Source organism: Desmodus rotundus, chromosome 9 (assembly GCF_022682495.2).
Source record: "Desmodus rotundus isolate HL8 chromosome 9, HLdesRot8A.1, whole genome shotgun sequence".
In the NCBI taxonomy this organism is placed as follows: Eukaryota; Metazoa; Chordata; class Mammalia; order Chiroptera; family Phyllostomidae; genus Desmodus; species Desmodus rotundus.
In genome coordinates, this window is record NC_071395.1 from 106,635,161 (window position 1) to 106,704,502 (window position 69,342).

A 69,342-nucleotide genomic window follows, 5' to 3' on the forward strand; every position below is an offset into this window, starting at 1 on the left:
GACAAAGAGAGGGAGAGAACCACCTATCAGTTGCCCCTTGTACGGACCAAACCCACAACCCAGGCATGTGCTCTGACCAGGCATTGAACCTGCAATCTTTCAATGTTCAGGACGACACCCAACCACCTGAGCCACACCAATTAGGGCAATGATTCGGCATCTTTTAAGGGGAGAGAGAGTGGTATTGATGTAAAAGACATCCAAACCTGTAGAGAATTTTTATGAGTTTATCTGAGTCCAAACTGACAGTTGCCAGGAAACAAGATCTCAAATGCTCCGGAGAATGACAGCTTAGTTTCTTTTGTGCATTTGAAATTAAGGAAGATCACAAGAAGGTGGGAGAATTGAAGGCAGGGATTGGATTAAAAGATTATGTGCTCTCTTGAGAGTGTATGCCTTTGAGGGATACTCTAGCATTTCAAAGGTGTATTAACCTAGATGCATAGGAACATTGGAGAGGGCTGGTTTAAAAACCTTTGGTTAGAGAAATTACTGGCCCGGGGCATGACAACCCACTATAACACGCCCAGTTCGGAATTTATAATTTATTACAGCACCCCGGTAGGATTCAATGTGTATCTGTGTTTAGGCTGTCAAATTATCAGTTCCTATGTATTTATTTGTTTTCCTTCAGCTTCAAAAGAAATTTCATAGTGTTACAGGAAATATTTGTTACATAAAAAATTCACTTTGGAAAACATGCAGTTAATGTCATATGTAAATGAAATTTAATACATTTTCTGTTAATATTTACTACTGAGATAAATATTCAATAATTTCCAAAAAACTAGAAAAGTTCTTATAGTCTTACACTATTAACCTTACTACATGTTAGGGTTCTATAGCCTTTTTTCCTTCTTCCCACAGAGATTTTTTTTTTTTTTTTAAGATTTTATTTTTATTTATTTTTAGAGAGGGGAAGGGAGGGAGAAAGGAAGGGAGAGAAACATTGACATGCAGAGAAACATCACTTGGTTGCCTCTTGTTTCCAGCGGAGGACCTGGCCCCACAACCCAGGCACGTGCCCTGACTGGGAATCCAACTGGCCAACTTTCAGTTTGCAAGCCAGCGCTCAATCCACTGAGCCACACCAGCCAGGGTGCCACAGAGCTTTTAAAATAAAACAAATGCCAGCCTCCCCCCCTTTCAGTTACATATTAGAGGAAAGCAGAATATTAATATAGTCTTTTCAAGGTAAAGAAGCACAAAGAAAGGAAGTCAAATGGAATAAGCCCCTGATATCCTAGCTTCAAACTGGCAAGTTGAGCACGTGGAATCAAGTGCAGGATTTTCCATTCTATTCATGCAGAACAGAAGGAAGAGAAAGGGGAGGAGTAGGAAGAGATCAGAGGGGACAACACTGACTCCTTAGGAACCTAGAAACGTGGGTTTCCTAGAAACTGCTCCAGGGTTTTCTCCTGCTGACGTTCAGTGCACGGTGAAATGCTGGATGAACACAGTCCAAGAGCGCAGCAGTCTAATGTGGCATGAAGCTGAAAGCAAAAAAAAGGGTAGGATTTCCTCCCTTTTGACTGATTACGAGACCACTCGCTTTGGGGTGCCTCTGTTTCCTTGTTCATCACACAGAGTAGCGGGGTGTGGGAAAGTCCTCAGCTCACCACAGTTACTGCAAAGGAAAAGGGGACGCGCAGTAGAGGTTGGGAGATGCGAGCTTATGCCATTGGGTTCACAGCACAGCAGATATTTGGGGGACAAGTTCTGAGAGGACTGAGGGTACTAGCATCATTAGCATGAGGAAAGTCAGGGGTTGAGAAGTGGTTTTTACAAGAGAGAAACCGGGTGGCATTCTGGGGACTCGGACTGAGGGGACCTGTGGTCAACAAACTTTACAGTGACCATTGTCTCGGTCTTGGCAATGGTAGTAACTGTGTCAGGCTCCTTGCATAACTCTCATTTGGTCATCACCTAAATAAACCCAGCTGGAGCGATTTTATCCCAGTTTTCGGAAGAGAAAACCAGGGCCCCAGAGATTAATTTGCCCAAGATCTCTCAGCTAGATAGTGGGTGTCAGTTTCCTCACCTGTAAAATGAGTTAATAACAGAACTAGACTCTATTGCCTGCTGGTTTGTTATAATGTCGCTTGGTATAGTCCTGAGTCACGAAGAGGCAAATCCCTGGGAATATAAGGATCTATATTGTAGAGCAACTATTGCTTTTTCCCCTTGAATTTGGGTTCCTTTTTCAAACGTTCTAAAGCGCAGGCGCAGGCGGGTCGCGACCCCTCCCTGGCGCCGTTTGCGCAGGGCAAGGCCGCCCTCTGCCGACGCAGGGAGGAAGCGCCCGAGGAACGTTTCCGGGCCCGAGCGGCCACCAGGATCACGCTGGCCTGTAGAGGGCGCCCGCTGGTGTACAGCGTAATCCACTCGGCCGTCCCTTCCTTAAGCACTTCCGTTCTGATCTCTATTGTTTATCCGGTTAGCTCCCGAGCAGTTGCCGGTGTTTTCAATTTACCGTAAACAAAAGGGATGTGCGCCACCCGGAAATGAAAATTGGGGCCGGGCAGTAGTAGCCCCGAAAGCGGCAGTACGGAGTCGAGGTGAAGCCGTAGCCATGGCGGTGGCTGTGGCTTTGGCAGGGGCCGTAACCGGGACGGAGATAGGCCCCGCGGAAGAACTCGCCAAACTCGAGTATCTGTCTTTAGTGTCGAAGGTTTGCACCGAGCTGGACAATCATTTGGGGATCAACGACAAGGATCTGGGTGAGCCTGGGGAAGTTCCTGCGTTCTCTGGGTTTGGCTTCAAGGGAAGCGGAAGGAGAAATGGGGTTGAGGGGCTGAGTGTGTTTGTCCGAATGAGTCTTCCTCTGTCACAGAGACTTGGGCAGAGGGAACCTGCGGCGGTGGCCTCCGCCTAAGAGCCCTCCAGGCCGAACTGTCGGTGAAAGAGCGGGCATCGCTGCTTGCTTCTGTTTTTCAACTTCTGTAATTCCAGATAATTAAACAGCGTTAACAACAATAACAGCAGCCGCATAATGGTGATGATGATGATGTTAGACGTTATTCTTCTTGTATCAGTTGCTCGTTGAGTAACTTTAATTCAAAGTAATCAGTATACCATTGTGGGATAGCTTGGGGGGGCCTGCCCCGCGCCCCGACAGTACCTGCCAGTGAGGGATGCTGTGAGGGTCGTGGGATAATGAATGTGAAGCACTTAGCACAGTTCCTGGCATGTAGCACATGGTCGAAAGGTCTTAGCCGTCTGCACTGTTGTTACTAACTTATGTCCATGTAGCCTGATGGCATTTGGCCTTCACTTATTGTCATCAAAAAGGTAAAGGCCAATTCCAGCATGGAAATGGTATGAGTGGACTAATTTATGTTCGTTATTCATGTTATTTGTTAGGGTTAAATCTAAATGAAATCATTCACATTTTCTTGTGAGACTTACAGGTGTTGTTTATTTTTAAGATTTTATTTATCTTTAGAGAGAGGGGAAGGGAGGGAGAAAGAGGGAAACATCAATGTGTGGTTGCCTTTCGCGGGCCCCCTACTGGGAACCTGACCCACAACCCAAGTATGTGCCCTGACTGGGAACTGAACTGTTGACCCTTTGGTTCACAGGCAGGGCACTCAATTCACTGAGCCACACCAGCCAGGGTGAAACTTACAGTTTGAATCTTATCTCAGCCTGTCATAAAATGCACTTCTCTCCTGAAAATCTCTTAATTAGTAAATAACTTTAATATTAGAAGTTTCAAGAACTAGGCAGGTTTGCAGAGAAAAATTTTGGGGTCAAGTTTGTCTTTCATCAACTTGGGAGATTATACCATCCAACAGGTGCCTAGCCCTCGGGTGTAGAGTCTAGCTTTCCAGAAACTGTAGAAAGCATCCTATGTGCGTGTCCTTTGTGTGTGTGTATGTCGCATGGGCTTATGCTTTGGGATGTTGTTGCCTCGGACTAGAAAGCTAGTAGTTTCATGAGAAGAGATTACCATGATATGGGACAGTAAGATCTTCAGCCCTTAAATTCACTCAAAGGTCTGCTGAGCCATTTGGTAGTTATAACTTTTTATTTATAAAAATTAACTAGAACAGGAGTAACTTTTTATTTACTAGTGGGATGCTGCCTGATTCAGGAATTGTTCAGTAAAGCCAATTAGATCTTTAAAAAAAATTAACTAGGACATACGTGGATAATTCGGTAGTCCAAATTCTCTTTCTTCACCCGTACTGGATGGTGGTCTTTGGTTTTTATGACTTTGGATAGCCTAATTAGTTTTGTTTATAACATGCTTGGAACTGATTTTTTTGCTCAGGTCTCCATTCTCCTTGTTTTAATCCCTTTCCTCATTTGCAGCTGAATTTGTGATCAGTCTTGCTGAGAAAAACACCACCTTTGATACTTTTAAGGCTTCCCTCGTCAAAAATGGTGCAGAATTCACGGTACGTATGTCTGGAGACCCCTGTTCTATTTGAATGTCGCTATTGAATTTTAGTTTTGATAGGATTTAATTAGGGTTTTGGTAGAGAAAGGAAATAATTTGTGCATACCAATCAAATGCAACAGGAAGCTTGTGATGTTTTCATTTCTTTATTTTCCAATCACAGTTTACAGTCAGTATTGTTCGGTGTCGGTTTCAGACGTACAGTGGTTTGACTATCAGGTGTGTAATGTTTGCGTGCCTCCAAACAGTGGCGACGTCACTGGGCTTCCTGTGGCACCTGTCTGGGAAAACGGAGCAGGCAGGAATAACCCCTTCTCCAAAGGACATCCCTTTTCCTAGTGTTCCTAAGCACTGAACCAGGGGCTGACAGTTTTTGTTCTGTTTCTTTTCGAAGGATTCTCTCATTAGTAACTTGCTGCGTCTCATACAAACCATGCGGCCCCCAGCAAAGCCTTCCACTAGCAAAGGTGAGCAGAGCTTCCCCCCGAGCTTCGCCTCCTGCATGGTGTGGATCGTCAGTGTTGCTTTTAGTTTGATGTAAATCTCGTGTTGAAGTTCTTTTGTGAACCATTAAGAATATTGTGATTGTTTCCCTTGTAGCAGCTGCCGAACAAGTAAATGTTTTGAGTAAAATTTTTGCAAAAACATTTTTTTTTCAAATGTCTTAAGACAAAATTAAAATAGTAAGAACTGTAAGACGTAACCAACCGAATGAATACTGACGCACCTCCCCGTGCTTACATAGGTTGTTGAGGGTTTTGTGATCAATGCTTTTTTGGAAGCTTAAATTGTGGTTATAGTAATATATACGAGTCAATGAATAATGTATGAAAAGTTCCATGTTCTGGTTTTAGTTTGATGCAAATCTAATGTTGAAGTTCATTTGTTAATCATTAAGAATGTTAAATATATCCTTTTTCTTTTTTCGTTCCTTCATGCTCTTTAATGAAACAAGATCTGGTGGTTAAACCCAAAACTGAAAAAGAAAAGTTGAAGGAACTCTTCCCCGTCCTTTGCCAACCAGACAACCCCTCCGTTCGGGTATGATGCCATTTGGAGAATGTCTGTTACAACCGCATGTTCCCTTCGCCCTTTTCTCAGTCTCATTAGTTACTAATTTTTTCTTTCTTTTTTTTCATTAGTTATTAATTTTAAGTTTACCTTTATTGTAACATTTCTCAAAGCGAAAGTGTTCGATCACTCTCTGAGTACGTACGTGTGGAATAATGTCAAGGGGTTCAGAGAGAGATATTTGAGGGAAATGAAGTTAGGACTTGTGGGAAGCAGTGAATGGGGATGTGAAATAGGTGTGAAATAAGTTAAGATTCTGCAACAGATACCCGATGTGTGAAGTTAGATATTTTTGCTCCATTTCTTGTTGGAAGTCTGATTTTTGAAATGCTTTGGTTTTAAAATTCCATTTTAGCAAGTACTTATTGGGTATCTACTATGAGCCAAGCACTGTTCTATGTACCAGGAATACAGCAGTGAACAAAACAGATTAGAGTTTCTGCCCGCTCAGAGATTACTACATTCTAGTATTGAGGGGGAGATAAGAAATAAACATGCAAACTCCTCTAGCGGAGAGGAGATAGTCAGTTAACAAATAAGTAAGTAAGTATAGAATATAGCTGATACCAATAAGAACTATGGAAAAAATTAAGCAGGTGAAAAGGGAGAAGGAAGTGCAAAGAAAGTTGCTTTTTTAAAGAAAATATTTTACTTACTTAGTTTTAGAGAGAGGTGATGGAAGGGAGAAGGGGAGGGAGAGAAACATTGATCAATTGCCCCTTGCATGCACCCAGACCGGGGAACGAACCTGCAGCTCAGGCATGTGCCCTGACTGGGAATTGAACCACTGACCTTTTGCTTTGCAGGAGGGGAGGCCCAACCACCTGAGCCACACTGATCACAGTGGGACAGTTGCTTTTTAAAAATTTTAGTGTCTATTTTCTGTTTGTAATCATCACCTGCATGCTTTCACAGAAGGGGTGGCATCTAATTTCCTTCCTTCACCTTGCATTAAGGGGATCTGCCAAATGTAGAAGTGACTTCCAAGAGCCTTTGTTCATTCCTCTGCCTCTGTCTCAGGTTGTGTTGGAAGTCTCCATCCCCCTTTTGCTTCCTTCACATAAGTGGTCAGGATGTAGGGACTGTCAGATTTGTGGTACCTGAAGTACAGATTCTTTTTCTTTTTCCTTTAAAAAAATTTTTATAAGCAATTACTTGAACCAAACTGAGCACAGTGTTGGGCAGTGAGACCTCAAATGCTCCTGAAGTACAGATTCTTGAGCGATGTGTTTTCCCCATTCTCCTCCTAACTGTGCTGCCGCCTGCCTCTGCAGACCATGCTGGATGAGGATGACGTGAAAGTCGCTGTGAACGTCCTGGAAGCTCTGGAGGCTCTGATGCCCAGTGCGGCCGGCCCGGAGAAGCCGAGGGATGCCGAGCACCGGTTTGTCCTTGCTGTCCCGTCCTTTGGAAGTTTAGCACACTCTGATAGTTGAATTTTGTAGGCCAGCCGAGCAAAATTTTAGGCTAGCTCACAGAATCTGGACTGGCAATTACCATATTGTTGGATCTGTGTTTTGCTCCCTGTCAAGAGTGTTTATGCAGCAAATGCTAAGATGTTCGGAAGATAGAAGTCTGGGCTCAGAGAGGCTAAATATGGTTATGGCCTCATTCTTTATTGACCTGCAGGGATGTCATAGTTATCAAAACTCTAATTCAGTTTCAAGTCTTAGAAGGCACTTAACCATGTGCATGGCACTGTGCCGGGTGCTTGGGGATGCAAAGATGAAATTGGGTGGGTTTCTTTTTTAAACAGGTGTTTCTTGATTTATCAGAGATAAGACAAAGAGGAAGAAGCGGAGCCGGAGCCGAGACCGAGAGCGAGACCGAGAGCGTGAACGAGAGCGTGACCGTGATAGAGAACGAGACCGTGATAGAGACCACAAGCGGCGACACCGGTCCCGCTCTCGATCACGTTCCAGGATGCGGGACAGGAATAAAGGGAAGTCTAGGTATCGGTCTAGGAGCAGAAGTCAGAGTCCCCTCAAAGACCGGAAGGACCGAGACAAGTATGGAGAGAGGAATCTGGACAGATGGCGGGATAAGCATGTGGACCGCCCTCCCCCAGAGGAGCCCGCCATTGGGGACATTTACAATGGCAAAGTTACCAGCATCATGCAGTTTGGATGCTTTGTGCAGCTGGAGGGTCTAAGGTAATGGCTGGCGCTCTTCTTTCACACCAGTAATGGGCGCACCTCATCACTGGGGATTTTCACGTTCCGAAAGGTGTTATGGTTAATGATGCTTTAATCAAATTGGCCGTATCAGGTTATTAGAAATTGACTTTATATTTGAAGTATCGTAGAGCCATTTATTCTTTCCTCTACCTGCAGGAGATCTGCTCTTTTGAGACAGATGAGAATTTGTTGTCATCCCTTACCTCTCCCCAACCCCGTATCTTTGGGAAAGAGGGTGGTAATAATATAATTTTCTATTGTTTGACCATCTTCTTGGTACTTTTCTTTTTAGTTTAAGACCATTTCCATTTGTTCAGGCCCAACGAGGGTGCAAATCTGTTGGGGAAAAGGTATTTTAGGCATGTTCCAAATGTGTCTGACCCTCCCTCAGGAAGCGCTGGGAAGGCCTGGTGCACATCTCTGAGCTCCGGCGGGAGGGCCGTGTGGCCAATGTGGCCGATGTGGTGAGCAAAGGCCAGCGAGTCAAGGTCAAAGTGTTGTCCTTCACTGGGACCAAGACCAGTCTGAGCATGAAGGTAGGTGAGATATGCAGCCTGTTACCGCATCTGATGGCCCAGGACACATAGAGACAGCAGGTGAGCTAGCTTCATTGTTTTTGTGCCCTAGGATGTGGATCAAGAGACCGGAGAAGATCTAAACCCGAATCGACGACGAAATCTTGTTGGGGAGGCCAATGAGGAGACCTCAATGAGGAATCCGGACAGACCCACTCATCTCTCCCTTGTCAGCGCCCCTGAAGTAGAGGACGACTCACTGGAGCGCAAGCGCCTTACCCGCATCTCTGACCCAGAGAAGTGGGAGATCAAACAGGTTGGGGCCCATTGCTTTTCTGGCCGCAGAGCCATTCAGCATGTGGCATGGTGGTTAAGAGAGTGGGCCCTGGAGCCTGATGGCTGGGTGAATGCTGGCCTTAACTAGCTGTGTGATTCTGAGCTAAGTTTCTCCACATCTTTGTGCCTCAGCGCGCTTGTCTGTAAAAACAGCCGGTGGTGGCCTTGTGGGGATTAAACAAGGTGACAGAAGTAAAGCTCTTAGGTTAGTGCCTGCGGATGGTAATGCTACGTAAATTTGTGTTCTGGTTTTCGCCGCTCATCAGTACACGTCAGAATCACGGTGTCCCAGGTACTGTGTAGGTGCTTAGGCTGCAAAGACCAAAGTATCACAGTCCCTGCCTTTGAGGAACTCCAAGTCCAGGGGAGGAGACACATTGAAACAAAAACTTGTTAAGGTTTACATGTTACATGATAAGGAATGTGCAGAATGCCATGGAACCAGGGGAAGGAGCGGAGTTAGCAGATAACTCCTCCTGGGGAAGAGATGCGTGAGCCACGGGCAGCACGTTGTCTTGCCCCCCGGGGGTGGGATTTTTGACGTTTGAGGCTCTGCAGTACTTGGTCACAAGAGAAAAAACTTTGGTTTCCTACACGAAACCTCGGTATTGACTCTCCTACAAAATAAGCGTTTTGATCCTAGCAAGTTACAAACGCCGCCTTCTGTCCTTTGACTAGATGATTGCTGCCAATGTTCTTTCCAAAGAAGAGTTTCCAGACTTTGACGAGGAGACCGGCATTCTTCCTAAGGTGGATGACGAAGAAGGTGACTGGCCGCTGGGCTTGGGCAGGGTGATGGGTCAGGAAGACGGTTGGCAGTTTGAGCCATTGGACAAGGCGGTTTATTTGTAGTTTAGTCCAGTGGTTCTGAGTCACTTATTCCTTGGGTCTCACCACTCATCTCTCAAAGGACAAGGGTCCCTCCATGATGGAAACAAAAAACCTCACTTTTATGGCAAACATTTGTATATAGTTATGCTTGTTGCTTACAAGTTTTCAGGACATAAAAAGTTATAATTATATTTTGGGGATTAAATTTGATCTCATATTCTTTGTAATTATTCTGGAAGTCCTGGATCCACCTAGATTACCTCTGAGTTGCCCTGGAAAAAAACTTTTACTTTTTTTTATTTTTTATTTTTTAAAGATTTTATTTTTATTTATTTTTAGAGAGAGGGGAAGGGAGGGAGAAAGAGAGGGAGAGAAACATTGATGTGTGAGAGAAACATTAATTTGTTGCCTCTCATATGCCCCCCCCGCCCCCATCTGGGGACCTGGCCTGCAACCCAGGCATGTACTCTGACCGGGAATCAAACCAGTGACCCTTTGATTCACTGGCTGGCACTCAATCCACCAAGCCACACCAGTCAGGGCTATTTCTTTTATCTTTTAAATTTATTTTTAATTTTTTTGTATTGTTTCCATTACCATTTATTTCCCCCGTCCCTTCCACCTGGAAACACCCTCATCCACCTCCACCCACCCCCCTCCCACCTGGAAACAACTTTTAACTCAGTCCATTAACAATTAAGTTCTGTAATGGAACATGTAATTTATATAACAGTGATAAACAAATGCCTGAACGAATATCTGCACACCCACCAGTAAGTAGAGCCTCACCAGCACCCCTGCATCCCCCCCGCGCCCCTGATCTGGCCTCTCCTTGCTCCTGTGTGTCGGCACCGTCCTAAGAACGGTGTCAGCCATCTCCACACTTCGCCTTAATGGTGTGCCATCCACGTGTTCACCCTCAATATGAGTCTGCTTGAACTTAATTTTCTCGATTCATTATCATTCCTTTGATATTTATCTGTATTGATTTTATAGTTGTGTTTCTTTTGTTTTCATTGCTGTAGAGTGTTGCTCTGTATAAATTTACCGTAATTTATCCATTTTATTCTTGATTCATATATGGGCTGTTTCTGGTTTTTTGTTTACCTTTGTGAATAATACTGTTATAAAGTTCCTATATTTGTCTCTTACTGCACATGTGCTAGACCTTCTCCTTCTCCTAAATGCGTAGAAGGAGAGTTACTGGGTGGTAGGAAATGTGCAGGTTCGGCTTTACCAGGCAGTCCAAAAGGTTTTCCAAAGCCTTTGTACCAATTTACTTTTCTACTGTAAGTGTGAGTGAGTTCCTGCTGCTCCACATTCTTGCCAGCATTTGGTATAATCCCACTGTCCAACTTAATTTCTTCTTTGCCACTCTGTTGTGGGTTAAGAGTAAGCTCTATTTATTATTATTATTATTGATTGATTTTAGAGAGAGAGGAAAGGAGAGAGGGGGAGAGACAGAAACACTGAGTTGTTGTTCCATTTACTTGCGCATTCATTGGTTGATTCCTGTGTGTACCCCGACCCAGGATTGAACCTGCAAGCTTGGCGTATTGGGACAACACTCTGGCCAGCTGAGCTCCCAGCCAGGCGAGAGTAAACTCTATAGTGAATTGCATGGCCAGTGCCTTCGTACCACCTAGAAAGTCAGAGTGGCGTTTTTCCACAGGCTTAACTTCTTTTGAAAGTAGCTCTGATTAGTTCTTGGGCTGGAGAGCAAAGCCTTAGAAAGGGCTGGAGAACAGGGGCGGGGAACAGACTCCTGGGTTATGGTTTTATGTGTATTGCTGTGCTTTTGGCCTTGGGAGCCAGCTTCAATAAATTGCTGGTGGTTATGGAAATTAATTATTCTGGTGAAAATAATCGGTCAGTTCTTTCTTTTGTTTTTGGCTAATTCTTTTTTGGGGGACTTTTAGATGAGGACCTTGAGATCGAACTGGTGGAGGAAGAGCCTCCGTTCCTGAGAGGGCACACCAAACAAAGCATGGACATGAGCCCCATTAAAATCGTTAAGGTAAGAAATGCCAGGACTCTAATCTGGGCTTGTCACGTGAACTCTTTTCCTAGCGTGACAGTTCTGTTTTCCAGAGCAGGTTATTGGACCAGTGTAAACGGAACTCAGGACATAGGAGGCAGTACTGACTGTTGATCAGGGCCTGGAATATTTTTGTTTTAAAGAGATACTGACTTTGTTGTTTTTGGCTTTTTAATTATTTTGCTCTCATTTTAGTGTTTTTTGTTGGAGGAAGCAGTGATAAATGTGTGCTTGATCTACCATCATGGCTTTTGCCCCAGCCTTAGGGCTTGAGTCATTACCCTGCGTGTTCAGAGGCAATTTGGCAGGGTCAGGTGACCAATTGCTGCTGGCCTCTGAGAGAGCGGTGGCACTGAGTGTTGTGGAGGGCGGAGCTGTGAGGAGATGAAATTTTAGGTTCGGAAAAGGGGTATCTTAAAGGTGTCCCAGCCCCGCCACCCTTTCAGTTCTCATAGTCACCCATGTATCCTTCTACAGTGTTCCTCCCTGTGGTCTTCTGCTTGACATTGCCGATGACAGGGAATTCACCAGCCCTTAGGGAGACTCGTTCCATCTGCAGGTGGATCTGATCATTAGTTCTTCAGGCGGAACTGAAATCTGTCTTACTGAAGTGTTCCACTGGTCTTTACTTCAGTTCTTGGTCCATACAGAAGAATTTTTACCCCTTTCCTATATGTCCTATCTCTCTTGGGGTTCTCCTATTTAAGCCAACCGCCTCGATTCCTTTAGTGATTTATCATCGTCTTCATTCATTTCCTCTGAATTCGCTACAATTTATTTCTTTCATGCAGTGTGGTAAGTTGATAGGAACTTTTTTATAGATGGGTCTCATTCTTTAGATTCAAATGGTTTAACACCTACATTTTATTTCCTGGACATTTACTGTGTGCTGAGATCCATTCTGATGTTGCTGCTTTGTCCTCCGTGCACTAGAACCCAGATGGCTCGCTCTCCCAAGCAGCCATGATGCAGAGCGCCCTGGCCAAAGAAAGACGGGAGCTCAAGCAGGCCCAGCGGGAAGCCGAGATGGATTCTATTCCCATGGGACTCAACAAACACTGGGTTGATCCTCTGCCTGATGGTAGGACTGGGGGTGGGGGCTGAGGGGGTGGGAATTAAAAAAAAAATTGAACTGGCGACATTTTGGTTCGCAGGCTGGCTCTCAATCCACTGAGCCACACCCACCAGGGCTATTTTTTAAACAGACATTTAAAGTCAGAAATGTTTTAGTAACCCTGGTCAAGTTATTTGACTGGCTGAGTTTTTCTTCTAAGTAACTTAAAAATCATACAACTTTGAAACTTCTCTTTTCATATAATTCTTTGTACAGTAAATGTTAACTGCTGGCAGATAGAGTCATAACGAGTATTTTATTAGTTTGTGTTAGGCCCCTGGGGATACAGCTGTGAATTAGACACCATCCTTGCATTTATGAGGCTTACAATTTAGTGGGGATAATTATATTTGTCAAATGATTACCAAATAACTAACTAAGTCATGGTCAGTGCTGTGTGAAGAAATGCAGGTAACGTAGCTGGCTGCAGGGGGCCAGTTCCCTGTGAAGGCTGAGAACCAAAGGAGAAATAGGAGTCAGTCTGTTAAAGGGGATGGGTCAGGGGTTAGGGAATGTGTTCTAATCTAGGCTGAGAAAGAGCCTGTGCTGGGGCTGGTGGTGGGGGGGGGGGGGAGACGACCTGTGTGGCCGGAATACAGAGATGGGTGAGTGGTGGTGGGGGCGGGTTGGGGGGGTGGAAGGCCAAGACTTTGTAGATGGTATAGGAATTAGGGCTCAATTCTGAAGTTCCCTGGGAAATGTTGCGAAATTCTAAGCAGGGGTTTGTCACGATCAGTGTTGCATTTCCAAAGGATTTTGAGGGTGCGCTTTAGAATGGATTGGAGGTGGCACGTGAGATGAATTAGGAGGCTTTTATAATAGTAGTTCGGAGGGGAGAGGATGGTAGCTTGAACATGGAGCTAACAAAGCAGGGGTGTACTAGAGAAACTGGATTGGTTGAATGTGGAGGAGGGGACGGTGGGGTAGCCTGAGGACAATACTAAGCTGCTTGTTTCCTTTGCAGCGGAAGGCAGGCAGATAGCGGCCAACATGAGGGGTATTGGGATGATGCCCAATGACATTCCCGAGTGGAAGAAGCATGCCTTTGGGGGCAATAAAGCTTCTTATGGGAAAAAGACCCAGATGTCAATCATTGAGCAGAGAGAAAGCCTGCCCATCTACAAACTGAAGGAGCAGTTGGTCCAGGTAAAAAGCCCTGTGTGGTAGGGGAGTTGGGGCTTTTCTAAAGAAGAGAAGGGTGACATATTCTAATTGGAATCTGCTGGACAGATATGTGCACATTTAAAGTGGCTTTTCCAAAGGGGATAGGGAAAAACCCAGAACATTTCCAAGTACTTTAAAAAATATATATATTATTCTACATATTTTATTCCTACGAGGAAATAAATCTGTTTGAACTGGGGGACCCTAGAGCAGTTCCAGGTGGACAGAGTTGCGCTGCACAGACCAGCGGCTCTAGTCAGTGAGAAAAATGGGGGTGCTCGGCCAGCGACCCCACAGAGGCCAGGCTTTGTTTCAGGTACTTATTTCCATTTTCTGGAGACCTGAGGTTAAGACCACCAAGTTTCCTGAGGCAGCTGGGTTTACTAGTTTCCAGCGAGTGCTTTCAACGGTGTCTTACACGTGTATGTGTGTGTAAGTAACACATACACAGACGTGACATGTTTTATGTCTCTGTGTGTTTCTAGATGGCAGCGTGTTATGTGCACTGTTCCGCATCTTGCTTTTTTCCTTAGTGACACAGCTCAGAAATTGTTTCTTATTTCTTATTATTTTTGTAGTGCTTTGTTATGTGGATGTGCTCTGGCTTATTTAAATAGTCCTGTATGAGTGGGCAACCCTTTTCTTATAAACTGTGTAAAAATGAGATGACAGTTGGGGGTAAGGCGCTGGAGATTTGGGACTAACAGTAAAAAGGAATCCTGTGTGTTCCTTTTTATTTAGTGTTGAACTTTTTAACTGTGTGCATGTAGTACTTAAAAAATTGTATGTATATATTAGGGAGGTCTGGCTGGTAATTTATGCTTTTAGCATTCTCTTTTGTTTTTATGAATTTAAGAAAATCAATAAATTAAAAAAATAAGTTTGAGTCCGTTGAAAACAGAGAACCATAAAGTTTAACATTTTAAAGTTAAGTTATACATGCAATTAAAATAAAGAGCATTGCCCATAGGAAAATCATTATTATTTTTTTCTGTGCACGATTAAAAGTAATTTAAACCCTGGTTGTAATCTTACCGCTTGTGTACTATCGTGTCCCCTTTTTCTCCTTTGGTGTTAGAACATAAGCCTTCATTATTTCATTTAGAGTAACGTGCAGCAAATTTTCATAGCCATACCCGTAATCTGTTGCTTTCAGGCCGTCCACGACAATCAGATCCTGATCGTCATCGGAGAGACGGGGTCTGGGAAGACCACGCAGATCACCCAGTACCTGGCGGAGGCGGGCTACACTTCCAGGGGCAAGATTGGGTGTACCCAGCCCAGAAGAGTGGCAGCCATGTCGGTGGCCAAAAGAGTGTCAGAGGAGTTTGGTTGTTGCTTAGGCCAAGAGGTACGTGGGCGGCGGAGCTGCTCTGTAAATGCCTGAAGAAAGGGTAAAGGCACGGGTCTCTATCTGTAAAATGCTGATAATGTGACCTGTTTCTCTCCTGAGGGGGAGAGGGTTCTCGTTGTCATCCCTGATCTGTTTGGGACCAAGTCCAAAGCTGATGTTACTCTGAGGAAATCACTGTACCTCTTGGTTAAATTCTTGTCTGTTGAGGTTACGGGTAACGGTCTGACCGGGCTGAAGTCTTGTCTGGGGATTGCGCAAATGGGAGGTTTGTGTCCAAGGTTCCGACTTCTCTTCCGCTTTAGGTGGGCTACACCATTCGGTTTGAGGACTGTACCAGCCCTGAGACCGTCATCAAGTACATGACGGATGGCATGCTGCTGCGAGAGTGCCTGATCGACCCCGACCTCACGCAGTACGCAATCATCATGTTGGATGAGGCGCACGAGAGGACGATCCACACCGACGTGCTCTTTGGGTTGCTGAAGAAGGTAGCTGGGTGCTCTTTGGTGACCCTCCTAGCCCTTGGGAACTGAAGTCTGGGGATTGGGCCTGTGCCTTCTTGGGTAGTCCTTGTTAGTAAGCCACAGCGTACTTCCCTTTAGACAGTTCAGAAACGGCAGGACATGAAGCTGATCGTCACCTCAGCCACCTTGGATGCAGTGAAGTTTTCTCAGTACTTCTATGAAGCTCCCATCTTCACCATCCCTGGTCGAACATATCCAGTGGAAATACTGTACACGAAGGAGCCTGAGACGGATTATCTGGACGCCAGCTTGATCACGGTCATGCAGATCCATTTAACAGAGCCACCAGGTGGGGGGCGAGAGCATGGTTTCCTCCTAGGCCAAAGTCCCCGTGTGGGCATCCCTTTCCCTCAGCTTTTTAAAGGTGCCTTTAAGTGATGGGTCAGGCTTGCATGTGTGAAATGGGGGTGGTGAAAATGTAAATAATGGTGTGCAGGGTTTCAATGCACCTATTTAAACATAGACAAAAATTATAAATAAATAAACAGAATAGACACGGACAGATGAAAACCTCTTGGTTTATTAGCGGTCCGAATTTGAGTGTATTTTCTGTCATTTGGAGTCTGTTGATGTCACTATGGCCTTTGGGTAGAACACACAGCCAGAAAGTAAATTAATCTCCCGTTTTCTTTTTAGGTGACATCCTCGTCTTCCTGACTGGTCAGGAAGAGATCGACACTGCCTGCGAGATCCTGTATGAAAGAATGAAATCCCTGGGACCTGACGTTCCCGAGCTGATTATCCTCCCGGTGTATTCTGCTCTTCCCAGCGAGATGCAGACCCGAATCTTTGACCCAGCTCCACCCGGCAGCAGAAAGGTAACCCTGGGCAGAAATGACGCTCCCCTGTGTTCTGAAACCATGCGGTGCATGCAGCTGGCCCTAACGGGGATGGCTTAGACATGTGTAAGTCTGGTTTATTTTGTTCTGGAGACTGGTCCAGCCACTTGGTTAAGGAATGAGGGTTCCCTATGTGACCGCTGCTCCTCTCCTCCTTTCCTTGAGTCAGCAAATGTTTCTGAGCATCTTCCAGGCTTTGGAGTAGACTCCAGGGCGGCAGTGTGAGGGCCGGCCTCTCTCTGCCGTGAGGCATCCACCAGTGGACAGGCCTTTAATTAATGTACAGTGTGTAAGTGCTGCTGGTGCTCTGGCTCCCAGAGGGGGAGCACCCAACCCAGAGCTCTTAGAGGAAGTAAGGGTCTAAGCTGGTCTTGAAGGACGTGTGGGTGTTCACGTCAGCCAGAATGGCAGCAGCGCGTGTTCTGAGTAGACAGAATAGCCTGCAATAGCCTAGAGGCGAGAGGCGGTGCCGTTTCAGGGAGCTGTGTGGCTCCGGGAGCTGGAACTGGCGGCGTGTGTGTGGCAGGCGATGGGAAAGGAGACAGGTGATTTTTTTAAGTCACAGCTTTATTGAGATACAATTTACATGCCACACAATTTATCCCTTTAAAGTATACAATTTAGTTTATTCACATAATTATGCAATTATTAATTACCATGATTATTATGAATTAATGATTAACTATTAATCACTACAATCTCAGAACAATTTCATTACCCCCAAAAGAAACCCTGTACCCTTTACCAGTCACTCCCCATTCACCCCTCTGCTCAGCCTCTGGAAACCGCCAATCAACTTTCTGTCTATCGATTTGTCTATTCTGAACATTTCACATAAGTGGGATCGTATGTATGTGGTCCTTGATAACTAGCTTCTTTGACATGGCATTTTTCCAAGGTTCATCCATGTTGTACCATGTATAAGTACTTCATTTCTTTTTGTTGTCCAATAATGTTCTATTGTAGTTCCATTTCCTTGTGTTGTCCAGTAATGTTCTGTTGTAGAGTATGGACGTACCACATTTTGTCTGTCCATTCATCAGTTGATGGGCATCTGGGTGGTTTCCACATTTTGGCTATTATGAATAATGCTGCTATGGACACTTATTTACAAGTTGTTCTGTGTACGTATGTTTTCCTTTCCCTAGGAATGGAAGACAGATGGGTTTGAACAACATTAGAGAGTCAGACTGGAGAAGGCATAGTGGATGCCTGAAAGTGCAGGGCAGAAGGGCAGGAGAGAAGTCAGGAATGACTCCAGGTGTCTGGCTCGGGCAGCTGGATGCAAGATGGTGCTGAGGAGGGGAACATGGAGGGAGAGCAGGTTTGGGGGAGGAAGATGGTGATTCCTCTCTGTTCTGTTTCTGATTAGACTTCTTTTTAAGAGGGCTTCTGTCGCTCTGCGGCAGGTGGAAGCTTCTCAGGGCCGGGAAGGTGCTGGCACGCTGCGAGATGCTCTGGCGTCTCCCAGCAGTGCTTTCTCCGGGCAGTTGTGTTTTATTAGCCGAACCTCTGGGTGGGAGAGCAGTGGTGGTGCCGAGCTGAGACCGCTAATCTTCTCGACCGCACATTCTGCCGCATCCACACGAACTGAGATTCCTCTGCTGCCTTGTGGTTCATTTTATGATTAGGAAAAAACCCAACTCCCTCTTGTTCCACATACACAAACAGCCCATTTTGTAGTCCAGATGTCCCCGTGGGGGAGGAAAAATCTCATTTTGCACTGGCACATGTGATGCCAGGAAGTCTCTGCTTTCCCAGGGTGCTAGAAAATTAAAATTGTAGTAATCAACACTGGATCTAGAAAATGAGGTATGTAGCCATTTGCACCAAATGAAATTGGCTTTGATTGGCCTTTGCTTTTTTCTATTCCACTTTTTCCTCTTAGGTACCATCCCTCCCCATCCCGCCCCCCTCAACCTGACCCTTCAGAGGAAGGCATCTCCCCTTCTGCCCGTTTGAAGCCACACTGAGATGAAGTGCTATCTAACCCCTAACCCTCTGAATAAGGAGATAACCGCACACTCCTGTGGGAAGATGTTTGAGTTCAGAAGTCCTGTTTCATACCCCAGGGCCGAACCCGTTGGCTCAGTCCAGCTGTGTCCCTCTCGTCTGCAGGTTGTGATTGCCACCAACATTGCAGAGACATCGCTGACTATCGATGGCATCTACTATGTGGTGGACCCTGGATTTGTGAAGCAGAAAGTTTACAATTCCAAGACAGGAATCGACCAGCTCGTGGTGACTCCCATTTCTCAGGTATGGTAGTTTCTACCAACAGCTTTCCTGGAAATCCTGTTAGGGCCTTTCTGAAAACATTTATGGTTTTGTATTTTGAACATTATTGTTTTCAAAGGTGAACTTTTAAGATACTGGGTGCTTTCATGAGATAAAGAAGATTTTCGTTTTGTTTTTAATCTTTAGAAAAGTGTTTCAACATTAAAAAGTTCCATAAAATTTGAACTTAAAAAAAGAGTGAATCCTGGCACCGTAAGTTATCTAATATAGGTAATAAGAACATTTTTTTTAAAAAAGATTTTATTTATTTACTTATTTTTAGAGAGAGGGGAAGGGAGGGAGAAAGGGAAACATCAATGTGTGGTTGCCTCTCGCATACCCCCTACAGGGGACCTTGACCCCGACCCAGGCATGTGCCCCGACTGGGAATCGAACCTACGACCCTTTGGTTCACAGGCTGACACTCAATCCACTGAGCCATGCCAGCCAGGGCAGTAAGAGCATATTTTTTAAGTACTATACTTAGCCAGAGGTATTTGAGATAGTAACAATTCATGAGATGATAATGTGTTTCTTTGGTAATTATGGAATAATTTCCTGCCTAAATGATATTTAAAAATGAATAACCTGATTATCCTTTCTTGAGGGCAGTTTGGCTGCAATGTATCAAAAATCTAAGAGATCATCTCCTAACCTAGCAGTCCCAATATATCTGAAAGTTAAAAATGGTTGAATACATATCTAAAGGTAATGCAAAAGAATGTTCACTGAAGCACTTTATATTAGAAGAAACCTGGAAAAATTCCCTCAAAAGGGAAGTAGTTTAATAAAACATGGTATGTCCATGCCATGCAGTGTAGCGTGGCGTTAACATGATGGTATGCATCTACATTTACTGACATAAATGTAACTGTGGTACATGTTTTGAAGTGCTTCACAGAATAGCAGGCATAGTGTAACCCGATTCTTGTTTAGAAGTGGGTGGTGTGCACTTGTGCCCAGGGCACGTGCACCCGCCTGAGACTGGAAGGCATGTAGTCGGGACACTAGTTGAGGTTAGTTCTCGGTGGTGCTGCTGGTTGCTGGGCTGATGGCTGAGGTGCATGTTTTCTTTATACTTTTACATATTGTTTTAGTGTTATAAGAGGCATGGATTACTTTCATAATTTATAAAAACCATCAGACCCTGGCTGTTGTAGCTCAGTGCATTGAGCACGAGCCTGCAAACCAAAGGGTCGCTGGTTCGATTCCCAGTCAGGGCACCTGCCTGGTTTATGGGCCAGGTCCCCAGTAGGGGGCGCGTGAGAGGCAACCACACATTGATGTTTCTCTCCCTCTTTCTCCTTCCCTTCCCCGCTCTCTAAAAATAAATTAAAAAAAAAAATCAGGCTATTTTCATTTTGAAATGTAAGTAATAGTAGCTGACATTTGCTGGGTACCTACTAAGTGCCTTATCAGATGCTGTCCTAGGTACGTTCACTTACATCCACGTTCACTTACATTGAGTTCAGAAGTCCTATTTCCTACCTCGGGGCTGCACCTGGTTAGCTCGATCCAGCTGTGTCCCTCTCATCTGCAGGTCGTGTTGCTCCTATATGGTAGATGTTATTGGCATCCTCATTTCACAGGTGAGAGTGAGGCACAGATGGGTTAGGGGCACATGGTTGTGGAGTCAGGATTTGAATCTGGGCAGGCTGGCATCAGTGTGTGTTCTGTGCCACTTCGCGGGGTGGTGAAGGCAACCCACAGTGACGGAGAAATTAGCTCCACTTGCCCTTTCGGATTTGGAGAGACGTCTGTGGAATGCTGTGGGGTCTGCCACCATGTGTGATTGCTGCCTGCCTTTGTGTGGTTAGTGACCTTTCATACTACATCCTTTGTTTGGAGCTGGCAGAAGAATTTGTAAATCCTAATACTGTTTGTGAGACAGATGATTTTGTCAACAAATGGCTCTCTTCAGTTTGCTAGTCAGTGTTTCCTAGCAACCTATGGCTAAGCTACAGATATATTTTTTAATTTAATTTTTTATTTTTTAAAATTATTTGTGAAAGATTTTATTTATTTCTTTTCAGAAGGAGGAGAAGGGAGGGAGAAAGAAAGGGAGAGAAACATCAATGTGTGGTTGCCTCTCACTTGCCCACTACAGGGGACCTGGCCCTCAACGCAGGCATGTGCCTTGACTGGGAATAGAACTGGCAACCCTTTGGTTCTCAGGCCTGTGCTCAATCCACTGAGCCACACCAGCCAGGGCTATATCATAATGATTTTTTTTACAAAATCAGTATTATATTGTTTTGTAACTTGCTTTTTCACTTATGTGAGTGAACATTTCCTTCTGGCGTTGAGTGTCTCAAACCTGATTTTTAAAATGGCTAAAGACTGTTTTATTTAGTTCCCTTAAATTTTTGGCTGTAACTGTGGGAGTAGCATGGTGTCATCTTGTTTTATGCTTTGTCTTTATGTCCTGCCACTCTATTTTGAGGGCATATTTCTCTGATCTTCATGATATTTCTTTTGTTTTCCTTCTGTGTTTGTTTCACTTGAACAAACTCTCCTGAAATGTTGAGTGTTGGAGAGGGAATGGTAATAACCTTGGTAGTCTTGGAAATGGTCCTGAAGGAAGTGAAATAAACCCTATTTTGGATTTTGCCAGTAGTTAAGTGCCCCTCTTTTAACGGATTTCCGGGGTAAGGCAGTTAAACGATGGTTAACAGTATGCTTTTATGTGCACACCCCTTCAGGCTCAGGCAAAGCAGCGGGCTGGCAGAGCTGGGAGAACAGGCCCCGGGAAGTGTTACAGGCTGTACACAGAACGTGCCTACCGAGATGAAATGCTGACCACCAACGTGCCGGAAATCCAGAGAACCAACTTAGCAAGCACAGTGCTCTCGCTCAAGGTAGAAATCACTGTCTTTCTGGAATGGGTTGGTGGAACGGTCCAATCCCATGGCCTTAGTAAATGAATCTCAATATTAGGAACCTTGATTGATACTTTAGTAGCCTCGTAGAACCCGTCCCTTCGAGTGAAATGCAGTGGCTGTGATAACAGCCTTTCCACTGTGGGTCTGGGGCTAAGTAGTCATGTCTGTTGTGAACACACATTTTTCTTCCTTTCCATAATAACCAGCAGAATGTTTGATTATAAAAGATTTTGTTAGGAGTGTTTTCTGAAAGGATATTAGAAAAATCTAATCAGTGCCAAACTGTGGACAAACACACTTCCTTCGTCTGTTTGGCTGCCAGATCCAATTCTGTTCTTTTAGAACGGAAGCAAAACTCCCAGTCCAAAAACTTCGTATCAGTAGAGGTTTCAGACTGGCCCTCTGGGGTCTTGGTTTTCATTCTGAATTGTTGCTCTTCCTCTCTCAGTCCCCAGTGAGGACCTTCATTCTCCTTTGGCAGGGGGAGCCACAAGAGTAATTTTCCAGATGATGGCTCACCCCCCTTCCTCCCCGCCCCCGACACTGATGCGCCCCTGGAGCCCTGGCACTTTGCTGGTGCAGCCTGCTCTGTTGTAATTATTCATTCCCTGTAAGAGAGGCTGAAACAGCTTCAGAGAAGAATGTGCTCCACTCTCTGGAGTGAGGGCAGTGCTCTCAGCGCCGTGTCCTTGGCAAATTTACCTGCTCAGCCCTCTGTTCTGTATTCTCTCCAAAGGGCTATTGTTGGTATCTGCTGGGAAGATAAATGAGATAACGCAGGTAAAGACACTTGGCACAGTGCTTACTGATTGCTGACACCATTCCTTATAGTTATTATTCACACAATGAACATTCATTGGACACCTGCTGTGTTTGTGGTCATAATCAGTTTATGGGAAAGACACAGAAAGCTTAGGTCCTACCACATCAGCCTGTGTATACACTTGGATAATGCAACATTCATTTGTTTCTTTTTTTCGTCAAATGAGCTAACAAATGTATCGATCGCTTATTTGTACCACACATGCAGATGCCCCTGCCTCGTCTGATTTTGTGTCCATGTGTCTCACCATTACGATCTCGCTGAGAGCAGGGATAGTGTCTCAGTCATCTTCGTATCGCTGCCACTGACGATGGTGCACTTCCTAGACGCACGGTAGAGACTGTGTGTGCAAGAGATACAGGGCAAGCTGGTGTATTGTCTTATTTTTTTAATTACGGTAAAATGCACAACACATTGCCATCACTACCTTTTCAAAGCGTTGTGCAGTGGTATTCAGTTCATCCACAGTGTTGTGCACCCATCACCGTTAGGCATTTCCAGAACTTTCTCATCGTCCTAAGCAGAAAGTCTGTACCCATTAAACTAGACAATCCCTTCCTCCCTCCCTCCAGCTCCTGGTAATTAATCGTTATTCTACTTTCTGTCTCTATGAATTTACCTAATTAAGTGGAATCAAATAACATTTGTCCTTTTGTATCTGGCTTATTTAACTTAACATAATGTTTTCCAGATTCATCATGTTGAAGCATTGTGTTAGAATTTCATTACTTTTAAAAGTGAATAATACTCCATTGTATGTATATACCATATTTTGTCTATCCATTCATCTATTGATGGACATTTGGGTGGTTTTTACCTTTTGGCTATTGTGAATAATGCCGCTGTGAACATCAGTGTACAAGTATCTGAGACCCTGCTTGCAATTCCTTTTGGGTCTACACACCTGGGAGTGAAATTGCTGGGTGATGACGGTGATTCTATGTTTACCTTACGGACGTATCACCAAATTGTTTCCCATGTTGGCTGAGTATTTTACATTCCCTCCAGCAATACATGAGGATTCCTGTTTCTCTAAATCCTTAACAACACGTGTCTTTTTTTTTTTTTTTTAAATAACCGCCCTAGTGGTGCGGAGTGGTATCTCATTGTGGTTTTCATTTGCATTTCTCTAATTACTAGTTGTGTCGAGTATCTTTTCACGTGCTTCTTGGCCATTTTTATATCCTTGTAGAAATGTATGTTCATGTCCTTTGCCAATTTTTAAGTTGTTGTCCTTTTTTAAACCCTCACCTGAGGATATGTTCATTGATTTTATTTCTTTACTGATTTTAGAGAGAGGGGAAGGGATGGGGTTGGGGAGGGGGGAGAGAAACTTCTATCAGTTGTCTCCCATATCATATGTGCCCTGACTGGGAATCACACCCGCTACCTTTTGGTGAATGATGCTCCAACCAACTGAGCCCCCTGGCCAGGGCTAATTGTTGTCTTTTTGTTGTTGAGTTGTATGCACTATCATTTTGAGGGAGTGTTTTTTAAAGTTCCCGGGGAAAATATATGCTTTCTACTAGTGTGAGTTTTGGGTGGCCCAGCCCTGGAGGTTCTGCTTGTCTTGCCAGTGGCTTCCTGACTGCAGTTGAAGAAACAGGAGAGAAAGCGACAAGCAGCCTCTCTCCGGGTTAACACTGGCAAGGCTGACCCTCCCGTCCCACCCGTTCTTCCCTTCTGTTCTAGGCCATGGGCATCAATGACCTGCTGTCCTTTGACTTCATGGACGCCCCACCAATGGAAACCTTGATCACGGCCATGGAGCAGCTGTACACGCTGGGGGCACTGGATGATGAGGGCCTGCTTACTCGCCTGGGCCGCAGGGTAGGGGACACGCTTCTGCTGCTTTGGGGAAGCTTCCCTGGCCAGTCTTCCCAGACTTTGTTTCGTGCAAAATCAAGCTCTGAGGCTCTGCATAAGCTTTGAGTACAATTCTAGAGACCTGTTTTTAACGTGGATTTTCTGCTATCACTTAAAACTCTTTCTTTAAAGAAAAAGACATTTTATCCACAGTCAGTTTGACCTTGGCACATATTATTGAGCCTAGCCTTAATTTTTTAAAAATTGATTTTAGAGAGAGGGAGGGAGAGAGAAACATCAGTTTGTTCCACTTATTTATGCATTCATTGGTTGAGTCCTCTGTGTGACCTGACCAGGAATCAAACCCGCAACCTTGGTGTATTGGGTTGATGCTCTAACCAACTGAGCTACCTGGCCAGGGCTAGTCTCGTCTTAATTTTAAAAAATGTCTCCAAAATTTCGGCCCACACAACAGTAGTTCTGTTCTTGGTCACATATGTATCTTTGATTGGGATTTCTTTGGGAAATAAAGAAACAACAACACCTGATAGAGGTGGGCATCTCACATCATCGTGCTTGGGTAAACCTCCTGTGGTGGGTCTATTGCCCACTCTGGCCAGTGTCTCACCTTGGCAAGTCCAGATGGGTCTTCCACAAGGAAGAAATTGTAGTTTCTTCTTCTCCCGCTAGATGGCAGAATTCCCCCTGGAACCAATGCTGTGCAAAATGCTGATCATGTCTGTGCATCTGGGCTGCAGTGAGGAAATGCTGACCATCGTGTCCATGCTGTCTGTACAGAACGTCTTCTACAGGCCCAAGGTAGGACGTTCAGACCCATGTTCGGGTGGGGCTGCGGTTAAGCTGGGTGAAATCAGCCATTGCCTGGGTGCTTGACGGCCACATAGGGCTCCTTGGAACTGCTGGATGTTCAATAGTAGCTGCTGGGTGGAAAATGGTCTTCCCCCCACTGTTTGGCAGGATAAACAAGCCCTGGCTGATCAGAAGAAGGCCAAATTCCACCAGACGGAAGGAGACCACCTCACCCTGCTGGCCGTGTACAACTCTTGGAAGAACAACAAGTTCTCCAACCCATGGTGCTACGAGAACTTCATCCAGGCGCGTTCTCTGCGCCGGGCCCAGGACATCCGCAAGCAGATGTTAGGCATAATGGACAGGTAACACCTGGTGCCTCTCCCCGCGTGTCAGTTGAACTCCCTTGAATGTCGTGTCTGTTCATCTCTGGGTGTGCCTGCGGAGCTGTGGACTCCTGTGTAACACTTTTCCTCCAGCTCTTCCATTTTTATTATATCCCTCCCCACGCAAGAGTGCAGCTGAGAATCACTTCAGAAAGTTCCTGAGAGGAAGATGACTTAGTGTTGAAAAAGACCTTTGTTTACAAGCATCTGGAACATTATTAGTCAAATCAGATTAAGTCCCCAGCTCTTATCGCATCTGTCCTACTTGCTGGGCAGAGCCTCCCCATAGAGCACCTGGGGCACCGTCGCTCTGGCAGGTGGAACCTCTGAAAACAGAGTTGTCTCACGTCTTTGTCCGCTCTTGGTTTGTTTTCCCCATAGACACAAGCTGGATGTGGTTTCCTGCGGCAAGTCCACAGTCCGAGTGCAGAAGGCCATCTGCAGTGGGTTCTTCCGGAACGCTGCCAAGAAGGACCCGCAGGAGGGTTACCGGACCCTGATCGACCAGCAGGTGGTGTACATCCATCCTTCCAGTGCTCTCTTCAACCGACAGCCGGAATGGTAGGTGGGCCCCAGCCTGGGAGCTGTTCTCTGTAGAGGGGACCTGTGAATCGTTGGCGCTCTGTGCTCACGTCTTCCCCCACTCCTAGCACTTCCTGTTCTAACACTGCTTGTGTTTCTAGGGCAGCAGAAGCCCGATTTAGGCACAGTCAGACCCTCTGAGAGAAATAAAATCATGGAAGTGAGAGCTAGGAAGGATCTTAGAGATCATTTAGTGAGGTTGTTTAAAAAATTATTTTTTTCAAGTAGCATTTTTAAAAAGTTGTAATCTTACCTACCCTAAGGTAAAACTGATTTAAAACCACTGGGCCACCACGGTAGAGGGATGGAGAGGTAGAGCCGTGCTGGTTTGGCTTTCCTTGTCTCCTGTGGCAGCCGTTGAGGCTCCCCAGCTCCTCTTCAGGGCCCTGGAGTTCTGTGGTGGCAGCCTGAAAAACCACCGTCCCATTTCACAGAGCAGGAAGCTGAGGTCCAGGGAAGAGATGTGATTGGCTCTATGTCATTTAACTAGTTGGAGCCAGAGCCAGGTCCAGAACACGTTATCCTGACAGCTGTCTGGTGGGTAGAGGTGTGCAGCCTCCTCAGTATTGAAGTGTGGCTGTCATGAAGAGAGGCTGCAGTCTTCTCTGCAGGAGACGGGGTCAGGCAGGAGAGGTTAAGAGGGTCAAATGCAAGCCCAGCTGTGGCCCACCAGGAACCAGGGTGCCTGGAGTGGGGCCTGAATCGGAGGCCCGAGCCTATCTCTGTCCCCCCCAGGGTGGTGTACCATGAGCTGGTGCTGACCACGAAGGAGTACATGCGTGAGGTCACCACCATCGACCCCCGGTGGCTCGTGGAGTTTGCTCCTGCCTTCTTCAAGGTCTCCGACCCGACTAAGCTAAGCAAGCAGAAGAAGCAGCAGCGTCTTGAACCCTTGTACAATCGCTATGAGGAGCCCAACGCCTGGAGAATATCCCGGGCTTTCCGGCGGCGCTGACCTGCAGCAGGGCCCAGGGCTCGGGCTTGTTCTTCTGGTGAAATGCTGGTCCTGAGGATTCGGCTCTCCAGTGACTGCGTATCTTAACCGGAGGCTTTCCAAACTTGATTTGCATTTCTTCCCTCGTGGTAAAATAGAGACAGGGATTTATGCCTGGTTTGACGAGAGCCTTCAGCCCCCGCTACCCTAAGTCACTGGGGCCACCTAGAGCTCATTGCCAACACAGGGTACACTGCATGAGCTCCAAGGAAGGGGCAACTCTTGCAGCCCTGGGATGGGAAACGGGGGTTGCAGGCATCTGACACCTGGACATACAAACGGACGCGGTGAGGACCCTGATGCCCTACTTGGTTCTCTGTGGAAGAGGGAGCCGTGAAGCTCATTGGAAGTTTCGGCCCACATCTGCTCATGTCCAACCCCTGTACTTTTGACCGACCTCCTGAAAATATTTATTTTCTTAAGGAAACAAAAATGACTTTCCTTGAAGGTTTCTTTTAGCCGAAAGGTTAGGATATTGGCCTGGGCTCAGGGTGGGGAGATTCAGTATCTGTGACGTCGGTGTGTATGGTGGAGAGTCCACCGAGACCAGAGCCTAGGGCCTCTTTGGCTGAGAGGTGACACGCAGCCCAGACCCGTAGTCATCTCGCGCCCGTTCTGGGCCGGTCCTGCTGCACATCCCCCGATCAGCCCCATCCACTGCACAGGCGCTCGGGTCTGCGCGGGCGCCTGAGTGGTTACAGATGCCGCATGTGGACTGCAGAAGGCTCTCCCTGTCTCTGTCTCCCACCCACCACACTCATCACGTACAGTGTATCCTATTTCCTTTTGAAACATGTGAGTAATGACAAAGCTTTTATTTTGTTTCCCTTGATGCCCTCGATGGGCTTTAACAAAGGGTGTTTATGATCAAAGCCTCCCCTCCCCTGCCCCAAACAACGGAACGCCTCTCGGAGCCGGTTCGCACCGCCCAGCATCCGTGCTCTGGGCCTGCTCTGGGTGGTTTGCCCCCAGCATTCTGTCAGGGAGTAACCACCTCCCAGTGCCCCTCTCACAGTGTGTGAGGAGGCTGCTGACTAGGAAGAACAGACAGGTGCTGCCGGGCCAGGTCGTGGGGCGACTGGTAAGCTCTTGGAGCCGCGAAGCTGGTTTAGAAGCCCCTGGGGAGTTGAGCACATTGTATGTTACGGCCTGCACTGCCTCCCGGGACCACCCCCATTCTAGAAAGTTCTGAAATAATGTAAAAACTAGAACTACCATAGAATGGCACACCAGGCACTAAGAGACCATACGACGTTCTAGGAAATTAAGGAGTGTAGGCTGTCATCAGGCGGCAGACAAATCACCCCGAAGACACAGTTCAGAGAAACCAGTGGAGAGGAATACAGGACAAGGAGTCTGCTGACTGAGGTCCCTGACCCCTCGTCAGAGCTGAGTATGCTCCCCACAAAGCCCAGGCCTGTAATTAAGGGCAGTGGGACGTTTGTGCACTCACAGTTCAGGCCTTAACGGGGAGAAGGCGGTGTAGGGCCGGCGGAGGAAACTGGATTGGCAGTGGGGCTGGGCACCTGGCTCACCAGTCTTAATTCCAGCCCAGGTCTCTCCGCTTCAGCAACAAACTTGGCTTCGCAGCCTACCTGTCCCTGCTGAGTGACCAGCACTGATGGCGTTGGCATCTCTGAGATCATAACCCCAAAGATGGAATTTTGGGCTTTATGCTCAGGTTGAAAAAGGGATGTTTAACAGGCCAAGGGGAGAGACAGGGCTGGTCGTCTTTCTGGGTTTGCTGTGCAGGAAGAAGGGCCCGGGCTCTGTGGATGGTGCTTGGACATCTCCCCTGGGAGCTGGGTTACTTCTCTGCTGCCGCGCTTGGTGGGGTCTGACCTGGCTGTCCATCAGGAACCGGCATACGGCCACATTGCCTAGCCCTCTCAGAAGGGGGCCTCCAGCCAGGTTCGGAGGGCGGGCTCGGCCACTGCTCCCACACAATAGGGCCGTTGTTTCTCCTTGAACCAATATTGCCCGAGGTTGAGTGACAGCCCAGGAGAGGATGTGGGTCTCACGCAGGGAGCTGGAATCTTCTTGGCCATTAAAGTCTGTTCTCTGCACCCCTGCAGGAGCCTAGCTCAGGAGTTTCCTGCCCCTGCACATGTGCTGAGTCTGTGCTTGTTTTTGTATGCGGGGGAGTGAGGAGCGGCCCCGGACCGTCCCCATGGGGCATGGTTAAGCTCTAGTGCTGGGTCAGGCCTCTCGGTTCTGGGTTCACCTTCATCCACTCTGGACCACAGTTTGGTTTTAGCTGCCTCTCCTCCAGCCCAGAGAATTTCCTCCACTGGCTGTTGTGTGTCTCCTGAGAGCGGTGCCCCTTCAAGCCTAAGGCTTTGAACAAAGAGTTTTGAGGAGTGGCTTGTTAATGAGTGGGGCAGAGGGCAGAGGTCACATGTCTCAGCCTGTGGAGACCTTTTCTGTGATGCTGTCTCTCATGGGCTGGTACTCAGGATCTGTTTCCACTCAAATTTTACATCCTTCTTAAAGGACGTAAAGCCTGGCTTTAATATGGAATTAAATCAGATATTTTTAAAAACTTGTATTTAAAATTTTTCTTTTCTTTTCCTTGCTCTAAATTGTAAGTTGGTACATCAGTGCTTTGTTTAAAGGGAACAAATTCATGTTGCTTTTTACTTGTGGGTAGTGGTTCCCTTCCTGTGAAGACTGTCAAATCTCACGTTGGCTTCGGGTGGAAGCAGGGCAGGCATTCATGAGGGGAGGGTGGCCCTGCGTGGCTGTGGTTCTGATTTAATTGGAGCGCCTGGCTTCCACGAAGCTGTTTGCATGGGGGCTGGGCCCACAACTGCCCTGTTAGCCTCCACAGCCAGCCCTCGGTCGTAATTGCTGTCACCCCCAGCTCTAGCTGTCACTGCTTTTCCAGCCCTGCCTTTCCCGCTCACCCCCAGAAGACTCGGCCCAGGTTCTAGTCTCTCCCAGATCTGGGCAAGGAGAATCTTAAGTTTCCTACTTCCCTTCTCCCCAAAGATCTAGTGACCAGAACCCAGGGCTTGTTCCAGCCTCTCCCTTCACCCTCTTGCCTGGGGGTACCTTTCCCCTCCAGATCCTCTGCAAACGGTCAACCTCAGCTCCAGCAGAAACAGCACCCAGGAGCCACGGCAGGAGTGGTGGGGGGCAGGCACACAAGTTAGGGTGCATATGAGTTGTGTGGCTCACGGGGGCAACTGTGGTCACAGAAACCACAGGCCACATGCTGCCTGAGCAAGCCCGGAGCCGGAGCTCAGTGACCCGCCCTGGGAGGCGGCTGTAGGAACTGTGCTGCAGGCGACCAAAAAGCACTGGTCTAGATTTCAAAGTGCCCAGCGTGCATTATTCCACGGTCCTCACACGATGGTCCCGGGACAGGGAAAGGGTATATGAGCCCGTTTTTCAGAGGGAAAGTCAGAGGTGAACTGTCTTTTCGCAAGAACCCATTTGTAACCTAAGTGTCAGGGTCAGGCCCCAAACTCTGATCATCTGCCCCAATTGGCCCAGCTCTTTCCAACCCCAGGTCTTCTCTCAGTGGCAGCCAAGAGCACACAGGAGAACAGGAGACGCGGGGCCTTTATTAGGGGCTGGCATACGTGGTGGAGGTGGAGGTGACATCCCCAGGCCTGGGCCTAGGAACAGGCAGAGCAAAGGGCCCTCAGAGCAGGCACCCAGCCCTCCTTGCCTCCACCAGCAACCCCGGCCCCATCCCAGGCCCTTCTTCCAGCCTCCCCCTGCCTCTGGGAACAGAGCACCAAGAACTGGCAAGCAAGCAGGACCCTCCGGGGCCACAGCTTGGACTGGAATACAGGATCCAGTCTTCTGCCTCCCTGCCATGGGAGGTCTGGGGAGTTCAGTGCACCCCTCTCCACCAGGATAAAGTGGGGGCATTCCTTCTTTCTCCCCCAGAACAAACTCTTGTTTCCTGTGACTGGGGAGAGGGAGTGGGGCTTGGGCCTTTAAGCTGGGCCTAGGAAAAGGCCAGAGGTGAGACCCCCAGGAGTTTCTGAGACCCCACTTTTGCACTTGCGTTGTCTCCGCTTTTCCTTCCCACGGATTCGGGGGATCTGCTCCAAAGATATCTGTGGATTTCAGAGTGAGGGTTCCCCCAACACCGAACTCATCTATATGTACACAGGGCAGCACCCAGGTGGCAAGGGGGCAGCTGCTAGGGGCTAGTAGGAGTAGCCACCCTTGGGGCCAAAGGGCTGGGCAGGGCCAGCCAGCTCTGGGAGGTAGGCGGGGCTCTCGTCCAAGTGGGACAAAGGAACTGTGTCCTCCTCACTGACTGGCCTGTCAAACTCGGCCTTGAGGGCTGGACGCTGATTGTCCGGGAAGGCCAGAGAGAAGAGGGCCTCAGGCTCGCACACAAACTTGTACACGTAACGCTCGCCAGCCACCTGTGGGAAAAGGGGGGCTGGGTCAGTCTCCCTCTGCCCAGGTCAATGAAGGGGTGGGGAGTGGGGCCAGGCAGATGTTTGGGGCACGTTTCTCTCCCATACTGGTTCCTCTAAGCAGCCACCTCCCTCTCCTGTTCACCTCTAATCTCATCTCTCCATGCTTTGGGCTTCTCAGTTACGATTTAGCACTCTTTTTGGGACAGAAAACTTTGGGATTGCCCACAATTTTTTGTCCCTTCTGACTGCTTCATTATCTGCTCCTACAAACTCTGTGGGAATGTTCCTGTCCTGTCCTCATCACCTTTCCACCTGCCGCCACCCTCTCGTCCCCGAATCCGTAGCCCCTGACCTTCTGCATGATGCCTTTCTCATAATAGTACCGGAGCGAGCGGCTCAGTTTGTCGTAATTCATGGCTGGCCGGTTCTTCTGGATGCCCCAGAGCCTGGCAACCTGCGGGGAACAGGAGGGCTTTGGGATGGCGATGCTAGCTCAGCAGAGGAAAAATGGGGGGCAGATCAGAAAGAACACTTCAGACTCTTAGTGCCAAACGCTGAGCTGGTCCTGCAAGGAAGCACCAGCCCACAGAGCCAGGTTTGGTAAGAATTCCGGTTAGGTAAAGCGACGATGATGGTGAAGACACATTCCACTGGTCCCCAGGCTCTCTCATCTCCAGGCCCCATAGCTGTTGGGAGGAGAGGTGGGGACATCTGAGAGGCCCACCTCCTCAGGCTCGATTAGTTTGAACTCCATCCCCCGGCCTGTCCAGGCAATGAAGTGAGCATTTGTTGGGTCATCTAGCAGGGCCACCAGGAACTGCCACAGCTGCAAGGCACCCCGGCGCTGGTAGGGCGGTCCCTCTCGGAATGCTCCAACCCCTTCCTGCTTGATGTCTCCTGGGGAACACAGGAAACAGGGGTGCAGGGTTTGTGTTTTCAGGTGCCCCAGGCAACCTTCTCTCCCAGGGGTCTTCCCAGGCCCTTTCTCATGAAATGTCATGTGATTCCCAGGTGACACAGTCAGAGGGCGTGGATAAGACCCCTTGACCCTCTCACGAACAGTCACTTCTCTGACCTTCAAATTTCTCAGGGACGACACAGACATCATCTGGGAATGGTCGCACAGGTTTCTCATAGCCATAGCCTGGAGGAGGAAGTTGGGGGCCACTCGGGTCAGGGGGATCACTAACGAGACCCCAGAGTGTCTAGAGGGACTCCTGGCCAGGAGACCAACCCCCCACCCCCCATCGCAGAACTCCCTCTCCCAGCCTGGAGGGCTTGGCAGGAAGGGGAGGGCCACCTTACCCACGGTCCCGTCGCCTGGAGAGGGCCCAGGAAAACCCTCTGGGTGGATGTACATTGATGCACACCCAGGGACATCTGGGGGTAGAGAAAGAAGGGTGGCGTTATAGGTGGCTGGGATGGAGATGGGGGCGGCAGGCCTACACACATGGAAGGACTTCCTGCCAGCCTGCTTTCTGGTCCTGTTCCCAGCTGCCTGCCTGCCTGCCACCGGTCCCACGGGAAGTTCACCCAGAGTGGGTGTGAGGCTGGAACCCCTCAGCTCGGGGTCTGGGCCAGAGGGCAGCGACGGCAGCAGCTGGGGCTGGGTAAAGCTGTTCCACAAGGCCCAGGATTCCAGGGAGCAGCTGTTTCCTGTGAGTTGAAGGGGAGGAGGGAGGGATAGAGATGAACCTCCGGGGAAAGGGTTCAGTGTCCAGGTCTAAGACTCTCTTGGAATGGGCTCATCTCCGGTCAGCAGGTCAGATTCCCTGCCCGGTTTGTATGTGAGGGAGGGGCGAATGGAGGTGAGGAGGGTGAGGGGGTTGGGGAGGGAAAGAGACTGCATGTATCTGTATCTGGGGAAGAGGCAATGCGCATGGGCCTGGGTGTTTTTCAGGTCTGACAGCAGAGCACATTCCACTCCATTTCATTCCATTCCATAGGATTGAAACCTCCCCAATCCACCTGGAGGCAGCTGCCAGTGTGAAGCCACCCGTTCAAGTTCCAGCCCCTTCTGCCCTACCCCCTCCACTCCCACCTATGAATGAGATGGTGAAACCTGACACCTCCGGGAGGAGGCGGGAGGGTGGGCTCATTCATGCAACCATTTTGTGAATGGAATTCCTGACTCCATTCAGAGGAAGCTGAAGGGGGAGGGGCAGGAGTTCAAGGGCATGTAACTTGATCTCCTCCGGTCTACATCCTTTGAAGGTCAGCAGCAAGAGCTTCTCCCTCCTCTTGCCTGCATCTCACTGCCAGGCATGGCTCAGGCTTATGCCCTGGGGTTGAGGAGAGGTGCACCCTTCTGGTTCTCACTCGGGTGGGTAGCCTGGGGGTTTGTGGTTCATTCCCCTGCCCCTAAAAAGCTGGGCATCAAAAGGAAATTTGAAAGCTCTGGCCAGCTCTGAGCCTACTCGAATAGCTGAATTTATTTTTCTCCTGCAAGTTTGCAAAAAAGCTCAAATGTAGGGATGGAAACAATGTAACAAGCCAAGGTTTCTGGGCCCTTCCTGAGAATGTCCTCCCTCTGCACTTGGGGCTTTGAACTCCAACTATTAATGAATATGGCTGAGCACATCTCACTCAGGTCAACACCAGGGGGAACTAGAATTTACAGCAGTCCCTACTTCCAGTATCCAACTCTGGCCAGGAGGGTGGGTCATCCATCAACTTTTAGGCTTGAATGGGTTGCGGAAACCACATGTTAACCCTGATTCCCAAGTGGGAACTATGAGCCTGGCTAGTTTCAAGTTCATGTTTCTCCATTCAAATCCCTTTGTATTTTTAAGTGTCTGTGGGGACAGAGGACAACCTATTCATCTTACTCATCTCTGTACCCTCCAACTCCACACATTCATGCTCTCGAACAGTACTTTGGCTTCCGTGGGTAATTAAAACCCCAAACACCTGCTGAACAGACGCAGAAAGAAATACCTTAACTTTCCTACTAAGTCACATACTACTTGAGGGCAAGGGCCTACATCTCATTGATCTGAATATGTTTGCTGAGTGAAAAATGACCATTCTTTTACAGCTACGAAAAAAAGCGAATGGGTTAGAACTGGTAAAAGGACAGGAAGTTAAAAAAGCTTTCGGAAAGACATTCTGGCCACCCCACCCAGCAACCTCACCCCAACCCCTCCCACCTGAAATGTCTCTTACCCGAGTCGTAGGCGAAGTCCGTCTGCTCTTGTTTGATCACCACCCCCGCCCCTGGGTACCTGTGCCCATTGACCCCACCCTGGCCCATGGCCAGCTGTTCGTACAGGGGGTCAAGGTATTCCTGCTTGAAGCTCTGCTGGGGGTAGGGTGGGCAGGGCTCTGACAGCTGGTGTTGGTAGGGGGCGGGGAGGGGTTCCCGGCCCCCTCCCTGAGAGGATGTGAAGGAGTGGCAAATATCCACGGGCTGCTGGAAGACGGAGCTGGATGTGGTTGGAAGGAGAAGGAAGAGAATATGAGATTGAGCCCTCCTGGAGTCTGCCACTCCCAGAGCTTGCAGAGTAGGCTCCAGTGTATGTCTGGGGGGGTGTCAATATCCCTTCGTCCCTACCTCCACCCACCACACCAGGGCTCTTAAGGGCAAGTGCCAACACTGGGATTGACGGAAGACTGCCAAGATCTGGGCCCACATTCCGGGGGTTCTCCTTACCTCTGCTCCCCAAGGTACCCATGGCCAGGGTGGGGCTGGGAGGTGCCAGAGGATCTCAGAAAAGTCCGTTGTTCTGCCCGGGGAAAGGGCTGCAGGGGCGACTGTCCAGGGGCACCAGGGGCAGGGGACTTGATGGCGATTTGTCTAGGAGGGTCATAGGCACTGGAGTTGAGGGGGAGACAGGGGTGAGGGGGGCAGAGAAGCCGGGCGAGCATCTTTGAACCCTTCATCCATCCCCAGACAAGTGAGGGCACAAGGATTATAGAAGAGGAGAAGCTGCTGGGAAAGGAATGGCATGAGCCAGACTCGGCCCCAAATGAACTCTTCTTCCTCTTTCATAAAAGCTGAAACGGGTGTAGTCGTGAGAACACCTCTCTCCAGCCCAGAGCCACTGGGCTGGGTGGGACAGTGGCTTCTTTAGTGGAAACAAACTCAGCCCTGGCCTTAACACACATCCCCTGAAGCCCCTGCTATGGTTTTCATCCTAACCACTCAGACGAAATCCTGAGCTGTACTGCTCCCTGAAAGGAGCTAGGAAGTCCTTTCTGTTGTCTAACTTGCATTCCAGCTGCTGCCTCTGTTTGGGAGTGCCTTCTTCCCTCCTCCATCCTGCCCCTCATGGGTTGGGGGTGGGGGGGCTCACCTGGAATAAAGGCACTGCTCGCCATGGTGGTAGGGGAGTGGCGGCTTCCTGCTGCAGGACAGGGCCGGGTCTGTGCGGGGACTCTGGGGCTCCTTCTTGATCCTGGTGGTGGGGCTGTGAAAAGCTACTGCGGGGATTGGGGGGAGGGGCAGAGGAGGGCCAGAGCGTGTCACAGAAGAGGCAGGAAGAGCTTGTAACACCTTCGGCTCTCTGAGGACCAGCTGGGTGACGGGTACAGCCTCACCCCTCTCTGGGTTTCAATTTTTAGAGATTCATAGTCAGACACTTTGAAAAAGTTTGGCTATTTACATTACGTCTAGTTTTATACATCAGGCGGATGCCCAGTATTAGCCAAAGAAACAGTCTAGAGTTAAACATGTAATGCAGCCCCCACCCCCCACAACAACTTTGTCGGGGTAAGCACCTGCAACCTAGGGCCTGTGGTTTTCCTGAGTGCCCTGGAAAATTCCAAGGGAAAATGTTTTCTTATTTGGGGCTGTAAAGAATCTTTCTTTTTCTGGTTAAGGTTGGATATTAGCCCACTTGCATGTCAGCTGACTAACATTGTACACATGCTCCTAATTATCTGTGAAGAACATTGGCCTTTCCTGTGGTCCCTGCTGGGTCCAGAAACTCCAGCCACCAGGCAGAGCCGCAAAGAACTGGCTCCAAGTCGACAGGGTGAGATTCCGCCTCCCTGCTATCAGGTCAAATGCCTGTAATCAACTGTTCTGTCATCTGCTGTTCTCCATTGTATGTGCCCTGTTCCATTTCATCGATGAAGGCAGTTGACAGCAAAGTATCTGACATTCAAGCAGGATTTTTCAACAGCAGCACTTTTGCCATTTGGGCCAGATAATTTTTTGTGCGGGGTGGGTGGGGGGCGTTGCTATCCCGAGTGCTCTAGGTGTTTAGCAGCATCCCTGGCCTCTACCCACTAGATGCCAACAGCATCTCCCCCAGTTGTGGCAACCAAGTGTGTCTACAGACATTGCCACACGTCGGGAGGGGGTGGGCAAAACAGCCCCCAAGCTGCATGAAAGTAACATAGAATGGTAGAACTGGACTGAGCCCCTATTTTAGAAATAAGGAAACGGAGAATCAGAGAGATGAAGTGTATGCTCCACGGGCACACAGCTAGAACGGAGAAAGCCCCCATTTGAACCAAGGTCTTCATCTCCCACTTATTGCCTTGGTCTTTGAGTCCAAATCCAAGAATGGGGTACCCTGCGCTTTAGGGGGGAACCCACCCCTTTCTTTAGGAGATCAAGTTGATCTTTTGTCATTCTCTGTCCCTATGACTCACTTCCTGCCCTTCCCCACTCCCCATCCCCTTTACCCAGGACCCTCTACTCACAGTTTTCTGAGTGGAAATCAGGAACAAACTGTTCATCACTGTCTGGTACCTGAGCTGTGGAGAAAGGTCAAAGGTGAGTCTGGGTTGAGAAGCCCTGGATGGCAGCCCCTGGGAGATACAATTAAGGCAGCCCTGTAGACTAGCACCCGCCCAGAAAAAGAAACCATCCTTCCCAGGAATACAGGCAACTCCATACCAGGTCCTAGTGCCCTCCGTCTCTGGGCTCCCTTAAGACCCTGGAGGGGAGGCTGCAAATTCCCAGACCTGTCTGAGCAGATTCCAGTCTTTTCCTAGATGCTTTGTCTTTGTTCCCTCCATTTTTCCGAAGTGAAGACAGCCGTGCCCCTCAGAGTTTACAAAGCTCTCAAAGCTGACAGCAGAGTCGCATCTGGGATGGGCAGGCGTCACAGAGAGAATGATTCTGTGGATTTCGAATCCCATGGGGAGATTCTGAATCTAGGCTAAACCCAGGAATCTGCATTTTATAAAACCTCCAGGGTGAAATCTAGAAATCTAGATCCTGAGAAAGGAGATGGAATGGAGAAAAAAAGAAGGTGGTTTGAGAGAAGTAAAAAAGAAAAAGGAAGGATGACAACGGGAGAGGAAGAGGCTGGGGACACTGGGAGGTCAGGTGCCTCATCCTTTTGATGTGCAGCTAGAAGAGAGGAGGGCTCCCAGGGCAGGGAAGTCGGAGGAACATTCCCAGGGTGCCAGTGTGGGTGGAGCTGGGTTTGGGGATTAGGCAGCAAAACTAAAATAGAACAGCAGCTCATCCACGGCCTCCAACCTGGATATCCGGATTGATTTCTGGTTCTGACACTGGCCTCGCCAACTCCTTCAGGTGGGTACACTGCCGAGCGCCTCCCCTGACCCCAGAGTCTTTGTCCACTTTTGCCCCTCTCTCAAGAATAGATTGCAGCAGGAAAGGGGAGGTACCAAGAAAAACTGATAGTCCAGGAAGAGAGTAGCTCAAAATGAGGTGATAAAAGCCAAGGAGACTGCTCTCAGACTGGACAGTGGGCAAACTGGTGGATTAAATGACCAGAGCTGGGAATGGCTGGTAAGGGTGAGGGTCCGAGGAGGCGGCTCGAGAACACCCTCCCTTGTCCTAGCCTGTACGAATGCACACCACAAGCTCTACTGCTCTGCTCCTGGGCACAGGCTCCATAGTTCTTCCTTGCATTTCAGCCACAGCTTCTGATCAGAACTCCTACTTCCGCTCTCACATCCTACAGTCAGTTGTTCTCCACAAAGCCGTCAAGAGTGGACTTTTCTACAACAGAAGTCAAATCGCCACTCTCCCTTACTTAAGCATGGATCCCAAACTCCTGCCCTTGGGCTCCAAGGCCCCGCAAGCAGGGTCTGATGCTGCTTGCCTCTCCCAGCCCTTTACTCTCTGGAGCTCTGGTCTCCTTTTGGGTCCTCAAAGCTGATCAGCTTGATCCCTCTTCCCCAGATCTTTGCCTGCCTGTGTTTTCTGGCCACTGATGTCTCAGCTCACTTTGTCACTCCTCAGAGACCTTCTCTGCCCATCAGACCAAACTGGTCCCCCCCAGCCCTTTCTTACATCTGTTTCACTTTTCCCCCAGCACGTATGGCTACCGGAACTTATTAACTTCTGTTTACATGTTTATCGTCCATCTCCTCTACCAGAAAGTTAAGCTTTCTGAGGGCAGGGGCTTTATCGGTCTTGTTCGTTCATCTGATTCTCCGATACCGCAGGAGCAGGCTCTGACTCAGAACAGACCCTCAAAGCAGGATTTGTGGACTCTTAATAAACATACAGTGACCCCTGTCCTCAGGCTGGTGGGAGCCAGCAAGGTGGGACTGGGAGCAAGAACCGAAAAGATCTGAATGAGCCAGCTCTTCCTTCACCCTCAGGGTTCCCCCCCTCCCCCCCCACCGAGTCCCCTGGGGAAAGCCTCTCTCACAAGGGATGCTTTAGGCTGTGGCAGGAAAATTCTTCACCAACCTGCTTTAAGTATCAGAGGTGCCAAGTGTTGTCAAAGAGACGTTACAGGTTGCTGAGTTCTCGACAGAGGGATTGGGAGGAGGGGGTTTAAGAATTGGGAGCCACCAGCAGCTAAAGAACTTAGGGAATGCGAGCACAACACAGTTCTCAAGTGACCCAACGAATCAGTAGGACATGAAACCCCTGGGCAAAAACAAATAAAACGCACGGGCACGCATTTTTCCGAGCGCCACTAGGCACCAAGGCAGCCCTTCCCCAGCTGGCCCCAGCCAAGAATCTGGGGACACTGTTCACACAGGGTTGCCCAGCCCCCCCCATCTCATCCCACTGGTCCGGGGCGGGGTCCAGGTGCAGGTTTGGGAAAAACACTCCGCAGGGGAGCAAGGCCCTCGTTCAACCATGCTGTGTCCTCTGGCCTGAACACTGGGGCCTGGATGGGGGTGACAGAAGCAGGATGAGCAACCTTTCCCTCCCTGCTACTTGGGCAAAAAGGACCCAGAGGTGGGGGTGCAGACCACGGGGAGGCTGAGCTCGTGGGCCCCCGCTGGGGCTTCACTAACTGCTGCTTTCTGCTGAGGTAATGGGCTGGGGGCATCTCCTGCTGGCGTCACACGCCAGCTCCAAAGACCCTAGAGAGCCCTAGGGGGCATCTTGCCTTTGCTCCCACCTCAGGCCTGAAGGTCTGACCAGAAGCCCCTCTCCTCAGCCCACACCCCCGGAGAGGTGGTGCCATCCTCTTCCAGGGCCAGGAGAAAGCGGGGCAAAAATGGGCTAGGGTGCGAACCCCAGTCCCTGGTTGGCCCTTCCCTATACCACTGGCTTCTCCCCACAGGGCAGGAGAGGGCCTCAGTCACTGAGAAACTGTTAACAAAGATAGGAATAGGAACAGTAACACTGCACCTCCCGTTCCTGGAGAGCAGGGGAATTTCTAATGCCCATGTTTGGTCTTGATTGAACGCCACTCTCTCTATTTGTTGACTTGGCTGAGTTCTGGCTGCCAAGGCTGCGTGGTACAGTCTTCCCCCAACTCCAACCTGGCACGAGGGTTGAGTTTATCTGCCTGAGGACATGGCAGGTGGTGAAGGATAGGAAAAGTGCCAAGCTAGCGTAATGCCCAAAGAGAGAGAAAATTTTAGGGAACATCCCTCTAAGGAGGAGGGGAGGGGCAGCAGAAGAGGAGGGGCTTGGGACCTCCCAAGCAGGGCTCTCGAATTAGAAGGTTAAACCAACCAAGCAGCTAAGCCCAGCCCAGGTTAGCCACCCACAGCATAGGCCCCATCAGCCTCTCCCTTTCCTAGGGTCCAATAGCAGGGGAAAGGCACCTCTTAAGGAGTCCTAATGGAGAGGCAGGGAGCCATGCTCCAGAGCTCCTGCTCCAGCTTCAGCTCTCACCCTTACCCCGCCCCAACCCTGGCAGTCTCTGTACTGGAAGGAACCAGTTCTCTGTCTATGGAGGGGACAAGAGCCTTCTAGAAGGGAAGGAGACAGAAATATGTAAAAGGAGGTATTGTAGGTAAGAAAGACTAGGGGAAGGGATTAACCTCATCTCTCCCCACGACATGCTGAGGCGCTGGCCTGCATACACACGGATTCACACACACCCTGATTCCTTTCACTTCACAGCAGCACATGAGTGAAACACCCCCACGCACACCCTTCACACATGGGGGCTCCTTTGGATGTACAAAGACAAAGGGGGAAACCAAAGGGCAAAGAGACTGTAGACCTTGGAGGGGGACCGGGAAGCGGAGGGGAGCAGAGACCCATCCCTTTGAGAATCTCATAAAAGGTAGGGATCATTCTCTTTCTAAATAACCCACATTCCTGTGTGGGGGGAGCACCCCGACAATGTTACAGTGTCAGAGGGCTCAAGGACCCCTGCGACTATTCTGCAGAGCTTCTGGGACTCAATGGACCCCAGCCTCACACAAAGGACATGTATGAGTCCACGTTCCTTTCCACCAAATAGACCAAAGTCATTGTCCCCGAGTGTTCACCACGAGCCAGGAAAGGAATGCTGGACCAGAAGCAGCACACCTTTTACCGTAACCAGGCACAGCCTGGGTTCAGCCTGCCCCAGCCTGCGTTTTCCTACAGCAGCCCGATCCTTTCTCCAGCAACTCAGCAGACTCCAGGCGCCCGAAACCAGACATGCCCTCTTAGACTCAATTCAACCCCCTCACTCTGTCCAGAAAACGCCCAACCCCAAAGATCTCTGAACCGCCTGCCCCCACAGACCCCCACTCACGCTCACCCCCAGTGATGCCCGGACACCGCACTCAGAACCCACAACCACACTGGCGGGATCCAACCTGGGCATCCCCCCTGAATTTTTCACAATCCCTCCACCCCCACCCCCACCCCCACACTCTACAAGGATCTGCTTCTTGTCTCCACACTGGGGCTTTGGGGAAAAAAATCAAACTGAGGGAGGGCAGTTGGACTCCAGCCCCCATTCCTACTGACGCGCCCCATTACTGGCACGTTTCCAAAGAAGCTAGCCCCTCCCTGCCACCCCAAAAGTCCCCCTGGGCTGTAGAGGTCACTGACCTGGTGGGAAGAGGCAGGAGAGGAGGCTGGGGTGGTGCTGGGATGGTGCAGGGGGACAGGGCCCCGGCAGCTGCATCTGTCTCCGCAGAGAGAGTGAGAAGGAGCGAGTGGCCTCAGCATCCCCCCCTCAGGCCTGGCCATCCATCGCCAGCTGGGAACCTGAGCTGCTCCCTCAGAAGGAAGGAGAGGGAACCAAGGAGATCCCAGCACCCACCCCCACCTCCCCACCCACTGGATTTAAATGTACAGATGCTCCCAGGGCAGCAGCCTGAAACACACACTTGCTGTCACACTGACACATGCTGATAGACACACGTACAGTCTCTAGACCCCCACTGCCAAGGGGTGGGGCTTCCAAGGTTGAGAGGCGATGAGAACATTTTTCTCCCGTTCCCATTCCGAACTCAGGCACAAATGGACCAGCTGCTGCCAAAATGCCAACCTCTGAGCCTACCCCTAAATCACAGCTCCCGGAGCTGCCCATTGTGGGGAGCGCGGGGACCCCTCAGCTGACAGACAAGGAGCCTGGCGGCCAGACAGAAATCAGGCGTTGGGAAAGGAAGTCTTTGAGAGACTGTGGAAACTGACACCTCTGTGTTCTTCAGCTCCAGCCCAGCTCTGGAACCTCGGAAGCTCGGGAGGAGGATGGGCAGGCTGGGCATAGCTCTGCTTTTAATCTGGAGCCGGGCACCCAGGACTTGGAGGAGTTGGGAAGACGTGCACAGTACCCTCAGCACCCCCAGATCCCTCCAGCACCCGAGTAGCCGGTGAACCCTGAATTCCACAAAATATCTCAAGCACTTGCTCTGTGCTCAACAGTCATTCTGTTAACATATATTTTTGGGGATACCACAGTGGTGAAGACAGATCTAGTCTCATTCCAAGGCTCTAATCAGGGGTCTTCCCCTTCTACCCCAAGCTTTTATAGCGGGTTCAGTGGAGCTCAGATGCAGCTTCAAAACCATCACCAAGGATACCCAGGTGGAGGGCTGGGGAGATTCTAAGAAAGAGAACCCCTTCAAAAAGGCGTTCCTAGTGTGGTTTCTTGGTTTTCAGAGTGTTAAAGGGACACTAAGATGGGGGTGTTAACCCTTCCCCCTCAGAGACTATCTAAACATCATTAGCCTTCTACCTGCAGCCTGGCCAGCGACACCCTCAGGCCCCACGAAAACACACCAATGACTCCAACCAGGAGACCCCCAGAACACGCTTCCCCACTGAGCCAAGGCCCAGCTACTGACCCCACCTCAGCCAGCTTGCAGCTATGGCTAACCCCCTGGGAAACAAGCCGGGGGGGGGGGGCACGGAATTTGCCTGGGGTGGAGGAATTCAGGAGAAAAGGAGGAGGGAGGATCGGTTGCCATCAGAATTACAATCGAGGCTATTGGGGGGAAAAGGCGGGGGGCTCTCAGCCTTCTGACAAAGTGCTGTAAAAAAGAATTATTTAAACTTTTGTTGTTCTTTGGCTCAGACAGAAAATTGTTTGGCACTGGTAGCTGGGAAGAACAGAAACCAAGGGTTTAGGTAAAAATCAATGTTTTGGCAACTCCTGAAGATAGGTAACAAATTAATTGCTCTTTCTCCTCATCCTCTTCTTCCTCACACCCCTTCCCCCCACAACACACCCCAACACACACCGCAGCCCGGTGGCTGCTGCCAAACAAATTTTGCAAATGAAAATTTCAACCAGGAAAACGGGCCTGGGGCCAAGTTCCATTCAAATAAGCAAATACCCCACACAATGGTCTGATTCATCCCCAGGCCTGGTTACACAAGCCTTGCTCCGGGTAGAGAAAATAAATATCAATATAAGTGTCCACATTGGGCTCTGGGGAGAGCAGAAAGGCTGGGGAAGTGGGGAGGGGGGCTTGGAGAGCTTTTTGAGGCCAGGGGGAGAGGAAGTGGGCTAGGTGGAATACTGGGGTAGCGAGCATCCCCCACCACAGTCATAGAAACGGTCACAGAACTACTCACCTTCAGCGAGCCACGTCTCCTGGAAGTGACTTAGATCCTGGAAGAGATCTGAGGGGTGAATAATGGAATTGGAGGTGAGGTGGAGGTGATGGTGAGAGAGAGGGCGCCCCTGTGAGCCCCGTGAGCCCCTTTGGGGTAGTAGGGGCCGAGAACGATCAGTCCCTTGGAGGGTGTCTTTTTGTCAAAAGGGCGGGGGCTACAGGATCGGATCTCTTGGCGTCTGTGGTGGAGAGGGGCGCGGTTTGTCTCTCTGGCTCTTTACCTTCGGAGTCGGGGGGCGGCAGGGAACCGGGGTCCATGAGCTTCCCCTGCGGGACCATCAGCGCTTCGCGCAAGCTCCCATTTCCGGGTGATTTCTGCGGGAAAGGGGAAGAATGCCCCAGAGTCACCCTGAGGCCGGCTGGTTAAGAGGGTGGGACTGGGTTTCCGGGGTGACTCAGGGGCCGGGCAACCCAGGACCCCTCTAGGATCGCGGGGAAGGGGCTATGGGGCTGAGTGCAGGGCAGGGGCGGGCGTGGAGGCAGGCGCGGCGCTCACGCTGCAGAAGGTGTAGGGCACTTGCTGGTCCAAGTATCCGCCTTTCATCCTCCGCTCCATCCGGCCGCTCCCTCCGGCCGTAAGTCCCGGGCCCCGCGCGGGGGCAGAGACCTGGGGGCGGGGGAGGGGGGTCTGCGTTCGCGCACCGTCCTAGGGAGACAGCGGGATGGGGGTGGGTAAGGGCGATGGGGAGGGAACCGTCCCCAGGCTCTGGGTCCGACGGCAAAACTTCTCCGACTCACTCAGGCGATGGGGGGGGGGGGGGGTTTCCGCTTGCTGAGCTGAGCGCCGCCACCACTCCCCTCCCGCCAAAGGAGGTCCCACCTGCTCCTGGGAGTCGGGGTCGCTGTTTCTGCTGCTTTCTGAAGCCCTGCTCTGCCCAGGCTCGGTTACATAAGACGTGTGTGTGTGTATGTGTGTGTGTGTGTGCGCGCGCGCTCGAGCGCGGAGGAGCAGGCGAGGCGCGCACCATTCGCTCGCCCACAACTCCCGCGCCCCCTCCAAGTCTGTATGCCAGCGCCTCCCACCACCCATCCTGGAATCTGCAGAGGTGGCGGTGAGAAAGTTGGGGGGGGGGGTGTTGGCGGTGAGGCGGGGAATCACGGACACTCTCCCTCCCTCCCCCTCCCGCAGCCTCACCTGAGGCCGCAGTTTCTGTGCGGGAGCCGCGGGCGGGTCACGAGCTTGCCCCGGGGCTGCAGCGAGGGCCGCGGGGCTAAGCGGGAGCGAGGCGGCCCCGGCCCCTAGTCCCCCGCGCACCAGCTTGTTTTCCGGGCGTCGCGGACAGTAGTGAGCCCGGAGGGACCGCTGATTGGTGCATTTCCTCTGCCTCAGCTCCGGCTTTCTCTCCCCTGACCCCCCCACCCTGTTCCCTTTGTTTCATTGACTTTTGTGAATGAAACCCCAGGGCCGGGCACGCCCGCCAATCCGGAGACTTGCTTCGCCAAGCCGGGGGGCGGAGTTTCCCAGCATCGGGGGCCAATCAGAACGCAGGGACTGCTTCCCGGCTTCATTCACTGCTTGGGCTCTCATTCATAAAAAAATAAACTCGTGGCCGAAGTTCATTCAGAAAGAGCTGAGAGAAAAGGAGGGAAGCGGAGGACCCGACGGCTTCTCTGCGGGGCTCGGAGTGGCCTTGGGTCTGAGGCTCAGCGAGCCCCTCCGAATGGCGTCTGCACGCGTCTCTGCATCTGCATGTACGTGGGAATGTGAACGTGTCTGTGTGGGCGCCCTGGGCGGAGGCGAGCGGACTTGTGTGCCCAGAGGAACGATAATAACTAGCATTTATGAAGCGCTCCTCTTCCACGTGTTCATTTCATTCCCGTAACCTGGCGAAGTGGCTCTATTGTCTCCATTTTACAGAGATGGAAAATGAACACTCAGAGGGGGCGGGGACTTGGCTGAGGTCACTCAGTCAGCTTTTGGGGTTTACAGTTCGCCATCGCCGGCGTTCTCCTGCGCCGCCCTTTGAGGCCACAATGAAATGAATTAAAGCTATGTGACGAGAGCTAATACACAGTAGGCACTCAATGTACGGAAGCTGGCATGGAATCCAGGCTTTTCCTCAAGGGCCTGTGCTCTGCAGAGCGTTCCGTGACCCACTTTCTACTGATTGCAGGAGAGGCCCTAGCCTGGACCTTTGAAAGGGCAGTTCCCTTCAGCCATCTTCCCTCTTATCCCAAGAGCAGACACAGGATATTAGGGAGCAAGAGCCCCAAGGGATCTGATGATCTGAGGGCAGGACTGGTTTCAGTTCTAGACAAAGTGCTGGTCATAGTCTCTGTCACCTCATTTATTCACTTTATTTCACAAACATTTATTGTGCCAGACACAGTGCTGGGTGCCAGACAAGCAGCTGTGACCAAGACAAGCACTTGGGAGTCGGGCTGCTTAGGCTGCAACCCTGGGGACACATAGGACATGAAGTCCCCCAGGACTTTTTCTGAGATAATTCTCTGGGTCTAAAGTCTATGCACTTATTTGAGGAGAGCTTGATTTTGCTTCCCGTCTGTTTAGAGAAGGAAATGACACATGCGAGCTCTTTCAGCTGGTCAGCGCCCGAGCAGGGACTAGAACCCCCAACCTCTAGCATCTGTCTAGGGCTCATTCCACAAGATCATTTTGGGAAAATGAAATTCAATTTCCTTCTTTCTGCTGCTGAAATATTCTTTAGGGCTCATGTCTACTGCCGCTCTTCTCCAGAAAGCCTTCCAGATAGCCTGAATCAGTCCCTTAAGGACCCACAACATTCTTGCCTATGTCTCTGGTGAATATCTTTTGTTCGCCAGATCCCTGGCAGAATATCTTTTATTCTGCCTCAGGATATAGTCAGCTCTCCAGGGCCTGGAGGTCTCATTTGCCTCTGTAATCCTTCCCCCAGCCTGCTTCTTGCTTATGAGGGTCCCATGAAATACCTGTTCGTGAATAAGTACAATAAAGACAAAACTAGTGGAGCTCAGCAGGAACCCTGCCCAAGAGAGGAGAGACAAGCCCAAGCAGATCTCAGCTTTGGGCTGAATGGAACCAGTTTAGGGAAGAGCTTGTGTCTCTGGGCCAAGAGGAGTGGGGGAGGAGGACAGAGGACTCTTCCTGAAGGCAGCTTTGATATCGGCTTCATGACAATGAAGGACATTCTGGTGGGTCCCAGAGCAGGCACTCCAGCTGGGGGCTCTTTAGAGGTCCCCAGCTGGTTCTGAGTTCTTACCTTGTATGGAGAACTGCTGGCTCCGTGGAGAGTAGCTGCTCCACCCCACTCCCCATCCGGGGACCTCCTCCGGCTCAGCATGCTGCTAAGTGAGACAAGGTGCCACCGCTGCTGTCGCCTGGCCTCCCATTCCCCTCCCAACGCCCAGACTCAGAGCAGCGAGCTCTCCAGGGGGAATGTCCGAGTGTCTTCCAGGGCTCCGGGTACTTGGGAAAGGAAGGGACAGAGAGGCTGGAACTTTCTGTCAGAAGTCACGTCACAATAACCACCATCTCCTTCCTTGCTCGGCTGCAAGGACTGGACCCGCATTAACTCGTGCAGCCTACACAGCGGTCCTGTGAGGTGTCATCCCCATTTTACCAACGAGGAAACCGAGGCCTTAAAAACACTCCTCAACCCCAAGCGTCCACTCGACAGACTGAGGACACCCCAAACAGACTTATGGGTACATTTTGAGGAAACACAGGGCAAGCCAGGTGGGGGACAAGCCTGAGCCAGAGAGTACACACGGACACTGCCGGACAGGGGGCTCACAGTGGCCCCCTGGACACACACAACATACTGCCTGACACCCCCTTCACACCTGTGGTGGGGGTTGCATAGGTAAATGTTTCCTTCCCTTTAGTATATTGGAGCTGGACTCTAACCAGCTTCGCAGGAGTCTAAATTATAAAATGTAAATCTGGGTTTTAAATATGCAGATGTTCATGCCAAGGCAGCCTGAGGCTTCGTTCTGGGATGTGAAGGAAGGGGAGGCTCTTTGAGGCACCTGGATCAGACTAAAAAGCTCAAGAGTCTTAGAGAAGCAGGCTCTCCCCGGGGGGGCCTTCAGGTAAAGCAGCGGCAGGGGGGCCAGGTGACCTGTACAGCCTGACTGTGAGGGAGGACAGAAATGTCTTCCAAGGCCTGGCTTCCTCAGTGTCTGCAAGAGCTAAGAGTCCCAAGGCTTAAAGGATGGGGCTCAGAGGGCCACAGAGGGACAGGTTGGTAAGGCCGGATGACTGAGACAAACAGGGGTGAGTAGTGCCCTATAATCCTTCAGTGTCTGCCAGGCTGGACTTATCACCATGGGAATGAACCGGAGAGCAGGGTCAGGGGGTGGGGATGGAGGAACCCGGGGTCTTCCCACCGGCTGGTGAGTGAGGACCGCCAAGAAAAAAAAGTGCCGTCCTTGAACTTCCTTTTGATTGTGTCTCGCAGCCCTGTTTTCACATCGCTTCCTCCAAACTGCCGATGTCTGAACCCGGGGACGATGGGTGTGCAGCTTCCTGAAACACCCACCTACAACAGGGTGTGTGTGCATTTGTGTGTTTGCTGAGGTGAGGCTCTGCCAGGGTCACCCCAGAGTAGGACTGTGAAGAACCGCTGCTCTGTGTCTTTTGTCACAGATGGCTTTACAAGATCACAGATATTGTCACTATTATTACCTTGAAAATGGTTGGAAAGGTACCACTTTTGGAGAATGTGCTTGACAACAGATAAGGGGTCCCTCCCACTAGGCAGCTGGCCAAGGAGCCTGTGGGGCTAGAAACGGAAGGTACAGGGAAAGCTGGTGTCCTGCTCACCTCCAGAGGGCGCCCTGGCAGAGGAGAGCTGTCTCAGGAGAAAAGATGGAAAGATTCGGCCTTGGGTGGAGACTGGGCCTCCCTGTCCCTAGTGTTGTGGGGTGGGGTGGGGGGCTGTCCTCAAGAAGCAGGAGGAGACGATTACCCCAGCCTGACTCCCCAGGCATCTCCTGCTGCAGATGGAGCCAGCAGCCAGGATTTCGAGGTGGGGGGGTTCTGGTTCCCTAATCGGGAGTGACAGCTGTCATATTCTCAGGAGCAGAACAATGGACACAATGACACCGATTGGCCAAGCCAATCCCTGGGCGGATTTTCCGATTCCTCCCAGGAAGTCACCTTTGAGGGGTCTGTACAGGAACTTGTCAGAAACCCAATGAGGATTGCTGACATACTTTTAAACAAGGCTGAGTAAGTGGGTCCTCCTTTCTTCTGGAATATTGTTCCAGGAGGAAAGGTTGAGCCTAATGCTGGGAATAGAGTCTGAGGCCAAAGAGAGACCAAGGGTGCCCCGAGGAAAGTAATTTTTCTTTTTCGACGGTGCTGGTGACTTCAGCTTTTCATATTTGCTGCCTCCAGGACCCACCCCAAATGCAAAGCCGTCCTCGTCCTGTTCTGTCTCTTCCCCTATCCATTCGGATTCCAACCCTCTGCTTTTAGACGGAGCACCCCAGCTCAAGACAGGACCTCTCTGAAAGCTGCAAGACAGAAGCTTCTATTTTCCCTTTGGAAAGTTTTTCCTTTCTTTTGACGAGAGAGACACACGGACAGACGTCAACGGACTGAAGGATGGCAATGGAATCGGTGCCAGTTGGGCCGAGTCCAGGATGCTCCGTTTTTTAATTAAGTGCAGACTTGAATTATGAGGGCCACAGCTCCCCCGGGCGGGGCTCTGCCAAGGGAAGGCGATTTCTTTCTTTAAAGATTAAACGCCCGTTTATTCTACGTAATCTCTCTCAGTTCTCCGAGAGTGTCTATATTTGCTTTTGTCATCACGAATAATGAGCGATCTAGTGGATGTCCCAGCTCGCTAGGGCAGCTGCGGGGACCCCCATAGCTGGCAGAAGCCTGGGAACTTGACTCATCCTGGATTTTTGTTTTTTTTCAGGAAATGGTGGTGGGGGTGGGAATTCCTGGGGTTTTTTTCCCCTGAGTTTGCTTCCCCTCCCCCAGACAGAAACTCTTTCCCCCCTTTTGTCCCTGTCTGTCCCCTCCCCACAACCAATCCCTGACTGCCCCTGAGGCTCTAGGGCTTTCCCTGGGGAGCTGCTGCTGTGGATTTATTTCTCCTGTTGATTCTCATCTGTCTAGCTGGCGACCCCAGGCCAGATTTATCTGGTAATTTACAGCCACAGGTGTTAATTTATGGTCCGGGCCATGGAGCTGGGAGCCCAGGAAATGATGCTTCTCCTGGGGCAAGGCGCCGCTTTCTTTCCACTCCCTGGAAACCGAGCACCTGGGTGGAGAAGAGCGTGGCAGAAAGGAAGGACTTTGGGGGACATGTCGAGGGGACACAATTCCTGACCAGAGGAGCACCAGGCATCCTGGATCCCAGCTGTAGTTTCCAAATTACTGTGTTCCTGTTCGTGCTTGACACTTGGTTGTTTTCCTTAGTTTCTGCAGATAATGTAATCTTATTATACTTTCCCAGCATTCCTCCGAGTAGGTATTTTTAGTCACATTTCATAGCCCAGTACTCGAAAGTTTGGAGAACAATTTGCCTTGGGTCACCCAGGGGTGGGGGAGTGATGGGACCAAACTACCCTCAGATTCCCTGTTCCTGGGTTCCACTCAGCTCCCCGGCAGCTGCTTCTGAGAGCCAAGTAGAGACAAAAGCACACGTTCTTACCAGCCTGGTCCCCCGCCCTCTGGTATCCTGACCCCACCTGACCCTCCCCTCCCTGACATTTCCTTTTTATGTTCTTTTTTTTTTTTCCCCCCCTGTCTACAAGTCCCACTTTCCTGTTAAGAAATACCAGTTAGGGTCTTGTTAATTGTGTGTCTTCTTAGCGGGTGGTTTGGCATTTTCTTAAATTGCACATGAGACACGAATGTCTCCCACAAAGGGAAAACTGAAGGGGGGTGGTGGTGGTGGAGCATCTTGCTCCCTAGAAATTGAGAATGTAAAGTATATTTAATTAAAATGATAAATCTGATTTTCAGTTTTGTTTTTACTACTGCTGAAACTAATCTATTTTATGCACGTTTGCAGAAGGCTGCAGCCATCAACTCAGAGAATATTAGGGCTGTGAGGCACCTGGAGATCTTTCTGGGCCAAACCCTCCGCTTTAGAGACAAAGGACCTGAGCGTCGGACTGGGGAAGGGACCCCGGAAGTTCCAGTGATGTGCGAGGGGCTGGTTCTTCCCTACTTGAACCCACTGGTGTATCTCAAGGGCAGGAGTAACTTGGTTCTCCTCTCTCTTTCAGTATTCCCTCCTCCCCCCCAACGCTGGGGCAAACTCATGTTGGGAGGGGCTCGACCTCTGGGGCTCCTTGCACCACCTCCCCATTTGGTACCCAGTTACTTCTCTACCCAGTTCCTTCCCTCTGACCCTGTGTGGCTTCCCAGGCTGGATCCTTGCTCTGTGTGGATCTCACTTGGGGAGATTTTACATTGTATTTGGTTCTGTATTTTTCTCTGCCTTGCTGCAAGGTGGAAGCCAGGCCTTTGTCTTTCTTTTCCCAGCTATGTCTGCATAACAGAAGCCACGGAATTCACATCTTATGTTGCTTTTGCTGAAAACACGGCTGTAAATGTTGTGAAACGTTTCGTGATTTGAGAAAGGTGAACATCTTGAGCAGCAGTGACAGCCACATGGTATAAAATTCAGAAGCTGTTTAATGATCTCTGGTTTTATTTTAACTTCCTAGAGGCAGCCAAGATATTCAAAGTCGTGTGCACGGCTGGTGCCGTAGACCATATATATTTATACCACAATTACAGATCTCACACGCGTACATCAGTCCCTTCTCCTTTGCTTACACAAACGGTGCGGAACTGCGAGCCCTGTGGCGTGAACAGTTCAAGAGCCGAAGGAACTTCGTCCCGACAGAGCCTCGCTTACCCGGAGATCATGTTGGTCAAGAAGCAATTTATGCAGCTGGACTGGAACTTCTGGAAGTTGTTCTATGTATGTTAGGATGGCTGTCTTCACTCCCGCACCTCCCCTACAATGAAAAATAAAGACAAATTCTATGGGAGGGGCTTCAAGGCCCCCAGGTCTAGTGGCTGTTGGATGTCTGAGCTTCTACCCACAAGGGGCCCCACCTTCTTTGGCAGAGAAGTGGGGGGGTCTAGTTAAAAGGCAGGAGGTGGCTGTCGAGAGTGGGGGGATTGTGGATCCTGTGCTAGTGTGTATACGCAGGTCACAGTGGTCACTGCTTCTCATTTCCGCAAAGTTGGGAGGCTCAGTGATTTTTTCAGAATGAGGAATCCCCTCTGAGAGACTCTAAGGCTGTGCCCAAGACAGCTGGCGCGTCCCGTGGGTGACATCTTCCTGGGGCCCAGAGAGCTGGCTGCACAGAGAGAGGACACACCGCTGTCTCCGTAATTCGGTTTTCACCGGAGACCTTCTTTGTCTGCTTTGGTCCCGACCCCAACTTCAGTTCAGTCTCAGCGAGTGTTTTCCAAATTATATGTGGTACAAAAACTTGTTCTTGGGGCCCAGAGGCTCAGAAATGAGTCAGGCTCCTACCCCTATCTGTGGAACCTGTCCTCTGGCCATGGGATTGTGGGGGTGGGGTGGAGAGAAGCTACACATCCTCAGTGATTTGTGCAAAAGCCGGAGGGCTCCCTTTCCTGGGAGGAAGAGAGACCATGAGTGGCAGCTTTAGTTCCAAAGATCCTTTTCCTTTCACATCTGTTGCTGATACCATTCCTTCCCCGAAATCTTCCTTGATACACTTATTCCCCCAGGGAGCTGCCTGCTCTCCTTCAACGTTCTCAACGCAGGCCACATACAACTTACTTATTCACTGGACAAGGTAAGGTGCCTCTCAGTCATTCTTCCTTGACCTTGCATTAGAACCCTCCTCAGACTTGTTTTGGATCTCCTCCGCCCCCCATCCCCCACCTAGCACTGGATTAGAAGTTCTTTGGGGACAGACTGGGTGGCTCACTCCTTTTCTGTACCCCCCTGTGGTACCCAGCCTCCCCGCTGGAACAGTCAGGGCTTCGCAACCTGCCTGCTGAGGCTGAATGGAAGGCAGCTGCTTTGTGCAGCCCCTGGAACCACGGAGTTTGTGGCCAGGGGATGCTCTCTGGACGGACAGGCACTGGAGCCTCTAAATCAGGGGTGTCCGACCTGCGGCCCTCGGGCCACACGTGGCTCGGGATGCCTCGGAATGCGGCCCAACACAGCGTCGTAAATTCACTTAAAACATTATGAGATTTTTTTTTGTGTGATTCCATGTTGAAATACATTTAATCATCTTCTTCCAGTGTGGCGCAGAGACACCAAAAGTTTGGACGCCCTGCCAAAGTGAGGCTCAGGAAACCAGGACCTGCGGGCGAAGGCAGGCCCAGGGTCTGTTTCTGTGTGGCCTGTAAGCTACCAAGGGTTCTTACTTTTTGCGATGACTGGGGAAAAAAATGTTATACCATGAAAAATATGAGGAATTCAAATTTTAGTGCTCATCAGTGGCTTTACTGGGACACAGTCATGCTTTTGGTTTCCATATCGTCTATGGTTGCTTTGTGCTTCAATGGCGGGAGAGATGGTATGACTCATGGAGCCTGCAAACGCACTCCCTGGCCCTTCGCAGAGAGGGCCCGCTGAGTCTTGCTCTGCAGCAGAGGGGGAGCACCTACTTCACACAGAACAAGCGTCCATGTTGCTGGTTAGCCAGCCCAAGGGAGGGGCCAAGTACGTCTGGGCACGTCAGCAGCAAAGGCAGCCCGTGACCTATCTTCCCAGCGGGAGCCCTTCCCCAGGGGGCTGAGAGGGACCTTTGAAGGTGTATCTCTCCTGGTCAGGACAGCAGGGAGGTGGGGTGGAGTTAAGTGACAAAGAGGTGGGGGCTTTGGGGTGTGCTTCCGTGTGGCATGGCCTCTGGCTCTGGCGGCCTGCTTCCTCTCAGGGCCCTGGGGGAGGGGGGGAGACCCACAAGAGGAGAAAAGGGGCTCCAAACACACCGAGCTCTCGCCTTCCTGCAGCCTGACTTCTTTTGAGGGAGATGGAGAAGGAGGTTCGCGAATCTTCAGGGGAGAGCCCTGCCCATCACCACAGACTCTGGACCTGAGTCCACAGGGTGAGAAAGGACAGCACATCCCAGGGCAGGCACAGCCACCACGCCCCTGGCGTTGGCTCCAGCCTGCACTCCGATGCCCACAAAGAAGGAGTTTAACCAGCCTGCTTCATGCTCCCCCTTCCTTTCTGCCCCGACATGGGGGAGGCAGCCGGAGATACGTGGGGAACTTGCCTCAAAGAGCAGCTGAGTCAGAGACATGAGCAAAGGACCGGGTGCATTTCCCAGAAGCCCCTGTACCTGGGTGGCATTGACCAAGGAGGGAAGGGCCACCATTGAAGTCACAAAAGGAGATCATCCTGAGCAGTGCTCACAGCAAGTCTTTTGAAAGCTAATCCTTGTGGTGCTGGCCAGTCCCTCCCCATTGGTTCATTCATTCAAGGGTTGTTTCAACACACGCTCGTGGAATGCCTTTTTGGGGTTGTACTTACCCTCTGGTAGGGAAGATTGACATTCTCTGCTCTGGGGAGAAGGCTCTAAGTAAAATAGAAATCACCAACAAAGCGTGCTGGGTGTCAGGCACTATTCTGAGCCCTGCGCTTCTAGAAAATCATTTAATCCTCTCAAAGTGCCGTGGGAGGTTAGAGAGGTACCGTCGTTATCCTCTTATTATAGGTGAGAACTGCACAGGCTCAGCGGGGAGAGGGAACTTGGCCTGAGGTCACCCGGTTGGGAAGGGGTAGAGCCAGCCTATGAACCCAGGCTTGTCTGATTTCAGAAGCCAAAGTCCTGATCACAGCCTGAACTTGGGTCGTCAAAGGGGAGAGAGACCTTCCTCCCTGGGAGGATCAGAGAGGACTTCTTGGAGGAGGTGGCATGGAGCTGGCACTGAGGTGGGTAGGATTTGGGTATGGGGCTGTGGGGAGTATCCCAGGCTCAGGGTGTTGGGACCAAAGGCAGGAGTCGGGAAGACACAGGTCAGATGGGTGAAAACTCCAGGGTGTCACAGCAGGGGGTTGTGGGGAGCCTAAAAAAACCTGGATATTTGCCTTGGAATTTTCTTTTTGGAATCTTGGCTCTGTGGCCTGAGGCCTGATGTCTATGCTTACTGTCCACAAAGCTGAGTGAGAAATTTCAGGTCGGCGTGAGAGAAAGAGAGGCTCCTATCAGCCCTGACCTTGCCCAGGCCTGCCCATACCAGTAGCACTGCACGAATTTCCCAGGGCCCAGGCCTGGTCTGGGTGTTGAGGCTTCCCCGGTGGAGCCTGGGCTTGTTCTCTGGCTGAGATTCCAGATCCTGCCTGTGAATTTTCCACGGGGCTGTCACACCAGAGGAAGGGGAAAGGGGAACTTTATAAGCATGTAGCTTTCGGCTTCTCCTCATTAGGCAGGACTCACTGCCCCTTCTGGGATGGAGTGGGGGGAATTTTACTTTTAGGAACCTGGGCAACCAAAGCTGGGGGCCCAGTCAGAGATGTAGCAGTAGATACCCCCTCCAAAAATGAGCCTCAGGCATCCAGCCTCGGTCCCTGGCACCTACATCAGTGCTCAATAATACTTGTGAATGAAGGAAGAAGTTGAGTGGGTGCTGGGGGAGGGGTTTGTCCACGGAGGTGTGAAACAGGCCTCTGCCTGCCAGGGGCTTCCTGTCTAGTCAGGGCGGAGGGTGGGAGTGGCAGTGTAATGGTATAAAAATAACAACATATTTCGTAACTCAGGTTTAAGGCACTCAAGGCAACCTGGGCGAGGTACGTGTCTACACGAAGGTGGGGGAGCCACTCCTGGAAGGGGTGTCCCCAGTTCTGGCCTGAAGAGGCTCTGAGCCACCTGCCCTGTTCGACCTAGAGGTCCTTCTGTGCTGGGCCCCTTAGAGTTCAGGGGGTCGGGCCCTACTTGGTCTCTGCTGTTTTCTGCCCAGGGTGGAGACTCCAGAAACACACTGATAAAACTGTGTTCTTCTCCCTGAGGTGGGGGAGGCTTGGTGACTTTGAGCCCCCACTGGGCCCCCTCCAGGAGTGGCAAAGCTTACTTCATCTTCTCAGACAGTGCTAGGGAATGAGTTGTGCTTTTGGCTCAAACCAGGTCCAGCCACTGCATTTGAAGGGGAAAGATGGCAGCTCTGAGCCCCGCTCACCATGCCTTGTCCCAGGGGTCTCCGTGGTGGGAGGAGTCTGTCCGTGCCCTCCAAGTCAGTCACCTTTCCACAGTCAGGGTAATGGTGGCGGCTCTGATCCCACCCCCACCCCCCTTCCTGGGTCCCCTCAGGATCTCAAACCCTGGAGGCCTGAAAGGCATTCGGCCCTGCCCCTTCCCCACCCCATCTCCCCTCTCCCCTCTCCCAGGGCAGGCGGCTGTCCCATTGCTGAGTCTCACATCTCTCTACACTATCATATTACAGCCTGGGGGCTCAGAGAGGTTAAGTGACCTGCCCAAGGTTGCACAGCCAGGAATGGCAGTTGGAGCAGGAACCGCTCTGGTGGCCTGTCCAGTGTTTTTTCCATTGCATCAGTGGACTCAGTAGACTGAACGTGGGAGACCTGAAGCCTGTCCCAGATGCCCCCATCCCAAAGAGCAGGGCCAGGAGGGGGAGAGTCCTAACTGAGGACTCCTGCTTCCAGATAATGGAAATGGGAACCAGAACCAGAGGAAGGAAAAGTGAAAAGGAAGGGGACTTCTGGTGACAAAGCTTTGTGTTCTCCCCATCTGGAGGGGGGACATCCTGGCCAAGGCTCCAGGCCTGGCTGGCTGGTCCAGGATGCTCTCTGCTGCCTGAGGTGGAGTGCAGGGTGGGCCAAGGTGTTCATTTACGTGGGACCCTTGGAGCCCTGTCTTCCAGAGAAAATACCAGGCTAACGGAAACAGCCAGTAGGTGCCCCATCTGGGGTTTCAAAGTCAAGCAAATGGAAACATTTCTGTTTGGAGCTGGGGTGGGGGTAGGAGCTGGAAGGTAATTTATTAATTAGTTATTTTATGCATTGATTGAGTTCCATGCTAGGCACTGTGCCAGGAGATAGGAATTCATAGTCAATGGCATCCAGAAATAACAGCAAATCTTTCACTTACCCCATATTACATACTTATTGCTCATCACACACACGTGAGGTTCAGAGAAGTTAAGTAACTTTCCCAGAGTCACAGAGCTCATAAGTGGTAAGGGGAGAAGCCGAGTAATCTCAGTATGGAGCAGGTCTCCCTCTCGGAGAGGTGTGTTCTGAGTGTCTGGGAAGATTTGAGAGGGGGTCTGTGCTTACACAGTGGGGAGGAAGCCCTGATGGAGAGGGCTTGTTAGGATGAGTGAGATTTCATCTGTGGGGGAGAAAAAAAGTTCCAGTTTCAAGGAGTCGCTTTTGCAAAGGTGTAGAAGCCCCAAAAGAAACAGTGTCTCAGCGTGGCTGTGAGTTTGGGTATTGAGGGTGGGTCTGGGGACCGTGGACTCTTTGGAGGCCCTATTTAAGAGCTTGGATTGTGGGGAGTCCGGGGTGGGGTGGGGTGGGGTGTGGGGCAGTTCCGACGCATTAGACCTTGGGCAGAGGGAGGGAAGGAGGAAAGGCACTGTCTTGAAATCTTCAGGAGTAGCTCATCCCTGGTGGCCAGCCTCGCACAGCCAGGTACCAGGTACGGAAGGTAGGTGCGTGATCCTGCTTGCGCTGCGCTGGGAGTGGGTGGGAGGGCGAGCCTCAGAGCTGGGTGCCACCAGGACCTGTACCCCCAGATCCACTGAGGGTCTGTGTTGTGCAAAGCACCGAGTCTGAGCCCCCGGGGCCCGGGGTCTGACCTGTGCCTCCCAAGCTTTTGTTGGTGAACACCACTTGGTCCTTGTGAACACCGCCCCATGGCAAAAGCCCAGGAAACTTGAGGCAGATAGCCCCACATGTCCAGTTGGCCTGCTCAGTTCGGAGCAGGATGGAGGTGTCACTGAGCTCTACGCTGTGTGGAGAAACAGCCACCGTTCTTGCCTTGGCCCTTTTGTCTCCAACACTGTGTATGGGGGCTGCACCACGTTCCCCCGGGGGGTCAAGTGATGGGCACTCAGACAGGTAAGCGTCTGACAACTCCTGCTGCTCCCGACCTTCCTGCTATGGTGACCCATGGCCCAGCAGCCTGTCCTGCACCCCTGCCCCTGTCAGCCACACAAGGAAACTGTGGTTTAAGTGACAAAAAAAAATTGCATAAAAAAAGAGTAGCTCATCCCTGGTCCTGTCCCAAGGCCTATACCTTCCCCTCTCTTGCCACACACGGCATAAGACACGATGCCATTAGTCAACCCAGAAAGAGGGCAGAGGGGTTACTGAGTGGCAGATGAAAGTGTGGGCTCCGGTTCTGGCTGGTGTGGCTCAGTGGATCGAGCAACAGCCTGTGAACCGGAAGGTTGCAGGTTTGATTCCCAGTCAGGGCACATGCAAGCCAGGCCCCCAGCTGAGGCTGTGCCAGAAGCAACTGACGGATCTTTCTCATACACATGTTTCTCTCCTTTTTCTCCTTCCCATAAAATCTTAAAAAAAAAAAAAATGTGGGCTCCAGAGACCAAATCCTCTTGCTCTGCTACCAACAAGCCATGGGGACTCGAGCGAGTCAGTCTCTCTGCCACAGTGTCCTCGTGGGTGAGAGAGCAGTGATAACAGTACCCGCCTCAGAGAGCTGGGCGCTAAGACAAAACGAGACTCAGTGGAGGGGCCCAGTGTCAGTATGGGTTCAATAAATCTAGCTCTCGTCACCTCCCCACCCTGCCCTGGGTCCCCTCAGCACCTCAGTCCCAACTCTCAGGAACTTTCCAGTCTGATCTAAAGGCCTCCTGTGGCGGATGGGTCCCAGCCCCCACCTCCCCCCCAGCCTTCCAGGACAGGGGCACCATGAACTCCGTGTCCTGTGCTCCCTAACTTCATCCAGCCCCTCTAACCTCAGGTCCTTCCCTCCCTCCCACCCCGCGATTATCATAACCCCCCCACAGCGGCAGGCTTGGCCTGGGCCCCACAGCCTTTTGAAGTCCTCAGCCAGGTTCCCAGCCCCACACGCTGACTTCTGAGAAAGCGGCTTCCCATCAAATCCTGCCGCCAAAAAGACTCCCCTCTTAGGTATTCCTGCCAACTCCGTTTTATAATCTCCGCGCTGGGGAGGGAGGGCGGTGCAGGCACTTTGTGCGCAGGAAGGAAGCAATTAAATTATTAGCACTTTGAGAAATTAAACGACATAACTTATGGTGGAATAAGTTTAGCAAAAAAAAAAAAAAAAGCCCCTTGTAATGTGAGAAAACAATTAAAAAGAATTATATAAGGTTGGGCTCGCTCCTTTATTGCAATAGAGTGAGCAGTTCATTGATTCTCGTCTTGTTATAATGCAGCGGGACGGAGCGGGAGGCAGCCACACTCAGGAAGCGAGGTGCTTAGCTGGGTCCCGCAAGAGGCCACGCGGAGGAGCTGAAAGGTTTTCCTGGAGGGGGAAGGGGGAGGGGAGCCTGGGATCAGGGAAGGATCCAGGGTAGGAACGGCTCCTCTCCCGGCTCCTTCTGCTTTGGTAGAATTCTCAGTTTCCGACCACCCAGCCCTCTTCCCAGCAATTCCGCTCCTAGGTATTCATCCGGAGAAATGTTCACACGGCTCCAGAAGGGGACGTGGGTAAGGGTGATCCTGAGGCACCTTAAGTGTCCCTTGCTAGGAGAGTGGAAAGGTAGAAAATGGGGTGGCTAAGCCACGTAGCACCAGCGGACTGGATGCACACAGAGCCACGTGGCCACATTTTTTTCTATATCATTATTATTTTTTAATTGAAAAAATGTTCAATTACAGTTTACATTCAATATTATTTTGTATTAGTTTCTGGTGTATCGTGGCTCGATCTTGAACACTGAGTGCTCCAAGCAGGAGGAAAAAAAGGCGAATGCTGCGCCCACACAGGGATCTCTCAGACCCGGGGAATGAGGGAAGCAAGACATGGAGGAGGACCCACGATACGATTTCATTTAGATGAAGTTCAAGAACGAGCTGAACTAAGGAGGGAAGACAGGAGCTGGAACAGCGCTCTGACAGCGGAAGGGGGGAGGGATAGTGTATTGTCTGGGAAGAGGCCCCAGGGAAACTTTCTGGGGTGCTGGAAATGTGTTCGATTTTGATCTAGGTGGGGAAAAACCGAGTTTACACTTAAGATAGCGCAATCACACACTTTTCTGTAAGCGTGTTATCCCTCAACCGGAGAGCACAGGGCGAAAGTGCTGGTGAGGGGGGAAACCCGTAGGAAACAAGGAGATGTGATGCGATACCATTTATGCAGATAAAAACCCACGCGTATGAAATACCACCACCTGTTCTGCAAGAACTCAGCAAACGGAAAGATAGATAAACACGATCGCGTGGACTTAGTCAATGGGGATAAAAGAGGAGGAATTATGAATAAACACTGAGAGCAGGGCCCGGCAAAGACTAATAATGATAATGGGCCACAAACCAAGTGTTGGTTAACTCAACCCTCTGCCTCTGAGTTAGAAGCTTGTAGAAAATCCCTGGTTAATAAATCAGGAGGTCTTTGGGCCGGATGTGCTTTGAGTGGGGTGTGGGGGTATTTTGACCTGAGGGGTGAGTGGAAGAGACTCAGAGGCTGACACCTGCCCAGAGGCAAAGAGGGCACCTAACCCATCTTTCTCTCTTTTTCAGCTATTTGCCAAGTGGTGCCATCAGGACTGCCTCCGAGGGGGCCTCGTGTGCAGTGGGGAGACTGGAGCTGCCACCTACATGTAGCCCAGGACTCCTACTCCTGGGCCCCCTGGCAGCTTGCTTAACCTCTCTGGACCTCAGCTTCCTTATCTGTTACATGGGGATGGTAAAAAGAGTGCCCCCAGCGAGGGCAGTTTAGAGTGGGGGCCAGCAAACTTTTGTTTTTTTAACAGATTTTATTTATTTATTTTAGAGAGGTGAAGGGAGGGAGGAAGAGAGGGAGAGAAACATCAATGTGTGGTTGTCTCTCATATGCCCCTTACTGGAGACCTGGACCTCAACCCAGGCATGTGCCCTGACTGGGAATCAAACCTGTGACCTTTCGATTCACTGGTTGTCGCTCAATCTCCTGAGCCACATCAGCCAGGGCAAACTTTTAATGTGAAGAGCCAGATAATAAATATTTTCAGCTTTGTGGCCCATCAGGTCTTTGTCACAGCTACTCTGGAAGCAGTCATGATGTAAATGAGTGAGCGTGGCTATGTTCCAATAAAACTTTATTTGTGAACACTGAAATTTGAATATCATAATTTCCATGTCACAAAAAGTCTTTTTCACCCCAAACCATTCAAAATTATGAAAGTGACTCACAGCATGCAGGGTATACACAAACAGGGGTGGGGAGCTGGATTGGCCCAAGGGCCATAGATTGTTGACCCCTGGCTAGAGGATTAAGTGAGTTGGACCAGTGCTCGGCATGTAGTAAGTGCTCAAGAAAATTTAACGATGTTATTACTCTCATGCCCACTCTACAGGCGAGAAAGTAGAGGCTCAGAGAGGCAAAATGGCTTACCCAGGGCCACCAGGGAGTTAGTGGAAGAGCCGGGACTCTCCTGAGTCTGTGTTCGGTATGGTGGTTTTAACCCACTTTGAAAAGTGCTCTAAGTGAGCTCTGGCTGGTGTGACCTGGTAGATTGAGCACTGACCTGTGAACCAAAGGCTTGGTGGTTCGATTCCCAGTTAGGACACATTCCTGGGTTGCGGGCCAGGTCCCTGGTGGGGGGTGTGAGAAAGTCAACCACACATTGATGTTTCTCTCCCCCTCTTTCTCCCTCCCTCCCCCTTTCTCTAAAAAAATAAATAAAAAGTCCTTTTTAAAAAATGCCCCAAATGAGAAGGGTCAGAGCGTACCCCACATCCCTTTCCCAGGGCTCACACCTTGTGGCAAAGAGTCTGGCTTCACTCTGGGTGGCTGGTTTGCTGGGCCCAATCAGAGAACCTCTTGCCTCTGGAGTGTGTTTTTACTCTTCAAAGCCCTCCCCCAACCTGCTACTCCGCACTGTTGTTTCCTAGTCTTCTTTTGTCTTGCAGTGTCAATGGTATGGAGTTCTTGATGTGGGTGTTATTATGGGGTGTCAGAGTGAACTTCTGGTCGCATTTATGTAAAGTTCAAAACCAGGCCAAGCTAATCTATGCTGTTGGAAGCCAGGAGAGTGGCTACCCCAGGAAGGAGGCACTCAGGGGCCTCTGGGGTTCAGGAAATGTTCTGCCTCTTGATCTAAGAGTGATCTTTGTGAAAAGGCATCAAACCTACACTTACGATCTGGGCACGTTTCTGTGTAGGTGTTCTACTCCAATAACCAGCTCGTAAAATAGCTGCGAAGGCACTTGGGCAGAACCAGGAACTTTGGTGAGTCTGGTTGCGGGAACAATGCTGACATGACCCCAGCCCCATTGCTCTGCTGGGCAGCAAAGAGCAAGATTGCAAAAGCTGTGCGGATGAGACAAAGTTCGCTGGCCCGTACCCGTCTCTCACCTTAACATAGAAGGTGCTAGACTTGCTTCTCTGCAGCACAGGAAATGTGCGAGTGGGTGTGATTGTGTTTGAGTGCATGAGTGGTATGTGCGTGTGTGTGTTAGATGTTTGTGTACGTGTGAGTGGGTGTATTTAGGAGTGATTGTATGTGTGATGTGAGGTGTGTGTATGTACAAGTGGTTGTGATTGTGTATGAGTGAGTGTGAGTATATGTGTTACATGGTGTGAGTGTGTGAATGTGTATGCCTATGCATGTGTGTGCTTGTGAGGGTGTACAATGTATGTGTGTAGTGTGTGAACAAACAAGGGAGTCTGATTGTGAGTGTCAGTGTGAGACGGTGTGTGTGTGAGTGTGTGAGCACTACCTTACACAGGGCGCTTCCTCCTTTCCCTTTGCGTTTAAATTTGTTTTAGAGAGAGAGAGGAAGGGAGAGAGAAAGAAGAAACATCGATTTGTTATTCCACTTATTGATGCATTTATTGGTTGATTCTTTTTTTTAAAGATTTTATTTATTTTTAGAGAGAGGGGAAGGGAGAGAGAAAGAGAGGGAGAGAAACATCAATGTGTGGTTGCCCCTCGCTCACTGTCGATCTGGCCCGCAACCCAGGCATGTGCCCTGACTGGGAATTGAACCAGCAACCCTTTGGTACGCGGGCTGGTGCTCATCCACTGATCCACACCATTCAGGGTTATTGGTTGACTCTTGTATGTACCCTGACTGGGGATTGAACCCGCAACCTCGGCTTATGGGGGTGACTCTCTCTAGCCAGGGCCTCTCCTCTCTTTGAAGTTGAGATTTGGGACCAAACAGTGGCTCGTATGTACACATGAGTGTAGCATAGGCCACAGGTGAAGGTGCTGGGACTCATCTCTCTGGTGCGAGTGCCTGGCACACAACCTGCTGCTCCCCCAGGAACCGCCTGTCTGTGTTTTTAAAACGAGTGGCCCTTGATTACTGCAGATTTACGCAGCGAAAATGGGTTCTGGTAACCGACAGGCCCTTTTAACCGTGGCTCATTGGGGTGGATCTCAGGTGCTCTATTTGTGTCTGGAGGATTTGCAGGAATTCTCTCTGCAATGTGCCAAGCTTTCTGCTTAGGAGAAGAAATTTATTTAAATTGGATGATTTAATTCTCTCATTCACAGGGAGCAAAACACAGATTTTGCATTACAGGGGCCTGCAGGAGAGAGAGGAGCGGGGAGAAGGAGGGATAAAGAAGGCTGAAACTGGATGAGTTCAGTGGGAGTTCCAAGAGAACTTCTCTCCACTGGAAGGAGTTTCACGCTTGGACCCAAAGGATAAGGGCTTGTCTTCCCAGCCTTTCTGTGAAAAAGAGCTGATCTTGTTGGCTGAATTTGAGAAAGGGCATTCCTGTCTTTTCACCCAATGTCACCCTCTTGGACCCCCTGCCCACTGAGCTCCTCTACTCCCAGCCTTCAGTAGTGTACCCCTCCCACTGTGGTCCAGTCCTGACTATTTTTCCCTCCATCCCTTGAACTTGACTTTTCTAGTTCCGAGAGCACACCATGCCACTGCGAGTTTCTCTCTATATCTGCAATGTTCTCCTTCACCCTTGGCCTACCTGCTGAACCCTTATTTGTCCTTGACTCTGCTCAGCTGTCATGTTTTATAAGATACTTTCCTGACACCTCTCCCCTGCAAATATCTTGGCTGCATGCTCACCACATGCAGCTGTAATTCTTTACACATGGGTCCTTCTCCCACATTCCGCCACAAGTTCTTCCTGGGTAGAGTCTGTGTCTTGTTTATCTATGACTCACAGGATCCCAGGGCAATGCTTGCCAGGGAGGAGATGCTTCCTGCGTGAATGAAAGAGCCCACAGCAGGGGAGCAGACAGGATGACTGCCACAGGCCTCGGCTGCAGACACGTACACAGCCCCTCACCATGCTACCCCTCGGGTGCTAAAGTCGCCACGAAAATATGCACCCGTGAAAACACAGGCTCCCCAGCCCTAACTCGCAGCTGCTCTATTAAAGTCAATTCTTATTTTGCACAATTGGCACTTTGCTTTCAGAAGGGCTCTGTGTAGCAGTGCCGTGCTTTCAGACAAAGTCTACCTGAGTCTAAAACAGCACGAAATGAGGGTGGATGGTGGAAGCGGAGGGGCATTCTGATATGGGCCAAGACCAAGTCGGGGGGCTTCATGCTTTGTGGTCCTGGCAGAGACGGGTTGCTCTGCCTGTGATCACGGGCTGGGACGGGAAAGGGTTAGATCAGTGACCCAGAAGAGAGAAGGGTCACAGGCAGCCTGGACAGATGCTATCTCTACGTGCACAAGTGTTCCCGCAGGCAACCAGCAAGCACTCTTTGCTCTGCACTCAAAGGTATGTGCTTCAGTGAGAACACATACGTGCCACCTGGCACCAAAAAATGAATGAATAAATGAAAGAATGGAAGAATTCATTGTATGAATTGGGCACATTATTTGACATCCCCGGGACTCACTTTTTCTCGCCTGTAAGTTGGGGGGAGGTGGTGGTCGTGGTATTGAATTAGACGGCTCCCGAAGCCTTTCCAGTTCTGCAGCTACTCCACTCCCCACCTTGTCTATGAGTGGCACATGCACTGCACATGCGTAAACAATCTTATTCTTACATTAAATATTAACTTTGCCTTATACCTCTTGGTATCTGGGCTCTCCTCATGGGAGGATGGAGAGTCTGGAGTCAGACAACCGAAGGTTTAAATTTGGAGTTTTCCACTAGCCGATCATATGATTCAGGGCAGGTCCTGTTAGCAGTGTCCAGTCCTTTATCTTTGAAGGAGGGATAATAGTCATCCTACTTATGGCTCAGAGTTGTGAGCGTCAGGTGAGATAGTAAATTCAAAAGAGCTTTGCAGCCGTGGATGGTGTGGTTCAGTGGATTGAGCGCTGGCCTACATACCAAAGGATTGTCGGTTCGATTCCCAGTCAGGGCACATGCTTGGGTTACAGGCCAGGTCTCCAGTAGGGGGCGTGTGAGAGGCAACCACAGATTGATGTTTCTCTCCCTCTCTTTCTCCCTCCCTTCTCCTCTCTCTAAAAATAAATAGGTAAAATCATTTTAAAAAAGAGTTTTGCAAGATGTAGAGGTTACTAAGGCATTATTGATGATTGTCCCACACAGTAGGTACTTAGTAAATGCTCACTCAATAAATGGGTAACTTTCTGGATTAGCTTCCATCTTTCCTCAAGTTGTGCTGACAGGAACTCCTCCGTGTGCGTGTGTTTTAATGGCCCTTACCCTAAGGCAGGAGGCAATGCAGCCAGAAGTTTCCCCTCAGCCCACAACGCCCACCAGCGAAGGGCCCCAACTTTGTTCCTCCCCCAAGTCAACAGAGTGGGTGGGGGCTGGGAGGGGGAAACAAAGGAGCTGTGAGCAGGTAGGAGCAAGCCGGCTCATCTCTGTGCAAGTCACCGCCGATAAAACCCAATCGATGCAACCCCTTTTAAGTTGGTTGGATCAGTGACCCAGAAAATAGCTCCCCTGTAGAAAAGGAAATGATAGTCAATAAACTGAAACGTCAATGGGAAAAATCTATTAAAGTGAGTGAGATATCAGGAGACCTCTGGTGTTAACGGAGACCCTTTGGAACGGAGCCACGGAGTGAGAGTGGGTTTTTAACCCTCTCAAGACCAGAGTCGCCCAGCCCCAGCTCAGGCGGCAGCGCGGATGGCAGCGGAGACGGCAGCTCCTGCGGCCCAGGTCTCCCCAAACTGTGCAGAAGCCCCTGCTGTGCTGAGCTCCCCGTGCTGTGCTGCCCCTTCAAGCCCGGCCCGTTGGGTGTGTGCTCTCCCTGCTAGCTGGTCAGCAGGTCTGAGGCTCTGCGTGGGTGCTGCCTTTAGAGATAGTGCCTCCCTGGACCACAAAGAAAGGAGCTGGGGGGCTCTTCTCCCTTAATTACAACAGCGCCCTGACCTGGGTGTGGGAGCCAGAGCGCAGTGCCTCAAACCAGCCGGGCCTTCGGACCCCCCCTCCCCTCCCCGGCCGCCAATCAGCAGGGAGTCACTCTTCTGGAGTTTATGAGGAAGCAAAAGCTGTCCCCAAGAAACTGGCGTGGTCTGCACACTGCTTCAGCAACTCAAGCTCCCTGTGATCAAGGAGTCGGGGGGCCAGGGGCCACTATAGTGGGCCAGCGGGTTTCAGGGTAAAGCTGTGCCGAACCTGGGAAAATATGCGTGCACTTGGACAGGAGGGAAACTCTCAGAGTGTGTGGGTGCTGGGTCTGGGGTTGCTGCACAGCTCACCCCAGGTCCTTGCCCCACACTGTCGTTACCACCAGGGCCAAGCCGCTCGCGTCATCTCTGGGCATGCGTGTCTCTGCCGCGCTGGTCAAGGATGTCACCCTCATATTATGCTCAACAGCTACAACACCTTAGGTAAAGGACGTTGGGATGTGCTGACGTATCATGAATATATGTGAAAGTGTTAAAGTTTAAAGGAGGGCATGTTAATGTAGGTTAGGGTGAGTTGGGCATGGGCTGGCATGGGCTGGCCCGGAGTGGAGGATGGCAGGGAGTCAGACCTTGGCTGTTCTCTGCCTTCTATCCTTTGCCTTTAGACAGGGCCGTTTGCTGGTGAACTCCATGTCCAGGACTACATGCATCCTCTGTATGTTATTATTACTGTTCTTGCTATTGTTTAAACTTTGAGATTTACAGTCTTCTTTTGGAAGGGGTAGGGTCCTCGAGCCATAGTATTTATGCCACCCGGAATTGGCGGAGATATTGACAGTGTCTCGGTCTATGTCCTGGGCCCATGGGTGGATGTCTATTCTCTAAGAGTCCAAAAGCCCACAAGAAGAAGATAAGGTTACTGGATGAGACAATTACAGACAGAATCTCCAGACTAGGAGCAAAGGCCGTCCTCATAGTCTCTCCTGAGGCTCACCTGGCTGTGGGGTGTCAGTCATTATGGGATGGAGGCGGTTACATTTGCTGGGGATTGTGAAGGATGTCCTAGTGTGTCTGAGCAGGTAACTGACCAGCAACTCTATGAAAATGTAATTTGCACATCTAGGCCTATCCTGTTCCCGAGGCACAGGAATGCAGTAGGAAGAGAATCGCTTTTCCTGAGTATAAGGGAACCACGTGGGTCTCCGTCTTCATTTCCCACTTCAGGTTGGGCACAGCCTCTGGGAGGTGCTGGGGAGGTTCCCGCTGGGTGGTGACAACAAATTGGCAAACATGCCACAGACACAGGAGTTGTGTTCCTGGTTTCTGTGGATTATAGGTTCATGCCCTCTTCAGGATCTGGAGGTGTCTCGTAATTCAGGGAACATTCGGAAAGCTTCTGATGTGCCCCAAGTCTGCCTGGTGAGCCCCAAGCCTTGGGTGAGGGTCCATCTACTCCCATCCCAGGAGCAGGGCAGAGCTGTTTCTTGGAGATCTCTTTCCTTTCTCCTTCAGCTCAGTGACTACCCCCACCCCCCTGCCAACTGAAGAGGCCTGTGAAAATGGGGCCTGAAACAGATGAGAGAAATCAACCACTGATTGCCGAGGAGGAGGCCTGAGCTCTGGAGTCCACTGAGCTCTGCGTTTCGGGCTAATCTCTTTCTAGCTGTGTGACTTTGGGCGAGTTGCATCACCTCTCTGAGCCCCAGACTCTCCTTCTGTAAAATGAAGGCCAATTATGTCTTCCTTGCAGCGTTGTTTTCAGGATCAAACAAGACCATGTGTATAACACATTTACCACAGTAACTGGAAAAGAGTAGGAGCTTGGAAATGGTAGTTACTTTCCCCTTCCAAGACAGAATTATATTTGCAACGGTGAATGGCCTATGATACAAAGTGAAAAGAAAGATTTTTCAAAACAGAGATGGTCTCCCTTGTGGGAGGAGGGTGGGGTGGGTGGAATGCAAGGACCCTTCCCACCTTGGCGTGGGCAGCTTGGACCTCAGGACACTCGGAGGCATCATCAGCCCGGAGTTGCGTAGTTCTGTCACAAGGGGGCAGTGTTGGCAAACATACCACTTCCCAGGCGGTGCAGAGAAGCCCAAAGTCAGAAGAATTTTACTTCCGATTTAAATTATTTTTAGAATGGTAATGCTGTTAAAGATCACCTCGGGAAATGGAGGCCCAGAGAGGGGGAGAGCTTTCCCCAACGTCACAGAGCAGGTCAGTGGCGGTGCTGGGTTCACAGTCCATCGAGGACTGCTCACCAGATTCATTCATTCCATACTCCTTTGTTGTCCTTTTCTTTCCCATTATTCTTCCACTCAGGGTGGGGTATGGAAATTAGGTGGACTTGAGAGCCTTTGGTTGTTTTCAGGATCCCCCAAAAGGTTTACGAGATTACCTGAAATAAATTTAGGGATCCCAGATTTCCCAAGATTAATTAACATTCTGCACCTCACTTACCATTAATTAGTATCCTAGTGATAGAGGCAGTGGGGAAGCCATTTCTCTCCTCCTCCCTCTGCAACAGTCTGGTATTTTCTTAAATCCAGGGTGAGTGGGTGGCCTAGCTCTGGTTTAGAAGCACCCAGTCTAACTGTGCTTCGGCTGCATGTGGGGAATGAGGTAATGGCCTGACTGTTGGGATATTGGGACAGGAGGGTTTCACCCAACTCCCAGCTGAGGAAGCCGAGGCTCAGTGCGTGAAGTAACTCACCCACCATCACTCGGGATTTCTGGATTCTGAGCTTCGGTTCTTTCTGAGCTGGCTCAGTAGGGCGGGGGAGGATCAAGATGGCCCGCCTGTGGGATGTGTCCTGGGACCAGGGGCTTTGTCCTGCCACCGAAAGTCCCTGAGCAGAATGTTCCTTGCACACTCTCTCTCCTCCCCCACTGCCCCCCTGCAGCTTCCCATGAGCTCCCTTTCAGAGTAGTCACTTGCTGAATAGGTTGCTAGTGGAAATGTGGTTTTCAAATTTGGGAAATCTCCATTAAGTCCTTTTATTTAAGGAGGATGTCATTATCGCGCCTCCCCAAGGACTATTACGGTTCTATTAGGCAAGGCCGCAGACTTCCTAGGTACTGTCTGGGGTCTGATTCCTGGGCAGGCAAATGTGAGACAGGAAGAAGGGGAGGGGGAAGGAGGCAAGAGAACAGGGGATGGGGAGGGAGGGGAGGAGAAGGAAGAAAGAAGGAGAAAGAATGAAAAGACGCGGGAGGGAAAGAAAAAGGAGAGAGGGGAGAAAGAGAGGCAGAGGGCACACACCTCTTGGCTCCCCAAGGTGGTGAAGAGAGGCTGAGACCAACCCCCCTCATCACTGTCATCCCCCCCAATCCCCCCACCCCTGGCTCCTGGCCCACTCGGCCACCTGCTCGTCTAGTGGGTTTCAGATTAAACTGAAGGGGCGATGCCAGGAGCTGCCTTCCTTATTTCCCCTTCTGAACAGATGGGGGCTACATGGGAGTCCAGACAACTCAGGTCTCCTGTCCTCCAGCTAGCTGCTGGTCCAGCCTCAGGCCTCCGC

At 50.3% G+C, this 69,342-nt stretch overlaps 2 protein-coding genes and 1 long non-coding RNA gene across 11 annotated transcripts; 2 read left to right on the top strand and 1 right to left on the bottom strand.

Annotated features, from left to right (window-relative positions):
* The first annotated feature begins 2,428 nt into the window (after window positions 1-2,428).
* DHX8 (DEAH-box helicase 8) lies at window positions 2,429-28,602 on the top strand. Its single transcript, XM_024553559.4, has 23 exons — window positions 2,429-2,720; window positions 4,318-4,403; window positions 4,800-4,872; window positions 5,361-5,446; window positions 6,751-6,860; window positions 7,252-7,629; window positions 8,045-8,189; window positions 8,281-8,484; window positions 9,183-9,270; window positions 11,255-11,352; window positions 12,307-12,454; window positions 13,452-13,633; window positions 14,808-15,002; window positions 15,308-15,493; window positions 15,608-15,818; window positions 16,166-16,347; window positions 18,487-18,627; window positions 21,348-21,503; window positions 24,043-24,180; window positions 24,847-24,975; window positions 25,135-25,331; window positions 25,734-25,913; window positions 26,670-28,602. The coding sequence occupies exons 1-23, from the start codon at window positions 2,573-2,575 to the stop codon at window positions 26,887-26,889; spliced, it is 3,681 nt and encodes a 1,226-aa protein (XP_024409327.2). The 5' UTR covers window positions 2,429-2,572; the 3' UTR covers window positions 26,890-28,602.
* Window positions 28,603-30,477: 1,875 nt separating this feature from the next.
* ETV4 (ETS variant transcription factor 4) lies at window positions 30,478-44,851 on the bottom strand. 9 transcript variants are annotated; one of them, XM_071219394.1, is made up of 13 exons: window positions 44,641-44,851; window positions 44,002-44,151; window positions 43,727-43,820; window positions 43,465-43,512; window positions 36,969-37,022; window positions 35,612-35,735; window positions 34,969-35,130; window positions 34,482-34,741; window positions 32,622-32,696; window positions 32,392-32,460; window positions 32,041-32,213; window positions 31,669-31,770; window positions 30,478-31,319 (listed from the first exon to the last, which is right to left on the bottom strand). In XM_071219394.1, the coding sequence occupies exons 2-13, from the start codon at window positions 44,059-44,061 to the stop codon at window positions 31,095-31,097; spliced, it is 1,446 nt and encodes a 481-aa protein (XP_071075495.1). In that variant the 5' UTR covers window positions 44,062-44,151; window positions 44,641-44,851; the 3' UTR covers window positions 30,478-31,094. The 9 variants fall into 9 exon arrangements, with proteins under 9 accessions (XP_071075495.1, XP_071075496.1, XP_045045911.2 ...); XM_071219395.1 differs by having other exon boundaries at window positions 34,969-35,112; window positions 35,612-35,738; XM_045189976.3 differs by having other exon boundaries at window positions 35,612-35,738; window positions 44,002-44,112; window positions 44,641-44,850.
* LOC128779178 (uncharacterized) lies at window positions 43,275-51,431 on the top strand. Its single transcript, XR_008425070.1, has 3 exons — window positions 43,275-43,538; window positions 47,906-51,087; window positions 51,214-51,431. It is a non-coding gene; the product is annotated as an uncharacterized lncRNA (long non-coding RNA).
* Window positions 51,432-69,342: the final 17,911 nt, after the last annotated feature.

Coding starts and splice junctions, on each gene's coding strand:
- DHX8 (XM_024553559.4), top strand. CDS start 2,573: ATGGCGGTGGCTGTGGCTTTGGCAGGGGCCGTAACCGGGACGGAGATA. Junction 6,861..7,251: donor CCGAGGGATGCCGAGCACCG/GTTTGTCCTTGC, acceptor TTGATTTATCAG/AGATAAGACAAAGAGGAAGA. Junction 8,190..8,280: donor AGACCAGTCTGAGCATGAAG/GTAGGTGAGATA, acceptor TTTGTGCCCTAG/GATGTGGATCAAGAGACCGG.
- ETV4 (XM_045189976.3), bottom strand. CDS start 44,061: ATGGAGCGGAGGATGAAAGGCGGATACTTGGACCAGCAAGTGCCCTAC. Junction 43,821..44,001: donor TGCCCTACACCTTCTGCAGC/GTGAGCGCCGCG, acceptor CCTTTCCCGCAG/AAATCACCCGGAAATGGGAG. Junction 32,697..34,481: donor GGACTTCGCCTACGACTCGG/GTAAGAGACATT, acceptor CTCTACCCCCAG/ATGTCCCTGGGTGTGCATCA.